Source organism: Heteronotia binoei, chromosome 7 (genome assembly GCF_032191835.1).
Source record: "Heteronotia binoei isolate CCM8104 ecotype False Entrance Well chromosome 7, APGP_CSIRO_Hbin_v1, whole genome shotgun sequence".
NCBI classification, from domain to species: Eukaryota; Metazoa; Chordata; class Lepidosauria; order Squamata; family Gekkonidae; genus Heteronotia; species Heteronotia binoei.
The window spans coordinates 58,434,511-58,506,599 of record NC_083229.1 but is presented as its reverse complement, the minus strand read 5'-3'; the positions used below and the strand labels follow the sequence as shown (position 1 = coordinate 58,506,599).

At 41.6% G+C, this 72,089-nt stretch overlaps 1 protein-coding gene across 3 annotated transcripts; it reads right to left on the bottom strand.

The window, feature by feature from the left end:
• Positions 1–39,760: 39,760 nt before the first annotated feature.
• ARMC1 (armadillo repeat containing 1) lies at positions 39,761–71,394 on the bottom strand. Of its 3 annotated transcripts, none has more exons than XM_060243687.1 (7): positions 70,833–71,394; positions 65,853–66,052; positions 64,607–64,698; positions 48,050–48,239; positions 44,507–44,623; positions 44,347–44,421; positions 39,761–42,014 (listed from the first exon to the last, which is right to left on the bottom strand). In XM_060243687.1, exons 2-7 carry the CDS (start codon positions 66,024–66,026, stop codon positions 41,823–41,825), a joined length of 840 nt encoding a protein of 279 aa, XP_060099670.1. In that variant the 5' UTR covers positions 66,027–66,052; positions 70,833–71,394; the 3' UTR covers positions 39,761–41,822. The 3 variants fall into 3 exon arrangements, with proteins under 3 accessions (XP_060099670.1, XP_060099671.1, XP_060099672.1); XM_060243688.1 differs by having other exon boundaries at positions 71,090–71,339; XM_060243689.1 differs by having other exon boundaries at positions 65,853–66,049; positions 71,090–71,323.
• Between the last annotated feature and the right edge of the window lie 695 nt (positions 71,395–72,089).

Sequence of the window (72,089 nt, the reverse complement as noted above, 5' to 3'; positions counted from 1 at the left end):
GAAATGTTTCAGACATTTCATGGCAATTTTATTACTGATCATTATTTCTTAAACATCTCCCCTCTCCAATCTAGTCTTTGTTAATTATAGACATGAAAACTGGTATTCCAGTGAACTCATCGTCTCTTTCCACTTGGGAAATTAATACTAATATATATAACTGAGATCAATTTAATCAAGAAAAAGGGAATATAGTCTGGGCTTTTCTGTTTTTTTTAAGGTGTTGATACTCATATAAGGTTGCACCAGGATCCACTAATTCCCACCTCAGAACTCAAGAGAGCCCCCCCCTCCAAAAAGTGTCAGCACTCAGTACCAGTGAATTTCATGACCATAAAAAGCTCTAAATATAGAGAACTGTCTGGGGAGAAAAAATATCCTGTCCCTTTAACAGAGGCTTAATAGAATGTTACTTATCAAGTGATGCTATCACCTGCATGACATTAAAAACTTTAGCTGTTTGAAGCATAACACAAATTTTCCTATATATGCCACTTTTAACTCTTTACGGCAATGGTGGGATATAAATGTGACAAAACATAAAATCACCCCCAAATGTTATTGGCTGACTGCCCCATAGCTGGGGGACCTGGGGGGAAGGGGCCACTGGGGAGAGGCCCATGGGGTGAGTGAAAAAAGCTGGAGAAGCTGGGGTCATCCCTCTCCCTCCTGCATGTTTTAAAGAGTCTGCTGATTGGCAGGCCCTTTAAATTGCATGGGTGGGGCAGTGGCACAATTTAAATCACATAGGAGGGGGTGGCCATGGGAAGGGGGTGAGGGGTCCCCAAAACCTGTCAGGGAGCCAGGCTGCACAATTCTAGGCGTGTCTATATTCAGTGGGACTGTCAGGTAAGTGTACCTCAGACTGCAGCCCAAGTAAGCTCAGTGCTCGATTGGCTCTCAATTACGAGAAGTACCCCCCTCAAGATTTCTAAATGACCATCAGAACACTTAGTTTAGATAATGGCTTAGTAGCAGAATGACAGTCTACAAGGACTACTTGGACCTCCCCATGCAACTGTTAGATGTATTGGTGACAAGTCCTGCAGGGAGGAAAGAGTGCAGCCAATTCAGGCTGAGATCATCAGCAAGTCATCATCCCTCTTCTCCCAACTCAAAAAAAATATTTTTTCTCTCCAGACAGTTAACAAGTTGAACATATGAACATATGAAGCTGCCTTATACTGAATCAGACCTTTGATCCATCAAAGTCAGTATTGTCTTCTCAGACTGGCAGCGGCTCTCCAGGGTCTCATGCTGAGGTTTTTCACACCTATTTGCCTGGACCTTTTTTTGGAGATGCCAGGGATTGAACCTGGGACTTTCTGCTTCCCAAGCAGATGCTCTACCACTGAGCCACCATCCCTCTGTTCTCTATATTTAGAGCTTTTTATGGTCATGAAATTCACTGGTACTGAGTGCTGACACTTTTTGGAGGGGGGGGGGCTCTCCTGAGTTCTGAGGTGGGAATTAGTGGATCCTGGTGCAACCTTATATGAGTATCAACACTTTTAAAAAAACAGAAAAGCCCAGAGTATATTGGTCCTAGAACATTTCTCAGCAATGACCATTCCATTCTTTGAAATCTGCCACATTTAAAACTAGTCTGAAAGTGTATGAAAACGGTGAGAGGAAAATTGATACAGCTTTGTCCAGATCATTTTTAAACACTTTTTTTTTCTTCAGGTTAAAAATTGTGGGTTGGATCCTGACCAAATTGGAAATTTCTGATGATTTCACCTTCCTTCTGCAGATCCCCTTCTGGGTTGCCTATCCCTCACGAGCAGCATATGTGAAGATCAGTGGGCTGCAATGGGAGGAGGTCAGGGGATGAACTGTTGTTCTGGATTCAGGCCTATGTTAATGAGCTCCAGCAGCTCTTACTAAGCAAGTACTGATGATCTGAGCATGTTCATATAGCCGTCATGGATATACAATCTGGTTTTATTCCAATCTGCAGCTTTTACTTCTTATCATACCACATTGCCTCCTTCATAATTTCTGGTGATCTTTTCTGAACACATCTTATTTATTTATTTATTTTATGATTTATATCCCGCCCTTCCCAGTGAGTGGCTCAGGGCGGCTTTGACATAACCTAGTATCTCCCCTAATTCTTGAAGAAATCAATTGTCTTGCCCTATAACCCATAAAAGAAGTGGAACTTCTTTTCAGAAACCATCTTTAACTTGTAATTTATAAAGCAGTAGAAAATTAATAAAACAAGTATCAATGTCATGTTGTGCTTTGTAGAGATTTAATAAGCAAGGAAAAAATATTGAGATCACATCTTGTCACTTGTAGGAAACAAGAAGATGAATGAGAACAATTTTTTTCTAAGTCAAAATTTTTATGGCAGGGAATTACTTTGCTAGCCAACTATGACTTATTATATTAGCATCATTTACTTCCAAGTAGACTGAGAAATAGAAAAAAGAATGATTTTTCAGCTTTAACATTTCTTTCCTCTGTTAGTATCCATCATGAATTGGAAAGATCAGTCACACAACAACACCCTTTCTTTATTTCAAGAGCCAAGGTAAGTTTTTGACATATATGTCTGTCTCTCTCTAGTGAAGGTTTATGCTCTAAGCATTCTTGGTATTGTTTCTTAATATAAAACATTGGCATATGGAAGTTATATGCATAGTTTTATCATTGTGTTTGCTTGTTTTCCTTGCTTATCCTCAGACTTTTTCTGCAGGCAATTACTGTCAAACGCATTTAATTTCTTCTATATTATTTGCCTTTACATTATACTGAGCCTTTGTTCTGAAAATGCAAAAGTATTATTACATTGTGTATAGTACACATATACATCCTCTATATCACAGATTTAAAACTCTAATATTAACATTATGGTGGAATACACAAACAGATATTGACAACCCTCTTTTTTTCTATTCAGCCACAAAAATTAGTTGTTGATTTTCTCCAACATTCAGAATGTTGTCCTGTAATTCAATATGTCCCACTGGAGCTGGTGAATAAAACCATGAAGATTTTTGCTTAATTTGTTAATTCTCATCCCAACTGTACGTGTGCCTAAATACATAGAAATACCTTTGTGGCATGCATACAAAGCCATGGAAGCTCACTGGGTTGATCACTTTCCCTCATCCTAACCTACCTCACAGGGCTGTTGTAGTAAAGATAAAATGAAGAAGGGTCATAAACCAGTTTTGGACCTTACTGGAGGGAAAAGCAGGGTATAAGAGAGCTAAATAAAAGAATATCAATCAAGAGATCTTCAGTCAAGATATACTGTGCACTGTTCTGTGTGCTCCTCCCTTCAGAAGTAGGCAGGACCTTTTCTGTGGTGGTGCCTTGACTGCAATTCGCTCCCCTCAGCAGTTTGGTGGGGACCAAGGTTACAATATTTTAGGCACCCATTTTTTAAAAAACCCTTCAGTTGTTGTCCCAGATATGTTGATATACTTACTGTAGTTTTCTTATCTTTTTATTATTTGATATTTATTTATTTATTTGAGATTTATATCCCGCCCTTCCCACGAATGGCTCAGGGCGGATATGTTTATTTGCTGCTGCTTTTAAGAGGAAAAAATAAGAATCTGCTACTTTCACTGATTTTTTTCCTCTTCCTCTTCCTCTTCTTCTCCTTCTCTTACCGGAAGGGCTTGTGTTTTAGTAGGAAATGCAGATTACAAAAAAAAACCAACGTATGTCCACAATAGCTTGCATAAGTTTCTCAACATGATCATAATGCTTCACTGCTTTGTGTTTTTCCTCTTGTAATTTCTGGATGAACTGAGCCACTTGGCATATGCCAAAAGTCAGATTATTGACTGGTGAAATGGAATCTGACTTTCTTGGTGACCTCCATCCATAGAGCATCAGTACTTTTGTAATGAAGGTATCTTCATGTCTTGATGAACAGCCCTCTTGAACAGGCTGAGGAGAGAGAAAGAGAGAAGCCAGGGCCTGAACTCACTCCAAGGGCCCATTTATGGCACTGCAGGGAGGAGGAAGGCAACAGGGGCCATGGCAATCCTTTGTTGGGTGGAGGGGGCAGGCCAGCAATGAGTGCAGGAAGCTGCCGCCCACCCCATCCAATGCCAGGCCTATCACTGAGGTAGGGGATGGCTTGTGGTGTGGGGATGCTCTGGCCAATACTTAGGGCACTGTGCCCCCCTGCCCACCATATTTCCAACATCAGAAGAACTGTCTCACATACCCACCCTTTAATGAGATGTGCATGCAGGTGTTTTTTTCATTTAACCTTTTCCTTGTCTCAACTTGATGGTATCAGCATGGGACTGAATCCTTTCTCAGAAAAGCCAGCCTGTGTGCCCATTTTTCTGAATGTGGGGATCCCCCTTAAGGGATCTTGATGTGAGGTTCTGAGTGGTTCAAGGCACAGCTGGGGATTACTCTCATGCTCAGGAAGCAGGTGACGACCTCAGGGTGACAGCCCTTGTAGGATCCAGAGACCTGTCATCCCAAGGTTTACAGCAGATCATTGACTGGTAGGTAGGCCACTCAATTAGCAGGATCTGGTACCTCATGCTTGCCAAGGCATACTACAGCTGTAACCAATAAAGTTGTGGCCAATTTTCTTCCACCATTCCAAAGAAACTTTGTGGGGGGGGGGGGTAAGGAAGCCAGGGTCAGCAGGCAAAGGGGACTACTTTGAATCCTGTCACACCTTTACCCAGTACCTCAAAAGAACCAAAATTAGCCTTGTCAGAAATAAATGATGGCACAGGTAGCCGTTTTAGATAAAAACAAGAATAAGTTTTATTTTGTACAGATAGGTTGGGAAGGGAGGAAATAATATCAGATTATTAAAATTGTTGGCTGGCAGAAAATCAAACTTGTAACACACAAGAAGACTCCTTAGATTGGCAGGCTGTTATTAATATATAAAAACAAACTGTGTTTCCCTCAACTGGATAACACTCTAAACTATAGAGATTTTTGAGATGGATTTGGCTTTTTAAAATATCTCCACACACTATCTCACCCCCTGAGAGGACTGACTTCCCACCACAGACCCTTTTCTCCTAGCATGCTAGGTATCCTCTTGTCTGAAGAGCTATACCCCGGACTCAGACACCCTTGAGGGCACTTCACACTGACACCTCATACACTTGTCAAGTCCCCTTTCACAGCTAGGATCTCTGACTGACTTCTGGGATTTCACACAATCACAAGAACCTTTTGTCCGTCTCACAATGTGTGTGTTATAATCTTTCTTATAACCAGCAGTCTGCCCTTTGGCTCTGACAGAAATCCTCAGCAGAGTCTTTTAGACTCAGTCTGCTTTGTGATACTCTACACCACAGCCTTGAGAGTTTTCCCAGAAAGAGCCACTGTTAGGCCCTTCTCACACAAACAGAAACTTTCAAAGACCAGAGCTCTATTCATTCACCAGCTCTGTTTCAGACTGCCTAGACTGCAGTCTCCCTCAGATTGTTCTGAGTCTGATCTCCACTGAAACTCAACTGGGAAATTTCCCTCTCCCTGCCTCCTTTAACTTGTTACATTGGTTACCATGGAGGTGGTTAGCCAATCACAGTGAGCCTCTCAACCATCACTCACACAGACTGCTTTCCAGTCCATCACAGGGGGTTATTTCAATTAGAGCTGAAAATGGGTAATAGCAATTGGGCATGGGGAGAACCCCTTGCCTTTGGCTCTTGCTTCTTTCCGCCCCTTGCACTGGGGCTGCAAGGAGAGATTTTTATCCTGCTGCTTTTGCCACCAAAACCACCTTCCCTCTTGGGGACCTAGGAAAGGGGAAATGAGCCAGATTATAATTTTTTAGTTCAACAAAATTTGCTCATAGCCATTTGCTACCAAAATCTGTTCCTGCTCTATTTCCTGTTACAAAATTCTTAGTCTTGTCTGCTTTTCTTCTGAAGGTCTGTTAAAACATTATGTATAATAATGAGAGCTGGTGTAGGATAGCACCAATGAGCTGTGATTCAAGAGGTTTCTGATTCTACTACTGCCTCAGCCTGAGATCACTAGTTGGCCTGAGGCAAGCCACTCAAACTCTTTTTTTAAAAAGGGAGTGCCACTCAAATTCAGCTGCACATCTGCAAAAGAGATCAATAATGCTGGCCTACCATGCAGTCCAATTGTAAGGATTACAGTGATTTCGAACTGTGGAAGAGCACTGTGAATGCCAAGTAATAATAGTACTTCATACATCAGGTACAGCAATTCAGCATCAGGGAAAGAAAATGCAAATATACCTACATCTTCAGTGTTTGCACCACAGACTGTTAGAACAACATTTAGGTTTATGGCCCTGTACTACTCATTGAGTCCCAAACTATTCATTTGGTGAATCACAATAAACCTGGGAAAATCTTCACTTACCCTTTTTCACAAGCAATCCATCTTAGAGCATTTTATGGAAATCTGCTGTAGAAACAAGTCTATTGCAAGATTAAAAGAACACACAGGTTAGCTCAAAAAGTCAATTACAGGTGGCCCTTCATCAAGGGAAAGCTACAACAATGGATAAGGTTTGAAACATATAAAAGGAATATTTTATTATGGTTCTAATAAAATGTCAATGACAGAATGAATAAAAATTAGCCTTAAATGTTAACAAAATGTATATTGAAATACTGTCAGTGCTCTTAGGTTCTCATTAGAACATACAAAGTATGTTGGTGGAAACTGTATATATTAAATATGCTTTGAAAACATATGAGGTGTGCTTCACATTAAGATCCACATTAAGACATGGCGAGGCTCTAAACTATGTCAAGAGACCCGAAAGTATTATCAAACAGATAGCAATTTAATAATGTTGAGTAATTTTTTTTAATTTAGTGGATCCTCATGTTCTGAGCCCATGCACTAGAATTTACCTTTGTAAAAAGTACATGCATAAATCTGCTTTGACTTCTGTCTAAATCTTAAGGCTGAAAACAAACAGAGCTCCATCCTAAGCACCAGTTTGCTGTAACAGCTCTACTTACTTCAGGAATAAAGTTTGCCCACCCTTTTCAGAAAGAGAAAATTTGCAATGTGATTCTTTACAGATAATCATTCCAGGCAGATCCTTTGCAAAGAAATCAGACTACTGTGTACGGAACATAGAGAAGATTGCTGAAATAATGACTTTTTTTTTAATCGTACAATTAAGTAAAATAGGCAATGATAATTTCTCAAAGGTCACACTTCTCCAGGACTGATCAGAGTTTAACCAGTAGGTAAAATTGCCACTGACTCTTGAAAGAATCATTTAGCCCATCTCTTAAGGAGTAAAAATGACCAAGTTGCTCCTGCAGGACTGCAAGGGATGTTTCAGATAAGAGTTGAAATTTCACTTTAACCTAAAGTGATGCCTGCTGCAGGGGCTAGGCTTTATCAAGTAATTATAACAAAGTTGTTGATCCAGTTTGAAACAATCATTCATTTTAAAAATAATATTGGTCATGGTTTCTATAGGATACCAATCCTCTGAAGTTGAATTCACATCATCCATTTTGTACCAATGATTGTACCAATGAGGCATCAGATGGATTTCCTATTATATATCCAAAGAGTAAACATCTGTCTTACCAGAAAGCTTGTTCAGCTTCAGCCAAAAGCTCTCATGGGCAGGGACACATGTCATAATTTGAGGCTACTGAACTGAAACTACATGGGAAAAGAGACATGTCACTAGGGAATATTTTAACACAGCCGAGATTTGTTTTACATACAGCAGACACCAAAGGGAAAAGCCCCTTTATAGATCCATTTCGGCCTTCCCATTCAGGATATTCCTCTGCTTGAGGTTGTATTCCATTCCAAGAACATTACTGGGCATGAGACCCTGGCCTAATGTGTAAAGCAGAATGTTTCAGTCTGTCAGCTCTGTGGAAAGTAGCAGCAAATCTGGATAGATTTCACCAGTGGCTGGTCACAGATGAACATTCATCTTGCACAGAGGTTCATTTCCTAGTTTGATCAGATAGTTTCTTACAAGACATCCAAAACAACATGCCACATAAGAAGCTTTGGCCCACAGTGGTCTCCTGCACCTCCATATTAGTGGGTGGGACCAGAGCTTTTTTGTAGAAATAGCCTAGCAGGAACTCATTTGCATATTAGGCCACACACCCCTGAAGTGACATCACCCATTCAGTAGGTTACTTTCCACATATTGACACTGAACAGTACAGTGCCATCACCTGCACTGTGGATGGATGTGTGTTCTCACACGGCCCAATGACAGACCTTGTTCTGCCCCCCCAAACACAGCTGAGGAGAGAGAGATCCACATACAGCAGAGCAGGCAGCAGCAGGCTCAGCTTCTCCCGGGAGGGGGCACTTGTGGGTAGCTCCACATCTCTTTGCAAGCCCATTGGAGACTGGAGGTGGCAGAAGTGATGGAGCATGCAGCCTGGTAGTATGTGGCTGCCTAGTGCCTTCCCTCTGCTGGAGACCTTTTTTTGAGCTGGAGCCCTGGCCAAGCCAGCCAGAACTGCATTCCTGTGCATTCCTGCTCAAAAGAAGCTCTGAGTGGAGCAACTGTAGCATCAACATGAGCTGTGCTGTCTATGTTGCTAACTTTCCACTTTCTACATAGATATATCCTCAGTAAAAACAGACCAACTTTTTATAATAAACTTGACTTCCATTCCAGATGTCTGGCACAGCAGAACATTCCCAGAGCAAGGACACTTGTATGGGCATGACCTTCGCCAGAGTTTTCTTCCACATTCAGAGTCAGCAGAATAATAAACATTAGGGTTAGGGAAAGTATCAGGGGAAAGCCTTGGCCTCTACATCCTGTCTGCTGGACCTCCATGGCAAATGGTTGGCCATTGTGTGAAACAAGACCAGGCCTCATTTTGGGAGGAGCTCACAGGAGCAGAGCTCCAGAACCTACCTTTGGAACCACCTTTCCCTATACGTACCCCATAGAGCACTACGTTCAGGGTCTCAAAATCTCCTTAAGATCCCTGGACCAAAAGAAGCTCAATTGACCAGCACTAGAGCCAGAGCATTTTTGGTAATAGCTCCCACTTAGTGGAATAACCTCCCCGAAAACATCAGGGCCCTGCCACAGTTCCGCAGGGTCTGTACGACCAAACTATTCAAACTCACCTTTAATGGTTAGGGAGAGATGGCTATTACCTTCAGCACCGACAATCTCACTGAATTAATATAATGGAAATCAGAAGCTTGCCATCTTGGATTTTTAATATGTATGGAAATGTTTCTATATATTTAATTTTAATATGTTTGTAAATTGCTAATGTTTTTAAACTGTTGTTAGCTGCCCTGAGCCTGTCCAGGGAGGGTGGGATATAAAGCTGATAAATAAATAAATAAACCTCTAAATTTTATTGTGCTCTTTCTTTCTTAACCCACCCACCCCCCCAAAAAAAATACTTGCTTCTGGGCTCCATTGTTCAAACCCCCTGTGAGAATTTTGCTGAACTCTAAGTTTTGACAAACCTAATATTTTCCCCCACAAAAAATGAGAAAATAACCAAAACATATAAAGCAGATAGATGGAAAACTTCATCATGCCACTGTGGCCACATAGGTGAAAGTCACTGGAAAAGTATGATGGGAGTAAGGTTTTATTATGGCAATTCTAATTCAAGAATCATTTTAAGGTAGATGCTGAGCTGATATAATTTAGTACACCTTCCAGTGACATCAGGGGTGTGTGGCATATGCACATGGAGTAACGCAAATGAATTGTGCTAATGAGCTCTGGCACCTCTTTTTTTTACAAAATGTCCCCTGAACAAGACACTGGACCAGATGTACCTCTGCTCTGATCCAGCAAGGCTCTTCATATGTATGCATTCCACAATACTGCAGCCACATTACACAACTCTGGAACTTGGTAACAGCTGTAGAATTATGACTCCTGAGAAGTTAGCTTTCATGTATTAAAATATTACTCAAATTTCTAGTGCTTATGTGATGAACAGAGGCTTCAAAGGCCTTTGTTCAAAGCCATGCTTAGTGAACTTTCAGATGTATGGGGAAGGCTAGAGGGACATTCTGACTAAAGCTGTTTATATTTACATTGTGCATAATTTCTCCACACTGACAAATTCTAGTTTGCTTGGCACATAATTTTGATTTTTTTAAAAAACAGTGTATAGATAGTCCTGTACACAGTCTACTTTTCAGTGATTTTCTGACATTACCTTTGTGTTCCAAATATGCCCACACCAAACACTTTTGTGTACTTCACCTCTTCATTAATTGAACAATCAGATACATATATCATCACTGATAAATTGACAGAGACTATTAATGTTGGACCTGCTGAGGTCATTGTGTTCATAAGATATGAACAGAAGAATGGTTTGCATGCCTAATGTACTGTATTCAGAGGAAAAATAATTGCTACATTGTTCTGGCATTTGCACAAGAACTTGAACAAACACTTCGAGCACTGTTATAATTGGTAGGTTCTGTGGACTATCACTCATGCTTGTGCAAGAGGTTGCTCAAATTCTTACTCAAGCTCAAGAACTTGAACTTTGGGTTCACTTTTCTTGTACAATTCTTTAGTGCAGATTTGGTGTAAAGCCTTGAGCTTTTAGGTGCAGATAGCTTTTGAAGGCAACCCACAAAAAGTATCCAGCCATAAAAAATATATCTATGTGAAAAGAGCTTGCATTTGCAAATTGATACAACTGCTGAGAAGCTGTTCAAGTACATTAAATCACATGGAAATTCTCTTACAAGTTAAGCCACTGATGCTTGATCATCAGATGACAAAAGGGTTAACAACATGCCCATGTAAGTTGTGTGCTGGAGTTCAACATTACTGAATAGATTTATCAATAGAGTTAGCACTCTAAATTATATAATGTGTTTTGCCTAATAAGGTTACTCTTGTTGTAATTGCTGTTCTAGGATGAAGTGGTTAATCTTTTAAGTGAAGGCACTGAACTCACCTTCTGAGAGATGATCTAGAGCATTCCAATAAATCATTCATGGTTTCATGCCTCCCATCTTGTACTTTAATCTATGTCAACTGTTTCCAGAAGCAAAGGATTCAGCCCCATGTTCCGCTGTGATCAATTAGACCTCCTAGTTAGAGATCAGAGACTTTTACTCAGTAGGAGAAATGTACTGTCTTTTTGAGAGGTAGTGGGAAGTAAAATGGCAGATGGAATCTACCCTAATAAATAAAATACATTGTTTTCAAGGCATAAGGATCATTTCCCTGGGAATTATTTTTTTCTGCAAGGGAAGAAGGCACCACAATTGCATTGCTTTTCAGTAGCCAATGCTGCATGACCAAAAAACACACACCCCTCTTTTAACGTTTCTGTCCTTAAAATTTCACAGCAGAGTTGTTCTTGTCAGATTCTAAAAATAATAAAGAGGCTGGTAGAAGTAATGTGGACCTGACCTGCATAGCCCAGGCTAGTCTGATCTCATCAGATCTCAGAAGCTAAGCAGGGTCATCCTTGGATGGGAGCCCTCCAAGGAATACCAGGGTCATGACGCAGAAGCAGGCAATGGCAAACCACTTCTGAATGTCTCTTGCCTTGAAAACCCCACACCATCAACAAAGTAGTAATATGACTATGCTGGGGGGTCACAACTACAGTACAGTAACAAAAACTGGCGGACAAGACTCTACCGCCTTACTAGTAGGCTGGCTGTTTTGACAATTTTTTGCCTCACAGAGCATTGGCCAAAAAGGAATACTGATGAAGAATGTAAGCATGGAAATCCCAGAGGTAGGTTAGATATAATCATGTGGTAAGAGTAGGGGAGGAGCTCGGAAACATATTAGGGTCACACTGAGGAAAGATATTCATCCACATTTATGAGAATTCGAGCTTCTTATCTGTTTTTGAAATAAGTTTGTATATTTTATCCTCTGATTAAGTATCTTAAAAATGATTTCTATTAAGACTTGATGGTTGTGAATAGGGGTATGCATTCGGCAGAAGCGAAGCTGAATATATACCCAAACAAGGCCTTATTGGCATTATTTGGACATATAGTCAGCTGAATGTGATTCTCCAATGTGTATTCCACAACCACAGAGAAAATCCTGCATATACTTGGGATTCCCAATCTATTAGGCTCCATTATACCTTATGGGGCCATTGTAGTCAATGGCAAATCTCTCCTAGGGTATCTTCAGGGGTCTGGCGGGGAAGGGGTTTGAGGTAGAGACACCAAATTTGCAGTGTAGCTGATGGAGATTCTCCCCAAAAGAACGTCCAAGTCTCAAAAAGATTGACAAGGGGATCCAGTTGTTTCTTATGGTGGGGAAAATAGCACAACAAGCTAAGCAGAGAAGAGATTCTCCCAGAGAATCTCAGCAGCAGAAAGTTTTTTGGGGAGGGTGGTATTGTTTGCTAGGCCAGCAGCAGAACCAGTGCAATATGCCCAGCAGAACCAGTGCCACTTTCAAGAAACCAAGTGGACTAAGGTCAAATGTGAGAATATCTGAAGTAGAAACTGAGGGGTGGCATTTCTGCAAGGACAGCTGAAACAGTACACTGCACTAGTGGCCAACAGCAGAACCCAACCAGTGCCAACCTACTAGTGCCCAGCAGTAGCAAAGGCCATCCCCACAGGTCTGATGTCAAGCACAGTCAGTGCCAATGTGGCAGTGCCTAAAAGAGCCAAAAAGGGTCCCCCCCCCATTCCATCATTGTTTCCAATGGTGAGGAAAATAGCACAAACCCAGAAGTTTCTCCCAGAGAATCTCTGCAGTAAAACTGTGTTTATGAGGTTTAAAGTTAAAGAGACAGACGTACCTTCTCTTTGTTGCTGTTTCCCAACATTTATGCCTCTTTCCCACTGTTTGCCCTAATTTCCAGGGCAATAGGGAGAGAGGGAACTCTGCAGCCAATCATTGTAGAGAGTCAGATGGTATAGTAGTTAGGTGCACAGACTTTAATCTGGGAGAACCAGGTTTGATTCTCCACTCCTTCACATGCTCCTGCTGAGTGACCTGGATCAGTCACCATTCTTGAAAGAGCTGCTCTCTCAAAAGTAGTTCTCAAAAGAGCTCTCTCAGCTCCCCCTACCTCACAGGTGTCTGTTTTGGGGAGAGGATGGGAAAGGAGACTTGGGGTGCGGACACACTCACCATTAAATCCATCTGCAACGTGCCTCTATTATAATTCGCGCAACCAATTTTCCGATCAGACAACAGCCAGGCTCCCGTTCTATCCCATGTGGGTCTCGTCGCTGGTCGATCAGAGTGCTCTATGGGACCTCGTTTCATGAGACGTCAATCTGCATTAGTGCAGGCGCAGTGATGCCCACTATCTGCAGCGCGTCGCTTTTAAATGGGTTGGGTAACTAACAATTTTGCTAGTCCGTTGGCACTACTTTTCCAGCACAAGCACTACGCGTGCAGAAGAAAACCCAGGAATTCAAATCACATCTAGTTCACATCTAGTTTCAAAAGTGAGTTTTGTTTCTGGACATAGGGGCAGGTAAATGATTTATCGAGCCAACATTCGCTCACTCATTCACTGGCGCAGTGATATCACTTGCAGGGGGCTTTGGGAGGGAAGCGGTGATGCGCTTCTGACGAGTCGCCAGCGACAGAGCATTCAAACAGAGAAATTCCGCTCAAGAACCGTCAGAAGAATTTTGTTCCGGATTTAAAGCAGTATCAAATTAGTCCGCGCCCCAGTCGTCTCAATGCAGGACTCAAATGAGCTAACCACCATTCGCAGATGCTGATGTTTGGACAACCGCTTAAAATCCGACATGCTTCCGGACTCCACTCATGCCCGTAGTGGGATTTTCTGAACGTCTGACCTCACCCTTGTAATCTGCTTGAGATTCTGAGTGAAGGGCGGGGTATAAATCCAATCTCCTCCGCATCCTCTTCTTCTTTGATGCATTTGCAAATGGCTTTGTACTGCAGGCTTGCAACTTATCAAGGTTGTTGCTGAAATCCAGCAACTGCCTTGCTTGTCCCTCCCCTTCCCCTCTTTCAGATTGTGTGGTTCTGCTTGATATCACAGCAGACCTGTGGGGTTGGGCTTTTGCCATAATGGCACAGGTTGCTGCTTCTGGGCACTAGTATGATGGGTTCTGCTGCTGCTGCTGCTAGGCACTAGTAGGTTAACACTGATTGGGTTCTGTTGTTGGGCAGTAGTACATGGCACTGGGTCTGCTGTACTTGCAGAAAACACACCCCCTCCTCAGTTTCTACTTTAGAGATTCTTGGATTTGACCTTAGTCCTGTCAGGTTTTGCAATGCCAAAGTAGCACTGGTTCTGTTGCTGGCCTTGCAAACATGCTCCCTCCCCACACTTCGCTTTCTACTGCAGAGATTCTCTGGGAGAATCTGCCGAGTTCGTTGAATGCCTGCCTTACTTTTTTCCCCCACCATTGGAAACAATGGAGGATGGGACACCCTCTTTGGGTGCCCATAGAATTGGACCCCCTGGTCCAATCTTTTTGAAACTTTTGGATTCTTTTGGGGAGAGGTTCCAGCAGCTACAATGCAAATTTGGTACATCTGCCTCAAACCCTTTCCCCTTCAGCCACAGAATATACCCTAGGAGATTTGCCATTGACTATACTGGCCTCAATAAGGTATAATGGAGGGGGGGGGTGGAAATCAGGAATCCTGAATTTTACCCAAATACCAATACAAAACCAGATATTGGAATTTGGGGTTTCATGGCAGTATGGAATTTTTAGGGATCCCAAAACCTAGAATCCAAAAAAATCCATTTATTTTTCTTGCACATCTCTAGTTGCAAATCTATCAACAGAACACTGACAGGGAAAGGTCAGCATTTTGGCATATTTATAGAGTTTCACAGGAGTGCAGAAAAAATAGGAATTGATTTTTGTTTTTTACAAAAGAACACACCCAAATCACAATAAACCCTAAAAGAAAAGGACCATCTGTTCATTCACAACTGACCTGATGAACTCTAAGCATCATCATTTTCTTATAGGAAACACAAATAGCTGAGGGCTGTTCTACAGTTAAAGAAAAAAACAGAAGGCAGGAAACTTGGCCTGCTCAGCTCCCTTACACTTTATAGTACTTTGGAAAGAGGAAATTGGACTGCAGGAGATTGGGCACTCTGTTCTTTATATGCATATGTGTTGTTCTCATGGGAGCCCTAACTGTTCTCTTGAATATCAAATATCAAGGTCAGGTGCTGGTTAATGGGGACAGTGAAACAGGGCCACCTACAAGCAATGTAGCAGTTTCTGTATACTTGGAGAACTCCCTCAGTAGTATGCAGGAAAAATATATATTTTGCTTGTAAATCATAAAGCATGAAAACCACCACCAAAACTGGCAACACAAATCTGAGTGTGCTAATTGTTCTTTAGAAAGCACAGAGAGGAAAGAAAAAGAGGGACAGAGAAATAAACCTGCTCAAGGCCCCAAACTAGGATTGCCAGGTCCCCCCTAGGCACCAGCAGGGTACTGGGAGGGAAGGGAATGGTTGCCAGATCCAGGATGGTAAACTCATGGAAATTTGAGGATGGAGCCTGGAGCGGACAGGGACCTCAGAAGGTACAGTGCCCTGAAGTCCACACTCCAAAGTATCCCTTTTCTCCAAGGGCACTGATCTCTATAATCTGGAGATGAGCTGTAACTCCAGGGTATCCCCAGGTCCCACCTGGAGGATGACACCCTTACCCTAAGAACTCATATTACCCCAGCAGCAGGGAAGTCAATACTAAATTGGTGGGCAGATAGCTACTCAGAAATGCTGCATGGAGAGGGTGCTGTCCTAATATGATTGTTATTAATTCACTGTTGCTCTTCTTACTGGAACTTCTGCTATGTTGCTTTTATAGTGTGTTGGTACACTGGAGTGTCACATGAAGAGCCCCTGACTAGACACTGTGTCTCTTTGATAACATCAAAACATTTTTTAAAAGAAACCTGTGCTTTATATCACTGAGGAATCTACCTACATCTGAGTCTTGGTTATTTGCAGGCATGCGAGCTCCAATAATGGAGACAAAGTTTATGCAGCTGTTTCAGCTTTCTAGTTTTTACAGTGCCAAAAAAGATCAGTGTTTGTCTTTTTGCATGTTCATCCCCCTGATTTGGAGTGAATGGGAACTCCTAGATTAGGGATGACTTGCTTTTAAGATAGAGAACTAAAGATGTATACATAATTTTTTCATGTTGAATTGGATTGCATAAACCATAAAAGTGAAACATTCATAAAAAGCAGATTCTTCCCAATTTTTCTTTCCCCTCGTAGCTTCCTGGGACCCATTAAAAGTTGACATGACCCTCATGGACAAAGAGTCATCTGGCATGAGGAGAGGCAATCAGGTAAGGTCCTCCTTTCTCTTGAGCTCACGGAAAGCTTGATTGGCCAAGCTTCTCCCACTAGAAGAAGGCAGAAAAGGAATTTCATCTGATTCCGCCCTCACTCCAGGAAATTGGTATCTCATGACATTTGTCTACAATGGTTCCTCAGCCTTCAGCATCTGTTTTTTGGGCTTTCCAGAGAACTGTTGGAGGAAGAGAAGTTGTTGCTTCAAAGGGAGGGGAAAACAATATTGGATCCAGCTAGCTTTTTCACTGAGTCTAATCTCTCTCTTTACTAAAGCCATGTGGCTTTTGTTCATGGACATCCAAGAAAACTTTTAGGAGAGAGGTGGCCAAACTTGCTTAATGGGAGAGCCACAAAGAATAAATGTCAGATGTTTGAGAGCCACAAGACATGAACATCAGATGTTTCAGAGCTGCCAGGAAGGTGCATTCTCCGTGGCCATCTGGCTTGGCTTGGAGAAGTGATTTAAAGAGAGAAAAATGCCTTCTCCAAGTTGGCCAATGGGGTGGTGGGGGCTTCAAGAGCCACACAATATGTGTGAAAGAGCCATATGTGGTTCCTGAGCCGTATGTTTTAGGTAGTCAAAGGGGATCCCCTCCACCCATTTTCACTGGAAGGAAAGCTGGTTGGATCCAAGCCATAGTCTAACACCTTCTATAAAGCCATTCAAAAGGCATATTCCAAAACCTCCATTCCATATTATTATTTACATATATGCAAATAAGTCTCTGGTGTATGCTATGTACACAAGTAAATGCAGATGTATTGCATCTGACATGAGAAAAAGACAAAACAAAGAGTAACAACAAACACCAAACTGACTTTACAATGCCTTTTAGCTTGCTGGTTATCATGAAATGAAAACATAATTACATTTTTTGCAAGTAAGACCTCATGAAAGTCTACAGTGTCAGTAATTCTCTATTCAAGGTCTGACATATCACATCAAATTCCTCCCTTTGCAGTGATAAAAAAATAAATAAATCTTGCGTTAAATTGTTAAAGACCACTTGGCTCTCATTACAATGACTTAGTCTGTAGCAATGTCATTGTAATAGCCTGCCTATGTAAATTTCTGCTTTACAGTAAACAGAGAAATGTCCAATTCTCAACAGTTTGCATGATCAAACGATTCCATTTAGGGTTACAGTGTCTTAAGGTTTTATTCATGCTTTTATTAAAATATTATCATTTTTTTCAAGTCATGATCAGGGCATCTTGTCAATCGATGAATCAAACCAATTAATCAGATTGGAGAGGTGGCCCTGGGCTTTTCAAACCTGTTGCAAATTCAGCCCTTATCAAACTCTGCTTCTAATGTGCATGTGCATGCCATGTTTTCTGAACTGAGGCACTACATATATTTTCCAGAATTCTGGTTCATGGGTACCAAAGTTGTAAGCACATGCAAAATACATGTCATGCTTCTGTTCAAACAACATGGCAACTGCATATATCAGTGGATTCACAATACATGCAGTTGTTAGCCTCCTGGTGTGGATGGACAAAGCACTGTGGCACAGAGTGGTAAAGCTGCAGTACTGCTGTCCGAAGCTCTGCTCACGACCTGAGTTCAACCCCAGCGGAAGCTGGGTTTTCAGGTAGCCGGGTCAAGGTTGACTCAGCCTTCTCTCCTTCCAAGGTCAGTAAAATGAGTACCCAGCTTGCTGGGGGAAAAGTGTAGATGACTGGGGAAGGCAATGGCAAACCACCCCTTTAAAAAGTCTGCCGTGAAAACGTTGCGATGCGACGTCACCCCAGAGTTGAAAATGACTGGTGCTTGCACAGGGGACCTTTCCTTTCCTAAGTGTAGCTGTGACATCTGAAAAATACTTTTGCTTGATTTTCTTTTTCTATTTTAAGCTGACTTGAACTATATGACAATGTAGGAGACAGAGTGCTTAGTAACTTGAACAGACCTCTTTTTGTTTTTGTTTTGCCCTCAAAATTCCATGCTTCCTCTGTCCTTATCAGCTGGGGGAGCTTTTTTTTAAGCTGACAAATTAATATTTGTCTGCTTTCCTGGGGAGTTACCTTTTTTAAAAAAAAACAAACTACCTTGTCTATTATCACAGATGTCATTTCATTGTCTTACTGATAATTACTTGACTATCAACTATTAGACAGAACAAACTAGCAGCCCACAAGAAACTGTGAGAGAAAAAGGAACAATCTGGATATCCACTCCCAACCTTCTGCCAGAATCTTCTAGGATCTCAGAGACCTGAGAAGTCTGCCTTCTCCACCACCACACCTTTAAATGTTCTCAAGTTTCCATCCTCCTGGAACACATTCTCATCACACATTTTTTCCTTTTTTTCATAAATTCATATTTTCCATATACTTGGAAAGTCCCTGAGTACATAGATACTACTAACTTGTAAGCAGCAGCACTGGGCTGCTTTAATGACTGGCAATTAACCAACAAGTTTGCTGTAAGATATAGTTAGAGACTAGTAGCCCATGAGGAATCACATGAATGGAGGAAAATCCCTTTCTCACAATACAAGAACTCATAGGAACTCAATGAAATTGCTGAGCAGTCGGGTTAGAACGGATAAAAGGAAATACTTCTTCACCCACAGGGTGATTAATACATGGAATTCACTGCCACAGGAGGTGGTGGTGGCTGCAATCATAGACAGCTTCAAGAGGGGATTGGATAAACATATGGAGCAGAGGTCCATCAGTGGCTATTTGCCACAAGGTATATGGAGCTCTCTGTCTGGGACAAGTGATGATCTGTATTCTTGGTGCTTGGGGTGGGCAACAGTGGGAGAGCTTCTAGTGTCCTGGCCTAATGATGGACCTCCTGATGGCACCTGGGGTTTTTGGCCACTGTGTGACACAGAGTGTTGGACTAGATGGGCCATTGGCCTGATCCAGCATGGCTTCTCTTATGTTCAGACCATTTGAAAATCCCACACACCTCCGAAATTTTTCTCCCCTTCCATGGGTAATCTATGCTCCTTGGGGCTTGTGCAGGGTTGCCCACTTAACTGCTTTCCACATCCCATCCATTTGTGGCCCCATGTTTAATCCCCATCAGACTGTTTTTTGAGGATCCCACCCCCCCCCCCACCCCATTTTGGTTAATTTACAAAGTTATATATTTCTGCATACCTGGAGACTACTACTTTGTGGATGGCCTGTTTTTCCTGCTTTCATTGCCCACAAGGGGGCCAGTCAATTTACCATTAGATGTTGTGCTGGTGGTGATGGGGATGGGAACAATATAAAACAATATATCTATCCAGTAGGGGTTTTTAACATTTTCTTCGAACAGTAATTCCCATGTGCTATTATCACAAACAACTTTGGGAAGCCCCTTAGTTTCAGAAGTGGTTTTCCAGAGGTATGAAGAGCTGCCGTAATCCTGCCATAGAGAAAACCAGTGTTGAAAATGTCCTTACAAAAGTTCATCTGTTGAGAACTGTAAAGCGGGGTTGGGGGGTGGGGGGGAATTTGGAAGTATCACACAACCACCTTAAAATTTCTCCCTCTGGGATCTGTTATGCTTTCAGGGCTCAAGCATGCTAAATTTTCCTCTGTCACATCCCCCTCCCCCCCTTTAACCAACTCTCATCTTTTCTCAATATTCAGTCCGTTCAAGAGCAATTTTTAATCCCCTTCCTTCTCTTTGTTAAAGAACCATGTTTTTTGCACACCAAGGAAGTTCCCTGAGCTCACAGAAACCTGCACTTTCTCTGGGAGAGGCCTTTCATTGGGCACACTGGGTACGTGATAGTTTATTATTAGATATGGTGATATACATACTGAAAAACATAAGTGAAGCTATGAATCAAAAAGCTTCATATTCTGCACATATATTTCTTTTTTCATGCAAGAAAAATCAAGGCAAATATTTTTAAATATTTACTCATCGCCCACTAGCATATTAAAATTCTTGTCACCCAATATACAACTCATAATATAGAGTGTAGGAAGGGATTATTTGGGCTATATTTTACTAGCAACATTCCATGAGTAAAGCTCATGTGTGAACAAAAATGTTGTTACTCATCTTTATTATGAGCAGCTGAATATCTTCAAATCAGCAGGCTTCCTGTAAGTACGGATATTCTGTTGCTTTTTTATAGTCATCTAATCAAAACTGCAATGCAGTAGGACTGAGAAGTTCTTGGATTAATTTTTTATAACATCATTTATAACATGATCTGATGCAGTAACAGTTGTGAATCAGAATCAGGACATGTGGTACCTAATGGAAGAAGCCATCTACTAATGATCTGTGAGGATGACTATAGATTTCCTAAGACATAGGCTACCATTTGGAGAATTTGTCCTCTGTACAATATATATACTGAAATAAAAATTCCAGTAGTTTTATTTACAGTTAACTAATTATGATGGTTAATTTTTTCTGGACTATAGGATATACAGAATAGGAATCTTGCCTTATTTCAGAGAGTATACTGTCCCTGAGGAACTCTTTACACATTAAGGAGTACATAGATTGGGTCTGCCCCCACCACCACACCCTATGTAGTGGTTCTTCTCCATTCCCACACTTGTGGTGTAGGATTCGGAGCCCAACAGTAGCAGCCTAGGTCCCCTGTAATGTGTATCCCCTGGCAGTGCCAGTATTGCAAATCAACAACTGTTGATTGAGTTGGATTATGCCAGTCCTCTGGAGGCTGCTCCACCAGACAAGCACTTCACACCATGTGATTTGATCAAATTTGGGGATCCACATCATAGGAATGAACAAGAATACCTCATGGCTCTTTATGAGAAGTTTTCTTGAGGTCTAACCTTTGAGGAGCCCTTTGTCCTTGAGAACTGGTCCCAACAGTGGTCCTATCCAGATTCCAAGGAACTTTAACAACATAGGCATCCCAGCTTAAGTCATTTCAGATTTAAGGGCAGCTACCCAAAGAATAAAAGTGGACACCTGAGTTTCCTGCATGATTGCTGCTGATGGGTATAACTACTGTGATTTTTTTAAACTGGCTTATACTGTTGCTGCAGTTTTCCAAACATGGACCAGTATTTTGTGATCAGACATAGAGATGCTTAGCTATGTTGTCTCAGACAGCAGTATTCTTGATTAGAATTTTTAAGTCCCCACAAAATCTGGTAATCAGATCAAAGAGTACCTGACAAGGAAACTGGTGATCTGCTCCTAAGGATCTTATGTAAAATTGCTACCCTAGGGATAATCACCATGTAGGAAACATGCAAACAGCATACTGTGTGACAAACATGGGTTTGAATTCAAATAGCTTTTCCGTTGGTGCAAGAAAGACAGGAGACCTAATTATGAGCCCAGTTAGGGGACCCACATGAACAGACAGCTACATGAGATGGGGGGCTACAACAAAGAGAAGGGAGGTCCCAGTCATCCTTCTTGTCAACCAAAAAAGCAGGTAGGATTCAACCCATGGTGCACAGTTTGGTCCATTATAGCTTCCAATGAATGCCCACCCAAATTCCTCTTCACAAATGTGTGCAGTGTACAAAATATATGGAAGGGAAACCACAATGTGTGATAGTATTGTGGGTTAGATAGCAAACATGAGAATGAATATTTAACTATCAGTACAGAAAACCCTTTTTCCCTTTCCTGGAAATGGTTGTAACTCAAGCTAGCCAAGGAGAGCAAATCTGCTAGTGAGTTATGTCTGTTCATCCCAAAGGAATGAAAATAAGTTTATTACATTGCCTGCTATTACACATTATATTTAATGATACCATGGTCCCAGGGAGAATTGCTGTATTGCAAATGTAGACCTAATACTTTTACTGATTCTGATGAAGAAACAATATAATCTATCATTTTAAAAAAGAAATGCCCATTGGCAAATTATGTATATAAGCAAGAAATTAATGTATGTGCCTTTGGAGAACAGACACCACACAAAAAAAAAGCCTAGAAGTAATTTCAAATGGAGCTGCTGCCAGTTTATTTTGTATCTAAGGCATCTTCCTAGTCAATGAACCTCTGTGAAAGATTAATGTAGTTTGAACTTTTATTGAGGAATATCATTTGTGCACTGTCACATTTAGCACAAATGGTGCTTCAGTCACAGTTCAGTAATATTCCAGCATATTATTTCCAAGGCATTTGAGGGTTTAGAGAATTATTGAAGGGCATGCTGTACTCATTTGGTAATAAGGCAGAGTGCGGTTGCGGTCTACATATGATTTCCACAAATGGAATCTCTCTTAATTCTGTTGCACGCAGAGAATAGTTCCAATAATCACTCAGGTGAAATAAACCCTGTTGGGGAATATAGATGGACTATCGCATTCTACAAGGACTTTGCAAAGGCTTTTAAAAAGGAAAGATACATAAGTAGCAGTGGAAACTGGGCCCACAGAAAACAGGCTAAGAAACATGGAGGTTTCCTCTCTAGAGCCAAAAGCAGCTCAAGGTGAATAAAAGACTAGATAGTGTTAACTACCCACCTTTCCCTGAGCATTTTCATAAGCTTGAGTGGTGTCTGCTTACACCTGAGGCTGAGAGTAAGTAATGAAGAAGTGTTACATGGCAAAGGCCTGGACTTGGATGGCCCAGGCCAGTTTGATGCAGATCTCTAAAACTAAGGATGGTTGGCCCTGGTTAGGACTGGGATAGGAGACTACCAAGGAAGTCTAGGATCACTATGCAGAGGAAAGCAATGCCAGTCACCTCTGAATGTTGCTTGCCTTGAAAACCATGGAAGAAGGGTGTCACCAAAAGTCAATTAGAGCTTTCTGGTAGTATTATCTGCCACCTAAACAGTCAAGTCACAGACAGGGCAGCCAAACTAAGCTGCCACATGATGCAAGGGGAATCAATGGCTGGCCATTAATACATCCTCTCTCCAGTGTCATGGCAACAGAACAGGTGGACATGCAGTGGATGCTGGCAGATAGCAATAACAGAAACTGGAAAAGCACCAGAAGAGAAAAGTTAGCCATTGGGTTCCAGTGACTATTCAAACTGTGCAAAATGTCAAGAACATTTCTATTTTCTCCTAAACAAATAAACAGTATGGTAAAGATATTCCAACATTATTTGTAAGAAGGAGAGTTGAAGGCTTATATTTTGCTATCTGCAAAGACTAACCATGTATCATTTTAGCAGGCGTGATATGACTTTAATTTCCTCTCTGTGCAAGAAAGTAGTGCAAGGAATCTGAAACAGATTTTCCCCCCTGCTTCATGCAAGACCCAGATGGAAAACTGTGAAAGCTTAATTTTGAGGCCATTCAGGCTGACAGCTCCTCAAGTAGGAGGATTAATCCAACTTGTGAAGATAGTATTTGTGCAGGGCCCTTGCCGAAGAATCCAAAACGGCTTACATCCATCTAGGAAGCTCATTTTGGCCTCTAAAAATAAAGAATGTGACAGCCATTTAACAAGACATAGGACAGGCTGCTGTTGTCTCTTTGGAACTACAGTGGAAGCTTGAAGACATACTGGAAGCAGTTACCCAAGCAAGAATGTTAAACCAGGGCAGAAGCTCAAGTTGCAGCATCTTCTCTTTCAAACAAAGTCTAATTCACACTTCAATGACAATGTGAATTATCAAGTGCTTTTGCATAGTGCTTCACAGATAGGCTTGATTCAGAGCTACAGAGCAGGATACTGATCCTCTATTCACTGAAAGCAAAATGAGGAGGGTCACTCTAGAGCCTCCTGTGGGCCAATTGACTGAGGTGTACAAATATTTATTAGAATTTCCATTGTAGGCAATATAGCCTTAGAATTGTTAGTTGGATCTAAAAAAAAAAAAAAGTTATAATTTGTAGAATGACAGAACAGTCAGGGTGTGGGGGTGGCTTTGAGGTAAAAAGAGGATACTTACTCAAAATAAAACAGTTGTTTTTATCTTAAAAATAGAGTTTATTTAGAAGTATAACAGGATAATTATTGCAGTATAGTGTCATAAGTGTAATGGTTTCAGATAGGTTCTCCAAAGTTCCTTAAAACAAACATAGCCACAACGGCTTTTTTCCCCACTTGCCACTTGAGCCCATAATTTCCATACAGAACAAGATTTCCCTCACAGCAGCTCACTCAATCTCTTCACATGCTTCAAACAAAACCTCTACTGACTGTTTCTTCCATACAAAGCCTCTCTCAACCAACCAACCACCACTGACTCCTATGGTACAGCTACTACTCAGTCATTAAGAGCATACAAGCTTACATTCTGAATAAAACTTAGTTGGTCTTAAAGATGCACTTGTCTACTGCTTTGTTCTATTGCTTCAGACCAACACGGCTGCCTACCGGGATCTACCCTTTAAACCTGCATTTTAAATCACAGCAATGTACATATAAAACTCCACACTAAAACACAGAAATAAAACAAAAAGAATTACAAAGTGAAAATATCACAAGGGTTTTCCATTATGTTTTTATGGCAGGATCCCATTGTGAGCCACACCCCCTGGGTTGTAGTTCTCAGGATGGGCCATGGAATCCCACCTGCTGCATTTTGGAAGGGTCTAATACAAATGCACACTTCTGAGAAGATATGATGCAGTTCAAAGGTTAACCATTCATGGGTTAGAAGAAAGTGTGGACACAATGCCTCTTGCCTCTGACTGCATGGATACTGAGGGTAGTTGGACAGTAAGACTGTAAGACATGGAAAGCACAGACAGGTTCAGAAAGTTCCCTTCCCATAACAGCTCTCCCTTGCTTCCTTGCACTCCACATAGGCTGCCCCACTATCTATAATTTGTTCCTTTAATGCTTTACCTGTACATGAGACAAGCATTGAGGTCATTGCTTATGCTCCTTTTACCTGTCAGGCAACTGATGCCACATGACTTTGCTGCTTACATACACATCAGTGTGTCCTAATGCTGCCACCTGAGTGTCAAAGGAGGGTCTCATGTCTGGAAAGGTTGAAGACCGCTGCTATACACACCTATGAAAGTAACAGGGTACTCATACAAGAACAGCAATGGATGGAGTTCATAAAAGGGCATATCAAAGCACCATCTTCTGCAATCAAACTACTGAATCAGAGCCAGTTTACAGAAATCTGCTCCATTAAATAAATGTGTTTCAGGGTCAGAGTGCAAATGCATTCACTTGTATATATGCAATGATAATCAACTATGCTACAGTTTACCTTGCAAGATCTGAACAAATCGCTTCTAGGGGTATATGACTGACTGGTGCTGTTTTTCAGGCTTACAGGGGAGAAAGTAATTGAAAGAAAGTCACCTTAGGCACAGGACTTCAAGAAATCATGATAAATTGGCAAAATGACCAAGAGAGAGTAAACAATATAAAAGACAAACAGGCAACAGGGAGTTGGCAGTGTTGTTAAAAGACTGATGGTTGATCTAGCTCTAACACTGGGCATACTGGTCGCTGAACTTTCCTTTTGGAATGAACTGACACTAACATTTCACTTGTTTGAGTAACCTGAAGTCACTAAACAACTATTTTAGTGAAAGAGAACTGAAGATGCAAAGATTACAAACTGAATAATCAGCTGGTGACACCGCCAACTTTTGAAAAGATGCAATTCAGTCCAAAAGTTAAGCATCACAGGATAAAGAGATCTCAGATTTGGAGCTGTTCAAATGACCAAATTTGTATTATAACAAGGAACATGCAAGACATTGCACTGGGGAGAGATGACAGAATAAAAGAAAGAGACTCTTCTTTTCCTCCACCATGCTGTCTACAGAAAACCTAGTCTTGTTCGTTTCTTCTACTCTATATCTCTTGTCCTCTCCAGATCTTTTAACAGATGAGAGGGTAGAAAGGGAAGCTCTTCTTCTGGATATAAGTGTAGTAAGGGGGTGGGGAGGGAAGCCTCCACCCTTGGCTCACTCAAAAGAGCTTGGTCTGAACTCAGTAGAAGAGCATGGCCTATTGCATTTTTACCATGATAGTACCAACACTCCACTTCAAAACAAGTAAATGGATGGTGTTGACCAGACACAGTACATAGCAGGGGCCACCTCCTCGTAAGAACTACCCTGCCCCCCACCCACCCCAAAGTCACAAGCATCAATAACCAACTCAGGGCAATATATAACTGTATTATTTTGGAATGCAATCACAATCATGTAATTATGAACACTGAAAAGTCTTCTTTATATGATATCATGTACATAACCCCTATAAGAAATGCTTGTTGCTTAACAGAAATATGCTTGGAAGTTTTCCAGGTTTAATGGCATGATGTATGTTCTTTTTTGTTCCAAATCTTTATCATCACACTGATCAGACAGCTGCTTTTAACAAAATCATAGAACCCTCCCACTACCACCCGCACCCCCAAAATCACTTGTCAACAATGTATCAGATTTCCCCAGTCTATGTGTACTAAGGACTGCCAATTTTGGCAAGGTTGGGAAGAGTGGGGTGGTGGTTTCCCTACATAAAAGCAACTTTCTGCAAGAACAGGAGCTCTCTTCCATTGCCCTGGTCCAACTTCTGACCCCCTTTTCCCCCTTGATCTTTTGCCCATTAAATGTCTGATGTCAGAAACAGGACAGAGAGCCTGTATATCTGTATACATAAGGTCTGGATCAAATCAGCTATGGACATGGAGTTGGAGTGCTTTTAGACCTTGATTCAGGCTTAAGAAAGACCAAATTCAAAACTCAGATTAAGTAAGAAAGCAACCATATTAGCAGCAGTGGCCATCATACAGTAAAAAAGTTCCAGAAAAATCTACTGCTCAAAGTAACCATTTCTGAAATGGAGCCAGAAGCTTTTTCACATCAGTAAAGAAAGGATACATGAAACAGAAAGATGTAAGCTTTTGCATTAAGATTTGCCAGGTTTAGTTTAGTCACTGCTAGTTGAGAGGCTTGAGGATCAGGCAAAGATCTCAGCCTCGGTTCCCAGAGAGCCATGGCCTGTAGACAACACTAAGAGAGACGGCCCAGTGATCTGAAGGCTCTATATATTCTGACATCAATTCAAACTGTCAAAGGCAACAGGAGCTCTTCAGAAGATAGTTGTTTTTTAATCACTCCCTGCCATCTTTACACCTCCAAATGCCAGACATGAGCCATCACCATCTGCATAGAATGCAATGTTGTGCCTGGCCTCTCTGATTCATATTGTGCTATACATGAACCTCTTCTGTTATACATCTGTTATGGTACAAGAGCTTTTCCCCGTTTCTTTGATCTGACTCAGTATTTGTACTTATGTCTCGGAACTGTGCTGAAAACATCCCTAGCTGTTCCACTCTGTAATTGGTATCAAAATATTTGGTAGCACAGTCAGTAACACCCACAATTTTTCTCTGTGCCTTCTGCTAGTATAAAACATCAGTGTCTTGTTGCACTTTTTTTTGTATCACTGAATTTCTTTACATTTCTGCATTTTATGGCCTCACTGCTGTTCAGTGAAGATGGCACAAGAAAGCTGCTTTCATAAACACCTTTTCCAAAGGATCGGGGTTCAGGCGTGGCATCAAGGGCCATGGATCCCAGTCAGAGATAGTATTAAGTACCTATCCAGGAGCCCAGCGTGGAATACGTCAGAGAAAAACAGAAAGAATAATTATAATTATCATATGACAATGTGTGTAGTGTTAGCAGGAGACCCTAAGATTGTCTGGCAACCAGAAGTTCTAGCTCTTTCAGCATTATGTACCACTAGGTGGCAAGCTAGACTGTTTAAAGACAAGAGATGTTTCAGAGGTGGTTTGGTATTGCCTGCCTCTGAATCATGACCCTGGTATTCACTGGAGGTCATCCATCTAAATACTAGCCAAGGCTGACCCTGCTTAGCTTCTGAGATTTGACAAGATCAGGCTACCTTGGACTATCTAAGTCCAAGCTAAACAGAAAGATAAATTAAGAGAATGCAGAATACTGGGGGGGGGGGGGGTGAAGCTCTTGTGTTTGCATCCCATTTGACAGAACAAATGGATGTAAAACCATTTGGTGCTAGGTGACATAATGAACAGACATAGCTAGTAGGTCAATCACTCACTAGCCTCGCTCCACACATCACTACTGATGTAGATTCTTTTTAGCTCTTTCTATACCTATTAATCTCTGATTAATTTATATTGAAAATTTTACACACAACTTCCTTGCTTTTTTGAAGCAGCTTCCAAGAAAGAAAAATTCACACACTATTCAAAGACCAACAATCTGTAATCCAGAGATCAGAAAGTAGCCATACAATTTGAATTCAATAGCTTGATCAGCCATGAAACACAGCAGCTCAAGATTTAAGCAAGGCCCAAACTTTAGGGGAAAAGACTGCCTTACAGTTAATGAAATACTAGCAAGGAGACTACCCTACAGACCTCTCCCAAAAGGTTGGTTTGCAGTGAAGGGGCCATCATTGAGAATGTTCAAGATCTAGCCATCGAGGGCCAAAGTAAATGGAGGAGACAGTAAGTAACAAGTGATGGGAGGATTTTAACCACTGCTTTGTGGTCCTCATACTGTCTACAGACTAGCAGCTCCTCAGCCGCTCATACAAAGTGAAGAAGCTGCTCATATGAAGAAACCTACCATCTGTAAAATTATATTATTTAATCATGAGACTCTGATACCACCCATTTTCTTTTAAGAGCTCCAGAAGGCATTTATTGTCCCATTCCTTCCTACCCAAATTTATCTTTATGGTTATGTGTTAAATAGGTTGGATTAAAAGACAGTAATCTAACAAGCTTCTGGTTATCATGAAGAATTCTGCAGTCCTACTATAACACTCAAAGCCCATGCATTCTAGGGGGCAATCAGCATGCTCAGTCCTCTTCACGCCATCTTGGAGAAAGTTCTCGTTTCAAGTTCAGAAATTATTGGGGGTTTTCCCCCTGCATACTTGGGGTAACCAGCAGCCCCAAACCACTTCTAGTCATCTCTTGCCCGGAACGGCCTGTGGACAGTTGCCACTTGACAGCACTTTGCTCTGCTTCTTGGGGAAAGCTCCCACTGCCCTACTGGTACGCACTCAGTCACGAATATCAGTATTAGAGGGGATGATTATAATTCAGAAGTTATGAACCAAATCACACTCCACCCTCCCCCTTTAACAAAAGGAGGGGGGATTTGTACTTTGGGCTGCATTCATCACACAGGCATTCAATTTATTTTTAACAATATCTCACTGTATAGAAGCAATAAGTAGAGCAGTAATATAAGAGTTCTCTGAAATAGGAAAGGGACTATCACGTTTCTACTTCCTCAAAGCGTATTTACACACACACACTTTATTCTCACAAGGATTCTGAAATGTTGGTTAAGTCAGGAGAGAGGAATCAGAACATCGTGACTTTCACAGTTCAACAAAAACTTGGACAACACTTTTCATAACTGTATATAAACATCTGAAAATACCTTCTATCCCATCAGCCTATAACTTCCTTAATGTATGTGCTGCCTAGCAAGAGCTCTCCAGGGTCTCAAGTTGAACTGTCTATCCACTACTCCACAGGGGCTCTTTAATGTTTAACACTGGCACTCAATGAAGCTGGAGAACCCAGTACCCAAATCTCAGCTCACAAACCCTCTCAAGCAAATTGTGTTAATACTTTTCCTGTGGCTGGCCTCAATTAAGGAGTCAAAGATAAGCAAAGGGCCACAGCGGTTAGCCTTCACCTATCTGCATTCATTCAAATGGAAACAGATGCAGGAAAACATCCCAGAAGATAATGCTCTTGCTCTTCCCTACCAGCCTTTGTCACCCAGGTAATCTCAGTGTAATGGAACAAAGTTTGAATCTATCTTCACTCTAATGGATTCGGCATGCCAACAGCACCTTTGTATAATCAAAATTATGTTGACTGGCTTCCCAACTCAACTGGCTAGACAAATGTCTTATTTAATTACAGAAGTAATTATTTTTAAATAACTGACTTTAAAGGAATGAGTTGGAAGAACTTCATTGCCCTAACCATGCTTTTTATTCATGTAAAAACTAAAGATCAGTACCAGTGTGTTTATGTAAGCCTGATTTGCCTCCACAGATGACCAATCCAGTGCTTAAAAGACCACTAAAGAATAGAATTGAATGCCACATTTTAAAAAAAAAAACTTTTAAAATGGCCTAGCCACTGAAAGACTCATCTACTTTTTGTGAGATGTCAGGGAACACTAACTCTTCCACAATCAAAAGCTTGTAATCTACAGTTGACTGAAGAGTTCCTACAATAATATTTCTATGCTGCCATCTAGTGTAAAGTTGGGAGAACAGCAGGCATGAGGTTTCAAGACTGTTTTTTTTAAAGTTGTTAAAACCAAGAGTAATGTCTTCTTTTAGCAGTGCTTTACATGTTAGCTTCTACTTGTAGAGGCACTTCTGGGTAGAAAATATTCTAAACCTCATATTTAGATTATAGCATATGATGATCTAAATCCAAAAAGGTTTCACTACACACTAGCTGAAATATCCAACTGAAAGATAAACCACACATTAAGCTCAACAGCTGAGGGTCAAGATCATAACTACACTGAAATGTCAGGATGCACATGAATCAAGCAGCATGCAAAGTAGTTTTTAGCAAAGATTCTGACAAGCACTGCATTGTCTGGGCAAGTGTACACATGCTACTATTTGGGGATTCACATTGTTCAGCATGTGGCTGGCTTATGGAGACCATATTCAAAAGTGCAATTCAGATACAATAAGAGAAATGGGTTTCAGGGATCCATTAAAAAGGTACATGAAGCAGCCATATTTCTGAATCATTGCATGACCACTGCGAAGAACCACAGGATGTGAAAGGAGGAGTGTCTGGAAAATGCAGCACTCCATTCTCATTGACAGGAATTGACAACAGCAGAATATGTTGCTTCAACCCTGGACTGTTGCATGTAACAAACTATGTTGTGTTTTGGACAACTCAACAGCAGAGGCTCACATTTGAGAGCAACACACTGTACACTTCTCTTGATAACGTCTGTACATGCTACTGTACCCTAATGGTTCACTTTTAAAAACACTCTTCAGCACATGGATATGGATTTGGTGTGCATGTCCTACCATTTCAAGTGACAAGTTTATAAGGACTTTTATTTACATTATTTATAGTCTGTCTTTCTCACTGGCTCTCGAGGTGGATTAAACAATGTAAATCAACAGGGTGATACATCTAATAATCAATTTAAGAGGACTCGGTATTGCAGAAATTTGAAATGGAGCTGTTGGAACAAAGCATGTTAAACCATGCAGAACATGGTATTTACATTGGTAGAAGTCCAGTGCATTTTCTTGGGTCACTCTGTTATGATGCAACCCTATGCCCTTTATAGAAAGGCCCTCCTAAACAATTCTGTGTTTTTCATAGTTTGTGAAATGCCAGAAGTGTGGGAGCCTTCCTGATCTCAGTGAGCATCGTTCAAACACAGCAAGGAAGCTAATAGCTCTAATGCAAGGCCTTTCTGCCAAGGGCCATAAGGATATTTATAACATCATTTGCGGGCCATAAAAAATTATCAACTTAAAAAACAGTGCTCCACCAAGGAAGAATGATTCAGGCCAGCAAAATTAATGCCGCAGCCCTAGGCAATGCATATGAAAAAGCCCAGCAGGAACTTAGTAGCATATTAAACCACATCCCCTAATATTAGCATATTAGGTCACACACTCATTAGAATATTAGGCCACACCATCTGGGATAATCAAGGGCAAACTGAACTGTGACAGTAACTTTTCCAGGCCCTGCAGCAATTCTGGTCGGCCAGCCAGGCCCCAGGGAGGCTGCCACACAGTACATCTGGGTCCTGAGATCCCTGCCTGGCCCTGGGGAGGCTGCTGCACAGCACAGATGGCCCCACGATCCTTGCTGGCCAGTCAGGCCCCAGGGAGGCTGCCACATGGCTCGGTTCAGTCCAGCAATCCCCGAGGGCCACACCAAGTGACCTCAAGGGCCATATACAGCCCTTGGGATGGAGGTTCCCCACCCCTGGCAACACTGCAATGAAACAAATAGCTGCACAAAATTGCAGAATGTGCACAAGCTCCAGAAGAAAGGCTAACTGGAGACCAGGTTCAGTATGGAAATGCGTTTTCATTGCTAGGCGGTTTCTGCTCCAATACATTTCATGACAGTATTAGGTTGTCTCCTGCCAGAGAAAGGCACTCTCAGCCTTTTGGCCCCAGTCCCAGAAATTGGTATTCCATGACCACAGACTTACACTAGAATACAGCATGCATATACCTTATAGATTTGCCCAAGTCAGAGGAATGTATTATATCCTCAAGCTACATTGCTCTTGGCAGCATACTTCCATAAGTCCATTTCATCGCTATAATTGAGGTGCACAGATGTTAGGCTCCAAAATCTGTTACAGGAGTCATTTGGGGGGCCAGAACCAGGTCTCCCAAAGTATGCATTAACTAGGGCCTATTTTCAAATTCATCTTCAGGCTCGCTGGCAGTGAACACAGACCTTACCCAGTACCTATAATCAGACTCCACACAAGTGAGTAATATTAGGGTGGGATTATGAAATCTCATACCAAGTGGCGGCCTGTAGGCAGCTGAGCTAAAAGGGGGACGTGATCCACTGATCTGAAGATGTGAGTTATAAAACCTGTCAACTTTAACCACTTTCTTTGTTAGGGACTTCGATGAGGTGTTTCTATATGATCACCGGCAGAGATTAAACTTTAAAACTATCAGCAACATTTTGCAGATGAAAATTGCATTTGTTAGAAACAAGAATATAAGAAACAAATCCAAAACTCAGCCTTATGTTGGCTAAAGAGACAATGCAACTACTTAAGACAACAGCAATACACTATATAAAGTTACAGAAGTATAAAGTTAAAAAGAAATTTCTCAGTGGCATTTTTCTCCACCTTTGATAACACATTTGAACTACAAGCTGGCTTCTTTGACAGTAACAAAAGTCCTCTGGAGTTAAAATGAGAGATTAACATACAATGCAGAATGTTATTCCAGAAGATACATATAGTGTTAATATACCTTGGATTATGCATAAGAGTGAACTACCATAAAGACATATCAGCCAGAGAGTGGGCATCATTTGGAACCTGCTTCATGAATTAGCATGCTGGGCTAAAAGCCTTAGAGCAGCGTAACAACAAAATGCATGCATCATTTTTACTAGTGCACATCATTGGCTTTCAAAGCAGTCAGTGTTTCATTAGCAGCAACGTTTATATCGGAAAGGAGGCTATTGACAAACCGGCATAACTCCTATTCAGGCAGCTCCGGGGTGTTAGAAGGCATGTTAAAGCAAAACATTTTTAATGCCACTGGCAATTCTTATATTGCGCATGTATAAGCGCTTAAGGAACTGCATCAGCAGGTGGGGACTTGAAGCCCATCCTTGCCAACGAAAGCACAACAGAACTCCAAAGAGGAGCAGAGTATGACGGTTTTGCCCTGTTAGCTACACTGAAATAGACACATTTCTTCGAGGCCACTGAGGGGTTGATTCACCCAACTCCTTTGGGTGCTTTTCTCTCACTCTACACACAGCTACTGTTTTTGTCCGCTACAGATGAAGAACGGAAGATTCTATTCCCTTACCGTGAAGCCTTCCTTCTCTGTGGTCCCAGAGTGGTCCAGTCCTCACTCTTGGGATCATAGCTCCTCCTCTTCAATTGCAGGGCTTAACAAACTTTGACCCGAAGGGGAGGTGCTTGATCCTCAGAAGTCAGTTCTTCCGCCAGCTATCACACCTCCCTAAGCATAACTCCAAACAAAACAGGAGAAAAAAACCCTCTAGGGAAATTTAAACACGGTACCCTCCCTCCAGAGCTTATCATGGGCCCTTTCCTAAGGGGCTCCACAGAGGGACCAATTAACCAACTTGGTAACATCCCTAACACATTAACAACCTCCAACTCCGAAGTTCCGGCGCAAAGCTAATACCCCCCAACACAACTGGGTGGGTAGGACTGGATCACTCCGGGCAGAGAAGCAAGATTTCACGGTAAGTGAATAGAATCTTCCGTTCTCCAGTGGTCCCAGGAGTGGGCCAGTCCTCACTCTTGGGATGTAAAAAAGCCTTGTCCCAGGGTGGGCATTTCAGCTTTGTCCCGAAACCACGTATTGAAGTACCTTTCTCCCAAACACAGCCTCAGCCGAGGCTGCCTTATCAATCCTGTAGTGTTTAGTGAAGGAGTGCACCGACTTCCATGTCGCCGCCTTACACACTACCTCCAGAGAAGGAAAAGCCCTATAGGCCACTGAAGTGGCGGTCCCTCTAAGGGAATGGGCTGTCACCCCTCTTGGGGGCTCCAACCCTTTCACCTTGTAAGCCTCGTAAATGCATCCCCTAATCCATCTACTAATGGTAGACGCTGATACTTTTCTTCCGTTATTGGAAACCCTGAAGGACAAACAAAGAGTCCGAGTGACGAAACCCCTTGGTTCTGTCCAAGTAGAAACTAAGGGCTCTACAGACATCCAAACAGTGCCACAGCTTTTCTTTCCCATGAGCTGGATTAGGACAGAAGGAAGGAAGCACAATGTCCTCCGTTCTATGGAAGCGCGAGTTTACCTTTGGAATGAAGGCTGGATCAGTGCATAGCACAACCTTGTCCTGATGAAAAATGCAGAGATCCCTATGTATGGAAAGAGCCTGAAGCTCCGACACCCTACGCGCCGAGGTGATGCCCACTAAGAACGCCACCTTGAATGTCAGCAACTTAAGGCTACATGATGCCATGGGCTCAAAGGGCTTGCCACAGTGTCCTTCAGCACCATGTTCAGATTCCAAGAGGGGAACCTATGAACCTGCGGTGGATTAACCAAAGCAACCCCTTTTAGGAACCTTCTGATATGTGGGTGTGTAGAGATAGACTTGCCCTTCCTTGACCCTCTAACTGCTGCTATAGCTGCTACCTGTCTGCGCAGGGTACTGGTGCTGAGACCTTTTTCAAGCCCTTCTTGTAGAAAGGATAAGATAAAGGGGACCGAAACCCGTAAAGGGTCTTCCCCCCTCTTCTCACACCAAGCATGAAAAACCTGCCAAGTGATATTATAGCTTCTATTGGTGGAAGTCTTTCTGGAAGACAACATTGTGTCTATTACAGGAGTAGAATAACCCAGATGGGTCAACTGCTGCCGCTCAATCTCCAAGCAGTGAGCTGCAGCATTTCTGGTCGCGGATGATGCAGCATGCCCTGAGACAGAAGATGTGGTGGCCAACACCTTCAAAGAATTAGACGAGGCTTCAAAATCCCGATGTAAAGCTTGCTCTATACGCTTGTCCGTCGGATCCCTTGGCATCCCATCCACATCCATTGGGAGCATGGAATTGGAGGCCAGACTATTGACCAGGTCATCTACCACTGGTAACTTCAGCCTCTTGGTCACCTCTGGGATGAATGAAAAGAACTTAGAGAAATTTGACGAAACTGTCTTTGGCTTGGCTAGATGTTCCCACTCCGACCTGATTATGGAGAAAAAACCAGAGGGCAATGGGACCTGCAAGGGTTTGGAACCCGATTTAGGGATGATATCTTCCATTGGCAAAGGAAACTCTGCATCTTCCTCCTCCTTGTTTTTGGGAGTGTACTGGATCTGAAGTGTCCTAATCACCTTTGGAAGAAGGCATGAATACACGCTGGAAAAAGTTTGGAATGAGTAGAGGATGCCCCCTCCTCTTCCTCAGACAGTTCTCCGGTGTCTGGGGATGAAGAGCCTTCAGACAAATCAGAGTCCTCTTCCTCCTGATCAGATGGAAAGGAATGTAACTCTGACCTGCTACGCTTTAGAGGTCAGGGAGAGAAATTTTCCTCTTCCTTATCTGCTTCTCTGTGTTTGAGTTTGCGTGCTCTCTTGAGGGGGGGGGGGTCGCAGAAGCTGCCTGAACCTCTTTTCTGACCAGTTCTTGAATCCAAGAAAAAAGATTAGATTTAGCCTCATCTACTGAGACATCAGCCTGGTGATCTTCTGCCCCCTCTTCCTGTGCTGGTGAGTCAGCCAACTCCAAGTCACAAGTGCCCTCCTCCATTATGGCTCCCTTGGGGAATCTCTGGGGAATCCCTTGGGCGGCCATCTTAGAGTGAATGGCCCTGTAAACACAAGAAGCACAGAGAAAATGGCTTCCATTCCCACCAAAAGAAAACAGCCCCTCCAAACAGAGGATGTCCCCTCCCCCCCCCACTAGCATAGCACTAGTCTTAATTCCTTTCCCTTTTCCAAAAATTAACCAATGCCATACCAAAAAAGGGCCATTCTCCTGAGCCCAGGTATACAAGGGGAAAAGGAGAGGGGGGGATGCTGGGCATGCAGCTGAATCCTGAAAGGCTCTCAGCATCCTGCCTGCTTATATTTTATTTTAGATTGATTTTAGACTTGTATATTATGTAAATTTAATGGTAAATTTTAAATGGTATAGAAATGTATAATTGTTTTATTGTTTAACATGGCTTTTGCCACACTCTGTAAGCCGCCCTGAGCCTGCCTCGGCGGGGAGGGCAGGGTATAAATAAAATATTATTATTATTATTATTATTATTATTATTATTATTATTATAATATCTGGAAAAAGGGGCTTCAGGGCTAGGTCTGTAGACCCCCTCTGGTCCCTGCAGTCCCCCAGACAAATCCTTCCTCTTAGGATTCCCTCCCTCTTAGGATGCAGGGCTCACCGCCGCCAGGAAGACAATCGCGCCGAAGGCTCTGTCGTCGGCGCTCTGGGAGGGCTGCGTGTCAAGCACGGGTCCTCTCCCTGTTAATTTGTCCCTCTCTCTCTCTCCTTGTTTTTCTTAGCTGCCGTTCCCTAGACCCCCGGGGTTGCTGGAGTGCCTTTGCTGGGAGCAAGAGAAGAAGAGCGATCGCCTGCCTTCAGAACGTCCGTCGGGCGGGAATCAGAGGAGGGAAGAACAGCACGTGCATGTGCCTCTGCCTGAGGCTACTGAAGCACTCTGCCAGAACGCGGGAGGGAAAAAATCCTCCCTCGAAAAAACACAGCGGCACTGTTTTCCTCCCGTGCTGGGAGCTTCCAGGCCATTGAACCCAGGTAACCTGATCCTTCTTGCTGTGTGTTGATTTTCTTCTTTTTTTTTTTTTTTTACGGGTCAAGAGCCACAAGGGGGTTCTAGAAGCACGTCCTGCTTCGATTGCAGGGCTAAACAAAACTGACTTCTGAGGATCAAGCACCTCCCCTTCGGATCAAAGTTTGTTAAGAGGAGGCGCTATGATCCCAAGAGTGAGGACTGGCCCACTCCTGGGACCACTGGAGAACATACAAAGTCCCAAATCTGTCAACCTATTATACCTATATTTTGAAGAATTTGCAGTTGTATTCGAACATCAAAAGTTTATCTGGAGCACTCAAGTGATAACTTTGCCCCGATCAGTTTATTTGTGACTCCTACTATGAAATCATTTTCATATGATCAAACACATACAAAGAGAAAATAAGATCCAGGGGGTTTTTTTTTGGGGGGGGGGGGGGGGTTGGGGGGGAGAGATATAGAAAAGAAGACCCAGAAGTGGCTAGGTGAAATTGCTCTATGATTGTTTGGGTGCCTTCCATGCTTTTGCTATTTTTTTCCCAAAACCATGCTGATCTTGGGGGTTCTCACTACCTCTGATGATCTTGAGAGGAAGCAAAGTGAAAAAGCAAGGGAACACTTCCAAAACGGCAGCACATGTGCTTCTTAGAGTGCCTCCTGTTGGGCAAATCCTGTCCAAAGCTATGGGCATCTCCAACACTATTCACAGAATTATGTTGACTGGTCTCCTCCCTCCCCTGAAAAACTGCATGACTATGACAGCCTATTACTTCTTTCTGCCAAGCAACGAGTCTCCTCCAGCAAAAGGAACTTTGCTAAGAGAAAGCAGCAGCTTTGCTCTAGAAGAGATGGGTTTGGGAAGCTCCTCAGTTAGCTAGTCAGATTGAGCCCACAATAGCATGATGCATGATGCATTAATAGCCACATACAAGCAAGTCACTAAAAACATTGTATTATGTCAAGATAACGTGCATTAGCATTACTCTACAGCGTGGGGGACAGAATGGCCAGAAGGTACAGATTTATTCACAGTTAAACAGAGGCTTCCCCTCCAAATTAAGGAAGAAAATAACTCATTTCTTTCAAAAGGCTGGGACACAAGCCTTCCCGGAAGTCACAGCTTTGATCCAAAGGTGTCACACCACTAGCAGAGATCCAGCTCCTCTGACGTTCAGCATGTTTGTTTGCAGAGAGGAGATTCTTGCCAGTTCCTGCTATAACCTCCCAAATTTGTATCACATGCTGTTCCTTCAGGACCCACAGGGGCACTAATCTGAAGAGCAAAGGAGGTTGCCAAGAGAAGAGGGAAAACAGCTTTCCTCTACCTTGATCCTGCTGGCACAGCTTAGAATCCAGACCCACCACTCAACTGAGGAGGACTGGCTGCTGGTGGCTACTAAATCACAATTCACAGGCTCCATTACTACTCCTTTTATGAGGGTCCACCATCTTGTTGAAAATAAACCCTAAGGCAAAGCCCTCTCAAAATTAAGGGTTTAATTTGAACAAGTCTTCATCACAGCTTCACAAAACAAGAGACATCTCTTTCCTCTTCCACTCCTTTTAAAATGATAAACAATTCTGGAAATAGAGTTAGTAAAAGCTGTTTTAGCTTCTGTGCGGATAGCTATTGATCCATATTGTTTGCTTCTGTAACTCAACAACGATGCAACTATTGTGCAATATTAAATAACAGCTCCACAATTCAGATAACAATCTACACTGCAGTAGGAGATACAAGGAGAATCATAAGAATACTGACCCCCAGAAAAATGGAGTATCATTAAAGCTCTTTTTCTACCTCATTGGATTACTGTAGAAATACATGGTTTTGCCAATATTCATGTTCATGTTATAGTTCTGTCACTATAAACATAACATTTGTTATGTAATACAAGATATTGTATTAGGCTAATAATCTTATTGGCTATTTTGATGTTTTCATTCTATATTTGAAACTGAGCTTTTGTGGGAGTCCTCCTGGCAATAGACTTCCACACAAGGGACTTCTAGTGTCAAAGAATGGTGCAGAGAATTATTTGATCATGAAATCACTCTCCTTTCTGCCAAAAAGGCTGACAGAGATACAAAGCATGCTAATGCTGCTGCTCATGCTAGTATAAGCACATTTAAGTCATTTATAAGTCACAACATTGATAAGAGGGAGCAATACCCAACTCCCTAGCCACTAGCTCAGAACAGCTTTTGGGAAAAGACAGCAGCAAATGCCATATTACTTCATTAGAAAAAAGTGTGCAAGGAGCCCAAAACTAGGACTGCAGAGTTATGGAAGCTTTCTCACCATAAGCTACAACTCACAGATTCCCTTCCTGCTAACAAAGTTCCAAGTTTTGAGGTTTGCCTGCATGGCCATGAGAACTTCCATAAAAAAAATTGGAGGAAAAAGAGGAAGAGGAGGAGTTGTCGTCTACACAAATGACCAAATTTTAAAAAGCAGGCTGTGACTTAGACTCTTCATGCTGCTACAGCCAGAAAATGTCTCGTTTGGCTTATTATGAGCAGACACCAAAATGAACCATATAAACTTAAAACAGCAAACAGCACATGCTTTAAAGAAAAAATCCCTGCAAAGGATTAGTTATATTACACTTTTATTTTACAGTATTCAAAAGCTCTTACAGATACTGTAACTAGAAGAGCTATAATACCAACCAAAAACAAAACCAAAAGCATACCTACAAATTCAAAGCACAAATTTTAATTCCTACTCGTACTGAACCATTAATATCCAAAGGGGTGTATTGTTTAATATGTGGATATGCGGCACTGCAAAACGCAAAGACAGATGTTAAAACAAAAAAGTAAACATTGTACCCATGGCAATACAATGGAGGGTCTTGCAAACACGTTTGGTACTGTAACATTCTAGACAGCAATATGCTTAGTAATACATGTTTAATGCAATACATGCCTTCGGAAGCCTGTATTCTGTGCGTGTAAACGTCAAACTAGACTAGTTACATTAAAAAAATAGAAACAAAATAATCTAATCTGAAAGTAAGCTCTTTATCTCAAAAGGACACCAAATTTTGAGTGAAATTCTATTGTTGGTTGCGGTTGTTTTTCTTGCACGCTTGTTAAAAATAACATAACAGTTTCTACAGACTAATCTCTGCTGATGTGCAAGGCTTAGACCTTCAGGAGCCAATCTTTGTCTCAATATAGTCAAATTACTGACATAGCCAATATTGTAGATTGTACCACAAAAAGAAGCATGATAAGGTCAGCAGCTAGGGGTTTTCTAGAACACATGAAATCTCAGTAAAACCTACTTGTATGTTTGTCTAGCGGAACTTTACCTGTAGTATCCTTTAGGGAAGCTTTGTAGAGACAAAATGTGAAGATCCAGGTGACTTTGAACTTTTATATTATCCACAGCACAAGAAGGTGGAAAGCTTCCTGTTCAGGCATTGGTTTGGTTTCATCTGTCTAGACTAGGTTAGTGCATTTTTATAAAAAGTTTCATCTTTGACAAGATGTTCATCCTTCCTTGGACATCTTGCATTGGCTGGGTTTTAGTTCCACCACCAGCATTCCCATTGCCCCATAGATCATGCCTGTGATCACGAGACCATTACCCACCATGGTGCATTATAAAAAGCACCCTTCAAAGGCAACAGGAAAAATATAGGATTTCCAGCAAACAGCAAAATTTTATGGTGGTAAAAGTGTATCAACAGTGGCACTGAGGCATGTTAGGCATGCCATCTCCCCCCCACACACACACACACACCATTTTATCAGTCATCAGATTACCTAATTGAAAATGGGTTTTTGATCAGTGAGTAAGGCCAACATCACACTTTCTGCCACAGACAAAAATCGGTAACAAGGCACCGCCTGAATAGAATTACAACTTTTGAAAACAGAGCTTGTTAACCAACTTAAACTACAATCCATGGTATCCAGTCATATTTACAAAGTCACAATCATCATTCCAAGCATTTTCTTACAGCATATTTACTGTATAGAGATACACATAGAGATTTCCATCTGAATTCCTTTTTACTGAGTTCAGATTACTTGAGTGGTTACAGGCTGATTTTTTTTTCTGAAATACATTTACGGGCTATCAAGTTCAAGTCTGAAGCATTTCCATCGCAACGCAATAAGCAGAATATAAAAACAGTGGCTTTGAAAAAGCTGAAGGAAAAGATAAATGGCAAACAGAGGGTTTTCTCTAGAATGGTTTTCCAGAGGAAATACATAATCAGAAATAAGGCAAAAAAAAAAAGGCATTTCAAACCATGCAGACTTAGAAGTAATAATTTCCTTGCAGAGCTGTCCTGAGATTTGTGCTGAGTGGGCTCTCTGTGTGGCTTAGCAACAATTTTTAACTTAAAGCTTTTTACACTCAAAATGTTTGGTTAATAATGGACCCATATTAAAATGTGAGGCAATAAAACATGTATGACAACAGTGACAGGGTAGGAAAAATGAACAAGCCATCACCTGAAGCCTCCATTCTTCTGACTGGCCTGTAAGGCCCACCGTCCAATAAAATGTCAAACAGCATGTTTGTGTAGTCTAAAATCTTTTTGTGGTAACTTATTGCAAATTGCACTTGGCAGTTCACCAGACCAAATGAAAACTGGCCCTGTGTTGGTTTGTGCAGTCCTTCCGCTTCAGTTCCAAGTCACCAGTAAAAGGACCTGGAGAGAAAGTTTGCTGCTGTGCTCAACCAGTTGGCGGCACCTTCCGGGTGTGATCCGACACGGGACACAGCTTTGTCCTGCTCTTTTGAAGGGCTTTCATCTTCTGGCAAATATTCTGGGAGGTCTGTATTCTGCTCCACTTCTACAGGAGTATCTTGGAATGGAATCAGCAACTGTTTAATGGGAATAGGAAGCAACAATGTATTTATTGCCTGGTTTGTAAAGTCATGATTTTGGCCTTGCGGCCAAAGCATGCCACTGAGTATGCCACTAACACAAGGCCAATTTAAAGGATATTTAAGCATGTTTTAGAGTTCAATAGTAATGTAGAAATCCTATCCATATAGCCTTTGCAGACTGCCCATCTATTCCAGATGTTATTAGTTATGGACCCATGATCAAGTAAAGTGATACAGGGATGGGGGTTTCCTACAGCGTAAATCTCTGATTTCCAACAATGCCACTCCCCCATTGCCCTTTTTCTCCTGGTGCAACCTTCTGCAGTTGTGTTATTTTAAAAATGTTCTAAGTTGAATGATATAGTGCTCAACTAAGATCTCACTTCAGTGCAACAGCAGCACCATTGAAATGCCTTGACTCCACAGAGATGCTCAGAACTGATTAACAGCCCCCTATTTGAAGCAAGTATTCAATACACAAACATCCATCCTTCCACTCCCCCATGCCTTTTGAATATAATTTTAGATTTAGAGTGAAATCAAGAGAAAAGCTCTTTTTGGACCAAGGTCTAATTAGAAGCTTGGACAGCAATGCAGTAGGAACAGCAAAAGAGGTTTTTATGAAGTATCTCACACGCTTGCAATAAGGGTATTTTCCTCCTCCAGTTGCGTGTAGGTTAGGGGAAAGGAAACAGCAGGTGAAACAGAGTCCTTGATTCATCTCTTACACTCTTGTCTTTTTTTGGTGTGCACCATTTCCAGACAGGTATTTGAGTTGGTGTCTGAGCTTGCTGCTCCTGCCACTGCCTTAGCAAAAAAAAATGGAAGGGAATGCTGTTCGCAGCCTGCAATTCTGAGTGCAATCTAGTGTTAAAAGTTGTGCAATGGTTAGCTGGTTTGGCCAGGCTGTGCATGCACTGAGGGGAGGCAAGGGGGTCTCAAGGATCAGAAAGAAGCAAAAAAAGGGAGGACGAGTCAGGTGCATTTTCCATGCAGCGACCTGCTCTGCAAACACTCTCCCCCATATTCTCTTTGCCTAATTTTCCAACCATGTGAAGAAACTGTAACTGGCAGTTTGGAGGGCAAGTCAGCCATGGAGACAGAGCAGCAGAGACAGCCAATCCCCACCACAATTGTGCTGGACAAGAAGGATGGTAGATGTGGGGGAGTGCTGAGTGGAGGGTAGACAGGCTCCCAAGAAAGGTCTCTTCAAATGCCTTATCCAAGTCCCAGAAAGTGGGTGGACTCCTGCTGCTTCGAGCTGCCTTTACAAATCCAAGCCATGAGCACAACAAGGAAACTTGGAAGCAGTGCAAGTTTACCCATCTCCTTTGTGGAGGGGTGGGGGGGGGGAGTTGCATTGCAGGAAGAGCTATGGGCATTTTACACAGCACACTACAGTGATTCAGAAGCACAACAAAAGATCTGAAAACAGAAGAAAGCAGTTTATGTCAACAACAGCTCAGCCACGCTTTGCCAATGGGAGGCGAGTGGGTTTGTGTGAACAGGTGAACTTCCGCTAGCAGCCAGTTACTAAAACATATCTGTCAGAGATGACAGAAAAAATTCATTAGTAACCAGTTTCTAAAATGGACTACATAGGCAGTCTGAGAAGGACCTTATTTAGGTGGTAGGCACATTTAACACACAGGACTTCTGAGCAAACAGACATTTAATCTCATATGTTCAGGCTATCATATGAAAGGAAGCAAATGTATAATGTTTTAAATTAACTTATCAATTTTAACTTTTCAGTTCATGTTCCCAACATTTGAAGTAAGATAATGCGTATGCTGTAGGGCTTTTTGGACCAAGGTCTAATTACCTGTGTAATTAAAGACACTGTCCCAGTAGTTACTAGATAATATAACTAACTAACTCAGAAGACTACATGCAGAAGTAGTATGTAGAAGTATGTATAACAGCAGATGCTTAGCACAGAGCAATTAAGGCACAATATATTTTGTATCTGGGTTCCCTGAAACCCACAGCACAGTTTTCCTACCTTTTATTCTGGAATACCCAGTTCTAAAATGCTAAACCTATGCTGAGCATAGTTTTGAAGCCTTTAGGCTTGCCACCCAACTGGCATAGAAACACAAGTGCAAAGGCTTCCTAGGAGATTACTTGTGTGTGCAAGCTCACATCACTACTTATTACATAATGGCATTGCATTTCCAGGGTTCACAGAAGAGATGGGTAAAGCCCCTGTCTGCATGGAGTATCTTGCATGCAGCCACTGAATTTCTACATTCCTTGATGACTGTTTTTACTTTATTCTCAATTCTACCAAAAGCATGCTCTTAACCTCCAATGGGTCTCTCACCTCTTCTCCACTTTCATCTTTCACAACTTGCTGGGCTTTCATAACTTTGGTTGATGCTATTGCTGTTGCCAATGCCTGCATAGAAAGAGAGAGAAGCAGAAAGTAAAAGCAAGGTCCCAACACCCAAGAAAGTGAAAGCCGACCACTAGTACCCACTCACCTCTGCTTTTAAGTCTGATCTGATTCGAACTACGCATCTTTGAACTGCCATTTGAAAAGTAAAGCTAATAACCCCTTTAATTTTCAACAAGGCCTCTTCACACAGGTTTCGCCGAGACTAAAAATAAGGATACACAAATAACTGGGGAGATTGCTTTATATGCAAGACAACATATTCAAGGAAGAAAGTACCACAACACACAAGCAGAATGGCATATTTTAAAAAGTAAACAAAATAGCTGGGTTTTTTTAAAAGACATCATTTCTACTTACATTCTGAAGATAAACCAGGAAGGAATCAACTGTGAATAATGAGAGGAAAGTGCTGAAAAGCAAAGACTGCCTTTCTCCGTATGATCAGCTAAACAGTCCCCTGTGGTTAAGTTCTGACTGACTCAAATGCTCATTGATGAGCAGTTAGTGTTTAAGTTGCTATTTATCAGACACCTTGCATCCATACTGACTGAATGCATCAAAGCAGCTGTTGTATCCTTTAGCTACCTCATCTGTGGCAGCTCACGGACATCACCACACTGCACAAACTGAACTCTGATTTCAAAGGAAATGTCTGCTCACAAAAACACCCACCAATATTATGCTTAAAGCAAGCGACAGTGCCTACTGTGCAACAATGCCGCATTGACCCATACTAGCTTGTACCTGCTCAGCATTACCCCAGCATGACTTTAATGTGTTTACAGTGTTTAAAAGGCAGCAACATAGCAATAAGCTGCCTCTAAGAGCTGGCACAATGATGGCATGGCATTAGCCAGGGCTTCTGTGTTATGCAGCATCAGCATGTCAAGGCAAATCTGAAACATACTACACTAGAGTTCAGGAGCAGCAAATCATATTGTATTTTGAGATGTAGTTGGTCTCTGAGGTCATCCACTGGTTGGTTTCGCCTGCATTTTGAATCCTACACACATCTCCATACTCAGGTTAGTGACCAAACCTGAAATTTATCGTGAGAAGAGGCAGAAGTAACCAACCCAAGACCTCTCTCACAGTCACCCTCAAAGTGAGCATGTTTTTATGTCAAACTATAGGATAGAGTCAAGACTAAGCTGCCAAATGACAACAATCCCCCATGCTTCTGGAACTCCTCTCATGTCATTCTTCAAATGGGACTTCCTAAATGTTCAGAAAATGAAAGCAGCAGATTCTAACATGTTTGCCTATGAGTAAGGGGCATATGTGAATATGAAGTGGAAGTTGGCATATGTGATAGTGTCTGATCCTTGCCATGATAAGCAAATGAAAGTGTTTTACAGGTAACAGCAAAAAGCAGCTGTCCATTGAACTACATTGCCAAGTATACAGAAAGCTTTCAAAAGGAGTTAATTCAAAGGAAAAACTTCCACTATTATTACTGTGAAACACAAAATAAGACATTCTGTTTCAGTATTCCACTTTCTTTTGTCTGTATTTGCTTATAGCAGAATTCCTTCAAGTGCTGACTGCTAACACAGTGCTTATAGTTGAAAGTCAAAGTGATTAATGAACATTTTCAGCTTGTGCTCAAGCTCTTGTACTGCCAGAAATAAAAGAAAGACTCCTGTAGCCACTTGCATTAAATCAGACTTGTTATATCCCTACTTGCATTTCCACTCATGCAAGACCTCACACAAACAATTTTGGAACACTATAATATATACAGTGGAGAACATTAAGTGTTGCACAAGAAGAATTCATGACAGCCCTCATACAACCAATTCTGGGGCACTATAATATATATGGAGAACCTTAGGTGTTGCACAAGTGGAACTGCACTAAGTCCATCTAAGTCCAGTGCTTGTGTATAACTGGATCCAAGCCATTGTATTTTGTTCAACTTAGCAGTTTAAAGAAATGCAACGCTAGCATGAATCATTCTTCAGCACTAGGAAAAGAAATGTTATTAAGCCCTTTAATGGGTTGGATTCAATCAGACTGCCTACTGGTGAAAAGGGAAGGAGAAATTCCCTTCTGACCATCAAAAAGGCTATGGCAGGAATCATGGGACCAGCATGAACAAGAGGAGATGTACAGCAGAGGCCTGAATAAGGAGTAGGAATGAGGGGAAACTGAGTGAAGCCTGGCTGCATCCAAGCCAATGTGTTTGCCCTCCACATTCTTGCACAAGTTTATTAGTATGCTTGCTCTCACTCTCTGAATTAAATAAGGGTTTTCACATCTTCCTTTACATTAGCAACTAGAAACAAACATCTTTACCATGACACATGAAGGAATGAAATTGAAAGGCTCTGCATTAGCTCTGTTCAGGAAAGTATACAGACTGCGTTGAGATGTGCTGACCGCAGACCATTCACAGTGTAATGAGTACTTAAACTGGCAGGCAAAAAAGAAATAGGCAGCATTTTTCTGGCTTTTAGAAAAGCTTTAGAGACAGTGATGGGCAAACAAATGAGCTACCAGGTCAGGAAACAATCAGTTCCAATAGCTTTTCCCTGTTAAAACTAGGTTAAGAAAAAGGGGTAAAGCGGGGGGGGGGGGGGGTAGAGATAATTGAAGAGTGGTGCACATTATGCATCCAATTAACAACAGCCAACTTCACTGGAGAAGATTAGATCTATACAGACTGGACTCTAACTGGCTAACTTAGCAAAAATGTAAGCCACAGCAGATCAAGTTGGATCATTTAAAATGGCTACAAAACAGAAAATGCAGAGACCTCCAGGCATGTGTGGAGAGCATGCTCCAACGGCCTTACATGCTGCTTGGCAGCCATAAAAAGGCAAACATGGCCCTGGGGTGTCATCTACAGGGGAATAGAGAATACATTTTAGAAGTTATTCTGACATTGCATAAAGACTCCACTGAGACCTCATTATCACAATGGTTAGCCAATAGCAAAAGAAATCTCAAACAATGACACAAGATGTCCGGGGAAGGAGGTGTGGAGAGAGTCTAAGAAACACAGCATTTCCTTAGGACTGAACTGCAAAGAGAGTTATTCTGAACACCTTTTATCTGTAAAAGGAAAGGAATAATTTTTGGTCTGATCACTTGGCTAAAGCTAAATAACTATTTCAGCTGCAATATGAAATACACTAAGTAGAGATGGGCACAAACTGGTTCACGATCCAAAATCTGCCACAAACTTGGTCCAGTCCAAAGCCCTCAAACCAATACTCAGGGAAGACACCTTCTCTGAACTTGTAACACAATTTATATTTTAATCATATTCACTGGCTTGGATTTCACCTAGATTTTAATGGATGCGGGGGGGGGACAATTTTTACCAATTCTTCCTTCCCACGCATCCCAAAACAAATCCCAAAATAATGCTCTTGGAGGATACGGCACAGCTTAAGTGGAAAACTGGAAGTCTCATGTGGTGAGGATTGGCAAAAATCACCTCCTGTGTCCATGGAAATCTAGTAGGGATCACAGCCAATATTTTAGTATTTAATACACAGCATCACTATTACACAGTCTTCTCAGTAATCTTCTTGAGACATGCAAATTGAAAACATGCAAAATAAAGAGCCATTCCTCTCCAGTGCAAGTAGCAGGTCAAAAATACCAGAGAATTCCTTACCGAATCATCAAGGCCATCTATGTGCAAAACAACGGTTTTAGCGCGTTTATTTGTACTTCCCAGGAAAAACTGAGCTTTCCGGCGGCGAGAATTCATCTCATTGACATTGTCCACATCTGACACACTGGAAGATTGAAGAATGTCATAGATTTCTGAAGCTAACAGTTTAGTCTCCCCTGGTGTCGTAGTCCTAAGCAAAGCAGATTGAAAATTGTATGGGTTTACCTTTGCAGTTTTCTCCGCAAAGACAGATGAAAATGCATGAAACCAACAAAACAAGATATTCAGAAGTTTCTAACAGAAGTGCTGCTTTTTAGATGAAATTGGGAATGAAAGCTAGAACTAAAGTAATTCGATAAATTTATCCAATATTTGCTTAATAGAAAAGTGATAGCATATTCCATTTTATGCAGAGATTGCACACATCCCACTCTCAAACACACCAAATTTGATTTTGTAATTGAGAACAGCTAAATGCCAGAAGAAAACCAGGTAAAGTAGTTTATATATTAACAAGCAGGGAACCCACAGGGACTTGCAGGAGACATCTCATTTTCCTCTCCCTCACTATAACTTCATTCCCTTTCCTGAAAGTCACCCCAGTCTCTCCCCTTTTCCTGCTTCCTTTTCTCCTCCTCATCCACCAGCCAACCTAGCCTTATCTACCTCTACCACCCTGTCCTAAACCTTCTCTTCTCCAACAGCCTATCCCTAGGAAAATTCCACAGGGGTCCAGCTGCTAGACTCAGCTGCATGGTGGGGAACCTGCAAATACTTGTGGGAGGGCACCTTACTTTCCCCTGTATCTTCCCTCCACATTACTACTTTGCCTCCTGCTGACAATCCCTCTTCCCATACTTCCCTTTTTTCTTCCTACCGATGCACCTTTACTAGCTCCCCATTTTCAGCTACGTATATTTCATTTATACCCATCTTTCTCCACAGTAAGGACCCCAAAACATTCTCCTTTCCTCCAATTTATCCTCAAAACGAACTCTGTGAGGTATGTTTAGGCTGAGAATGTACGACTGCCCAAGGTCACTCAGTGAGCTTCAATGACAGTATGGGCATTCAAACCTGTGTCTCCCAGATCCTAGCCTGAAACTCTAACCACTACATCACACTAGCTTCCATGAAGTGGCTTGCTATTGAACATAAGCAAGCAATCAGGCCTGGATCAATAATGCAATCTGCATGGAAGTAAATTGTCCAGCTAGTGCTGCTGAGCCTAGTACCAATGGCCACCTCCAAAGCCCAAAACAGCTCTGAAAGGGGCCCTCCTCCATCCTCCTGCCTTTTACTGACAAAAAGCAGGGCTGAGAGGCTGGCAATACTGGCCACTGATGGCATTCATTTCTTAAAGCTACAGACACTGCTTCCATCATATTGTTTTTTTTAATCCTCACCCATGTTGTTTAAAATTTATATTTTTCTGCACACCCAGGGCTTTTCTCAGGTCTGTGGAAAGACCTGCCTCATCTATCCATGGCTTCACTCTCCATCCATACATAGGAGCACTTAGATACATAGATATTAGACACCTCTGAGTCAAGATGGCAGAGTTGGAGGGCATGGTACTAGACAAAAAACATGTGGCCATTTCAGAAGCTGGTGGAATGGAACTCAGAGAAATCAACAGGGTACAGTTGCCCCTGGATATCAACTCTAAGAAAGGGTTATAAGGAATGTATGTCAAAAGCAGCAGTGAGTTAAAGAAGGTCCAAATGTAAGAGGAATATTCCCCTCAAGTAATCACTAAAAAGGTAAAGGTAGTGCCCTGTGCAAGCACCAGTTGTTTCCAACTCTGGGTTGACATCGCATCACCGTTTTCACAGCAGACTGTGAAAACGGTGGTTTGCCATTGCCTTTCCCAGTCATCTACACATTATCCCCAGCAAGCTGGGTACTCATTTTACTGACCTCAGAAGGATGGAAGGCTGAGTAAACCTTGAGCCGGCTAACTGAACCCAGGTAGAGATATCAAGCCCAAAAGTTAGCTGTGGTTGTACTCTGATGATAATCTTGAGTGAAAAAGGAATTAATGAGGTGACCAAGATAAATATATCTGACTAATGGGCAACTTCAAGTACCCTTATACTGACTGTGTAAAATCTGGTTTTGACAAAAGACTAAATTTCTAGATCTCATAACTAATTGTGCTTTGCACAACTATGAACAAAGTCTAGTTATGGACAAACTCTAGGCTGGATGCTGACTGCTGACCTGAACCTGGTGGGAAACTTATATGATTGTGCATGTCTGGAGTAATGCACAAGACATACAGTACCTCATGTGCCTCTTCAGGATTTGCGAATGTGGCTTTTCATGATCCATAGGGTCAGTACTAGGGGTGTGCATTCGATTCGGCCAAACACTGATTCGGCTGTATACGGAATTGGCCGTAGCCGATTCCCATTGCCGCCTATTATGCGGCAGCCGAATACAGCTCGCCATATACTGCCGAATAGCTATTCGGAAGTATACGGCTGTCAATGGAAAAGGCGGGAAAGTAGCTTCTGCAGCCTCAGTGGAGCTGCTTGCCTACTTTCCCGCCTTTAGTGGCCTCTTCCCGCCTCTCCCATAGCCTCCCTGGGATCAGGGAGGGGGGGAGGGGGAAGAGGAGCCCCAGCAGCCAATCCAAAGCATGCATTTGCAAAATGCATTGCAAATGCATGCTTTGCAGGGCTGTTGTGTAGCTGATGGCCCAGCCATCAGCTACATTGTTGTTATTTTGATCTTTTGCTTACTTGGTGGGTATCCAAGTAAGCACTGTTGTCTGGCCAATCAAAGAGCAGTGCTATTTTTTGAAATTGCTCTCTATAGGGCCAGAGAACCTTTTTAAGGAGTCTTCCTGGCTGGACTCCTCCATTGCTGTGTTGGTGTATGTGGGTTGGTAGTGTGAGAGAGATTGTGCTGCTGCTGGCTGGCCCTTGGCTTCAGCTGCTGCCTGCTGCTCTCTCACTCAGCCTTACCAGACTTCCCTGGAGTAGAGAAGACAAGGTAAGACAGTTTTGGGGTTCTTGTTTTAATTTTTGTTGGTAAAAGGACTAGAGTCCCTTTACTTGCCCAGATTTGGGTGGGTGAGTACTGGGTGGGTAGCCTATTTGGGGTTGGGGTTAGGTTCTGCTGGGGGTGGGGGCCTGGGGTGGGGGGGGGGGTTGCTAATTTGCCCATATCTTAATTTAGTGAGAGGACTTTTAAAAGTGCAGTGTCCTTTTACTTCTCCTGATTTGGGTGGCTTGGATTTCTTGGGGTTAGGGTGAAGGGGTTGGGTTTTGTTTTTGTTTTTTTTTTTTTGGGGGGGGGGTTGGCAAAGTTCCTGTATTGTTAAAAGGTTAGTTTTTTTACTGTTTTAAAAGTATTCAGTGTTTGATTTGTTGCTGCTGTGTTGTGCTGCTGCTGTTACTTTTATCTTCAGGTTATTGGGGGGGGTGCTGTTTGGCCTAATTTTCATTGTTTAAAAGGCCACTTTTGTCCCCCTTTTCCTGGTTCTGGTTTTAGGGGTGGGGGTGTTGTTGTTGACTGATTTGGCCTGAGTTTTCTTATTAGTGAAAGGCCACTTTTTAAACACTTGAGTTACTTGGCCTTTTTTCCTGTTGTCCCTTTTCCTGGTTTGGGGGTGGGGGACTGGGGGTGGGGGTGTTGTTGACTTATTTGGCCGGAGCTTTCTTGTTGGTGAAAAGGCCACTTTTTTAACACTTGGCCTTTTGTGATTCTGCTGGTTTTGTTTTGGTTTTTTTAAATTACCTCTGGTTGGTGTGGGGGTTGGCGAGGGTGAGTGTGGGCTGGGTCACTTTCTTGTTTTTATAGAGTAGATTGTGTGTTCTGTGGCAGGGAAGCTGGCACCTGGGTGAGAGACCCAGAACCAGCAGGCTTGTTGTGGTTGGCCAGCTCTCCCCGTGTTGTTTGGGGCAGGGCTGGAGAGCTGGCATCTGGGTTTGCTGCAGCCAGGTCTGCCTCAAACCCCCTGCCCCCCCCAGTAGCCTCTAATTATGCCCTATGTTGCCATTGATGTCAATGGCCCATAGGGTATAATGATGGAATAGGGGCACCCTCTTTGGGTACCCCTGGACTGGGATCCCCTGGCCCAATCTTTTTGGGACTTGGGGGGGTTGGAGGGGAGAGTCCCCTGCAAATTTGGGGGCTCTCCTTCAAACCCCCTCCCCTCCAGGCGGCTTCAAATATACCCTATTTGCCATTGATTTCAATGGCCCATAGGGTATAATAGGGCCATATATTCGGAAATAGCCGCGCATCTACCGTATATGCGGCTATTCCAAATGCGGTATTCAGCAGTATACGGGGATTCCGAATTTTTTTCCCCCGTATACTTCCGAATCCGTGTAATGCTGAATTTTTTTTTTTGCACATCCCTAGTCAGTACCACTGCTTTATGGTATCTTTCTTTAAACAAGTATTCCAAATACAGCTACACCTTAAGATCAAGACTACCCATTTTATTTCCAGTCTTGAGTATAGAATTTGCCTTTAATATCACTTTAATAACAAGCTACTACCACTTCAACCCCATCAATGTTTAAGTAATGTTAGGACTTCTTGCCCCCATATGCTTTTCTTCCCACTTACTCACATTGAACCTCATTTGCCACATAGTTGGCCATTTGTTCAATGTAGGGAGTTCCTCCTGGAGTTCATCACAACCTTTTCTGGCCCTCAGCATCCTGAACAGGAAAGCTGGGTCACTCAGCAGTTCCAGAGCATTTACAGACAAGGCAGATACAACCAGTTCCAATACAGATTGCTGTGAAATCCTGCTGCTTACTCCCCCACCCCAATGTGAAAATTGTCCATTTAAGCCTGCCTTTGGAGAACTTACGGTAACTTCTCAAGAACATAATTTCGCCTTATAATAAATGCATAGGACATCCTGTTCTAGGGGACTCAAGGCAAGCATTCTCATGATATAAGAGTTATCCTGAACATAAGAGCAACCTTTCAACACACAAAGATTTTGCTTTTGCTTTCTATACTTCCCTATCCACAACACAGCTTCCCTCATTTGAGGGACACATACTCAGAATATTTTAAATTAACCACAATTCTTGTACTTGGAGATGGGGGCAAAGGTCTTTGTTCCACTTCATGGTTTTCAAGCCTTCCTGATAATAGTCTCTTCTAGGACCACAGCCCAAACAGATTACTGCCACCAGACTAAACTCCTAGCAGCTGATTTGTTGTTTGCATCACACTGGCATAGTGATGTGTATATGCATGTGCACATCAAGAGTACAAAGGCACACCACCTGGGAACCCCAGAGACTGGACATGTGTTAGGGGTAAAACCATTTAGTTAACAAATGATATGGCACAATTAGAGTAGGGTCTAAACCTAATGACAACAACTCAGAACAAGCCTGATCTTACTGGCATTATTCCATCCTGGATTCTCTTTCTTGGCCACTCAGCGTGACAGAAGCAGAATGTAGGCAACTAGCTCTTTAGATGGCAAATAAGTAAATGAGTTTTCCCTTGTAACACACTGGAATTTACAATAATTGCTGGGAAGTTTATAGAAAACAACTTTCTAAGCAATAAAAGTGTGCATCAGTTGACAACAGAGGTTCCTAGAGACAAAAACATATTTTTCTCCTCAGGATAGCTGCCATCACACAAAGAATTTTGGCAAGGGGGCAGCGGACAACAAAAACCAATTGCTATTCCTGCTGTTTTTCCACAGGCCTGCAATACTACCAGTCTGGCCTCTTTCACATATACTAACATCACATTACAACCTGCTGCCCCCTTTAAAAAAAAAGCATCTTGAACAATCTATTGCTTCTAATTCCGGCAGGTTGTCAGGAAGGGACTGCATATCACACAAGAGCCTTCATAGCTTTGCAATTTGCATGAAAGATTGCTGCATTTCTAACATCATTTGGACAATGTCCAAGTGTCACATTTAATAGATGCCACAGTCACCATCTCTCTGCTGCCCCAATTCAGTCTTCTTGTCCTTTCCAAGTCCCACGGCACATCAGCGCCCATCATACCCAGAGATTGTTCTTTTAAACTACACAATTCTTTCCCCCACGAAAGACTCTTCAAAATAAAAATCAACAGATGAGAAAGACCTCTCCTTTTTTAAATTTTAGACAAATTTATTTAGTACATTCTATAGCAGCAAGACCTCTCCTGAAGAACAATCACTGATGTGGTTAGCTAGCAGACAATCTCAAATACAAGACAAAACTGAATTTTTCTGTCTCCTTGACTTTACTGCTTCTTTAGTCTTAAGTCCCGTCCATTTTAAGTCCCATCCCTCTTGAGCACAGGCTGTGTGATAGGATATTCCTCAGTCCTTCTTGCCATCTACTTTCCTCATTCTCATCTCCTTTATATTGTCTTCATATCTTGCTGCCAGGCGCAGCCAACCTGCATTCCCACCCTTTCATGCTAACATCACACTCACTACCCTCTCCCCAAGGTCTGGAATCAGTGCCTGAAATGAGAGCTCTAGTGCAACTTCAACCAGCCTAGGAGTCATATGGTCCAAGATGAAGCCCTTCACTGTAATGAATGTACAGCCCTTAATTTGATCCGAGCCCCTCGGAGCTATTTTCACTTGACCACATCAGTCTTTGGCTATCATCCAAGTCCTTGTACCAGCACAAAAATTTTTGTGTGAGTTTGTTCCAAGATGAGGACAGCACCTCAGCCAGTGGTTGGAAGTTGGGATGTACCTATAACCAGCTGATGCAGATTATATCATTTTGAAAACTTGTTTATAAATTAAGACTGATTAGAATAGTTCCATGAATTGTTGCATGTCCATACACAATCCAAAAGTGGCCTGCCATCTTTGCAAATATAGCTCCATAATATTATTGGTAAACACTGGAACCAGTGCGAAAACACCTGGCACCTTCACCATTCAGGTCAAAGCTCCACAGTCAAAACATGATATTTAATTTGTACTAATCCAACTGCTCTGAAATTTTGGAGCACCAGAGTCCCTTCCTTCTTGGCTCCTGGAAGAACAAAATACTCTAGTTGGTGGAAGAAAGGTGCATGCATCAGGAGATGGAATCCAAGAGTGAATGCTCTGAATATTTTAATGTATTTGTCCTCAGTTAAGACAAATCTATTATCCAAAGAACCAGATAATCTATTAGTAAAATGGATGTTAAAATGTTTGCACCCCAATTTAGAACCAGGATTAGGAATAGAATTCCCAGTTGATTAGAAAACCCTAATTAGCAATGGTACTGTTAGAATCTTAAACAGCTTTCCACAATTCTGGAATGACACCATGCTATCAAATAACATTAAACATATCTAATGTTGACTGTCTAAACTTCTTTCCAAAAAGATTATATCATTGTTTCTGCCAGGGAAACCTGTCAATTCCTTTCTTTTTTCATTTTTTCCCAGATTTTTAACATTTTCTTCCATAGTAATATTTTTTCTATATCTTCTGATAATTGTAGGAAGCAAGGTAATAATTGTTATCAATTTTGGTGTCACCCCACCCCCGACAAATCTTAAACTGCAAAAATTTGAGGTATATTCTCAGATTACGTTGGTGGACACGTCACACTATGGTCACTAGATGGCAATGTTGCCTTTTCAGAGACATCTTCTCCATAGTAGCAAGACATCAGGATTACATTTGATTTAGTAATCCATAAGTTTCTCTATGTGATGTTTCTAATTCTTCCTAAAGTTGTTTCTTCTTGAAGAAATCAGAATGTTGCCAACCTAGACTTTTGTTTGAATTCTTTGATAAATCGTTTGTCTTCTTGCTCTTCTCTCAATTCTCTTGTATGAAACCTCTACAAATAACTTATTTGAAAGCATTCCATATGACATGTTTGCTCATTCTATAAGGGCATATTTCTTTAAGGGAAAACATATTTCCTAGGAGAATTCACTTTCTTAGAATCACTGATCAACCAAAGTGGCCAATGCAGTCCAGAAATAAAACGTCAAATCATGCTGAGTCGCATAGAAATGATGAGCGTGAATCGAATATAGAAGCACAAGGACATCAGTCTAGTGGTCAAATGCAGATTAGTCTATACTATTGTGTCCCCACAGCAACGTATGGCTGTGAAAGCTGGAGCATGAAGAAGCAAGAGGAGGAAAATCAATTCATTTGAGCTGCAGTGCTGGAGAAGGCTCCTACGCATTCCTTGGACAGCAAAGGAAATAAACAAGCAAGTACTGGAGCACATAAAACCAGACATGCCATAGGAAGGAAGGATCACAAAACTGCAACTGACTTATTTTGGCCATGTCATGTGGAAGAACTCACTAGAAAAGCAATTACACTTGACTTGGTTAATAACTAAAGGAAACCAGGCCACTAAAGAACATGGTGGTTAGACACCATAAAAGTCGACACCATAAAAGCCTGAGCATGGAACAACTCAAAGAAACAGTACAATATTGGAGAATATGGAGAGAGCTAGCCCATAGAATTGCCAAAAGTTGAACACAACTGAATGAGCAAAAGTAAGTAATATTTCCTAGGATATCCTCTCTTTGGGGGTAGTGTGAAAAGGACTAATATAAAAGCAAACATTAAGCTTCCGTTTTAGGAGCAAAGTTTGATAAAGTTAATTACCACCTTTGCAATCACACTGTTGAGTCACAACTTGGGTTACCAACTCTGGATTGGGAAGTTCCTGGAAATTTAGAGGTGAAGTCTTGAAGGGAAGGGACCTCAGCAGGAATGTAATGTCACAGAGTTCAGGCTCCAAAGCATCCATTTTCTCCAGGGGAGCTGATCTCTGTAGTCTGGAAAGCAGTTGTAATTCCAGATCTCCAGATCCTCCCAGAGACTGGCAACTCTAGTCAGAATTAATGACCCCCTCTCCTCAAAAATGGTTTTTATCATTAACAGCCTTGCTCAGGTCTTGTAAACTGTAGGCCATGATTTCTTTTATTGAGTCAATCCATCTCTCTCTTCCAACTGCCTTCAACTTTTCCTAGCATTGTTGTCTTTTCTAGTGATTAGGTAGCAGAGATATAAACTTTATAAAGGACACAAACACCTGGGCAAAGGAAGCTCTGGCTCTTTCCTTCCTTCCCCAGGGGACCAGGAGGGGGAGGAACCTCAGCCAATAAAAAGAAGATAGGCTTGGATTCAGTAGCTCTGCTGTGCAAATTGAGAGAGCCTAGCAAAGCAAGCTATCCCTTCCTCCCCTTCCTTCCCAAGGGAGCAGCCTCAGCCAATGGAGAAAATAGAGGTTTTGTTCTGTAGCTCCTGTGTGATTGTGCAAGCCTGGCAAAGCAAGCTGTTATACAGAAGGAAGCAAGAGACAGGGAGACAGAAGGCAGATGACAGTCAGTTGCTCAGCGGCTGCATGTTCAACACCCCTGGCTTAGAAGATGAGCAATGAGAAACCAAAGCTGAGGCAAAGACACTTAGCCATCACTGGAACACAACGGTACTTTACTAATTCTACAGTGGAGTTCAGACAGACCCCCAAAGCAGTTATATTTGAGGGCTGCATTAAGCACACCACCAGCAGTCAAGACTTTGACCTAGATGGCCCAGGCTAGCCCAATCTTGTCAGATCTTGGAAGCTAAACTGAGTCAGCTCTGGTTACTACTTGGATGCTACACAAAGGCAAGCAATGGCAAACCACTCTATTGGTTTCTTGCCCTGTAAACCCTACAGAGTGGTCATAGGTCAGCTACAACTTCGCAGCATTTTCTACCGCCACCACCACCAGCAGTTGGGGGTAAAATAGTTCTCTTTGACAGTGCAGGAAGAGAACAGCAGCAACAATAAGCTTCATTAGTTCCATTAAAAATAAGATAAGCTTCCATTGGTACGAGTACTTCATTCCATTCCTTAAGCTCAGACTTCATCAGTAGCCCTTCCCAGTGCTCACACTGCATATGTGACTCTCTCACAAGAACAACAAGAATCTTACCAAATGTCTCGTTAAGCATTTCTGTTTCTCATATTTCTCCTCCTATGTAGAGTCCCAGCAAATAACTCCGAGAAATCAGGACAGTTTGCCGATCAACTTTAAAAATATTTAACAATGCTATTTATTTTGTTAAATAAACTCTTGGGGTTGGAATTCAAACTAAACTGACAATTTCTACCTACACCTTCCCCCTCATGTCACTCCTCAGGAGCAGCATTCCATGGAGATCAGTAGGCTCCAGTGGAAGGGAAAAAGCAGGAAAGTTCCATTTTGCCACTGGAAAAATTAGGCTGGATCCAACCCCCAATGTGGAAGATGCAAAAATATCTCCAGGCTTTCTATTAAAGATTCCTTGAGGAGCAAATTCTCTGGAAGTTCCAGATTCAGCCTCATCTTCCAGGAAGTCACCACATTCTACCCTCACAGCAACTTTTTAAAGAACAGACACAATCCATCCTAACTTTTCTAGTTAGAGTAAATAATTAAATTTCCAAAATTGCAAACAATTAAAAATCACTCAAAATTAAAACAGGAGGGTAACAAGACACAGAAGGGCATGTATAGGGAGATGCAATTAAATACATATTAATAAGAACATAAGAAGAACATAAGAGAAGCCATGTTGGATCAGGCCAACGGCCCATCAAGTCCAACAGTCTGTGTCACACAGTGGCAAAAAATTTTATATACACACATACACTGTGGCTAATAGCCACTGATGGACCTGTGCTCCATATTTTTATCTAAACCCCTCTTGAAGGTGGCTATACTTGTGGCCGCCACCACACACATACACTGTGGCTAATAGCCACTGATGGACCTGTGCTCCATATTTTTATCTAAACCCCTCTTGAAGGTGGCTATACTTGTGGCCGCCGCCACCTCCTGTGGCAGTGAATTCCACATGTTAATCACCCTTTGGGTGAAGAAGTACTTCCTTTTATCCGTTTTAACCTTTTAATAGTTTTAATAGTACTGATCGTTTTAGGCAAGTAATAAATTGAAATGCAGCGTTGGATGCCGTTCAGCTAGTTGACCCTCTGGTCAAAGTAGACCAGCTTGGAAAAAATGTGCTTCCAGCTAAGTAATTGAATATCATGCTTTCATTAATTTCTTACTTAATATCTTAAAGTACTAGGTAACACAAATCCCCAGCAGTATTTTAAATTATTCTGAAAGAGAGACATCATAGACTACTAAGTATTAAAAGAAAAGCTTTAAACATTGACCTTTACAACCCATAAATTACTTCCTAACGAAACTAAATAAAACAATTAAAGAACCCAGATGCATTCACTTAGTGCTTTGCAATATTAAGAAAGACAATAACTAAAGTACTTGCTTAAAAACAGTAACGATCTTCATGGTCCCTCTGAAATGTTACACTGCTACCAGTACATCTATGCAACATTATAATATAATGGAGCCACCACTGTATCCAGGGCCACAAGCCACCAAAACAGAGGCATGAAGACAGACTGGTATTAAAGGTTTAAGGATTGCAATTAGCAACTTGTTAGTTATCAGGTGGCAGCAAATATCACCTTCAGGCAATTCTACCCTAATTTTAGGGATGTTATTCACAGCACTGTAATTTAATCTATAACCAGCCCTTTATTCCTGGATCCGAATAAGACTCGAGATCAGGGGTGTCAAACATGCAGTTCGGGGGCCAAATCAGGCCCCCGAGCAACTGGTTGTCATCTGCTTCCTTCTCCCTCTCTCTTGCTTCCTTCTGCATCACAGGTATGGAATGAAGCTTGCTCAACTGCACAGGAGCTACAGAGCAAAACCTCTATTTTCTCCATTGGCTGAGGTTCCTCCCTTGGGGAGGGGAAAGGGAAGGAATAGCTTGTTTTGCCAGGTTCTCTCAATTGCACAGCAGAGCTACTGAGCCAAGCCTCTTTCGTCTATTGACTGAGGCTCCTCCTCCTCGTGTCCCCTGGGGAGGGTGGGAAAGAGCCAGAGCTTTCTTTGCCCAGTTCCCTGGATCCCACAGGAGAAATACAAAGAAAGAATCTTTAAGACCAATGAGTGCTAATGTTTTAGGCATGTTTTAAGTTTTTTTATCTCTGCTACCTAATCTTAAATAGGTACACACATGGCCCGGCCCGACATGCCTTGGCCCAACAAGGTCTCACTTATGTCAGATCCAGTCCTCATAACAAATGAGTTGGACACTCCTGCTCTAGATAGATAAAAACCACATGTCATGAGGAGGGGAACTGGGCAACATGGAGTTGGAAAAGCTGTTTGGATCAGCCCCAGTCCTAGATAAATTTTCTAGCTTACTTCCTTGAATAATAAAATTAATTATTATTTTATTTCATTTATACCCCACCCTTCTCCCCAGTAGGGACCCAAAGCAGTTCACATTTTATTCTCAAAACAACCCTGTGAGATAAGTTAGACTGGGGGCGAGTGGCCAACATCACCCAGCAAGTTTACATGGCAAAGCAGGGAATCAAATCTTGGTGTCCCAGATCACAGTTCAACACTCTAACCACTATGCTAAATGAGTTCTAAGAATCCCATATAAAAGGCCCAATATTCTGCACAGGTGGCTTTTTATTTACATATCAAAACTTTCCCATTCTCAGGTCAACCATGGCTATAGATTTAGCAAGCTTAAATTAGAACTACCCAATGACACCAGTATGATCCTGTTTGCTTTTATGAACGACAGCCAAAGATCCACTGGGGTGGAGCTGACAGGTTTTGTGGGAGGGGGTATCTTTATGATTTTGGATTTGAAATGAGGCTAATTATAACTCTAAATAAACTTCTTACACACAACTTATATTTTATTAAATCACTAGTTAAAAACAGGAAAGGGAATGATAGGAAACTAGAACAGAAATTTGGGAGAAACGTTCATTTTTGTCATAGCAGTTCTGCCTACCCATGAAAGTTTAAGCTGGATCTTTTTTTTCCCAGATTCATGTGTCATTTTTATAAGGGGTTTCAAATTACGGAGCACCATATTTTGAACAGAACACTCAAGTAAGTGATTTAATACTGTTCTACTGCCACCAAGATATAAACTCTTTTTAAAAATCTCTTTCCCTCCACTTCAATAGAAGCTGATTTGGATATGTTACTTTTATACATTAATTCTATCTCAAGATAAATTACTAAATAGCTTTAATTTTATTTACATATTTGTACACCCTGCCTTTCTTCCCAGCAGAGATCCAAAGTAGTTTACATTATTCTCCTCTCCTCTATTTTATACTCACAGCAACCCTGTAAGGTAGGTTAGGGGTCTGGCTGGCCAATGGCTACCCAGCAACCTTCCACAGCAGAGTGGGGCATCTTCATTACTCTTACATGACAAGATTAGGTTTTAGCCCTGACCTGGATAGCCCAGGCAAGCCCAATTTTGTCAGATCTAGGAAGCTAAGCAGGGTCAACCCTGGCAAGTATTTGGATGGGAGACCCTCCAAGGAATATCAAGGCCAGGAGGCAGAGGCAGGTGATACAAGCCACCTCTCTAAAAAATGTACTAGCCCCCCCCCCACACACAAACAAAAACACACAAAAATGCTTTAAAAATAAAGACAAAATTAGGTTTTCATATTGAGATGATCGTCACCTGCATGGATTACCTTTACTATCAGTGTTGAGGTTCATAAAGTCCTTCGTCTTTCAATCAAGTCTAAGTATTTCAATGCATAGATTTTAACAGAAGAATGTTTAAGGGTCATTTGTGATCACTTACTAAAGGTAAAGGTAGTCCACTGGGCAAGCACCAGTCATTTCCGACTCTGGGGTGATGTCAAATCATTATGTTTTCACAGCAGACTTTTTACGGGGTGGTTTGCCATTGCCTTCTCCAGTCATCTACAAGCTGGGTACTCATTTTATTGACGTTGGAAAGATGGAAGGCTGAGTCAACCTTGAGAGGCTACCTGAACCCAGTTTCCACCGGGATCAAACTCAGGTCATGAGCAGAGAGCTTGGACAGCAGTACTGCAGCTTCACCACTCTGCGCCACAGGGCTCCTTATGATCATTTACTAATAGTGACAATTTACCAATAGGCATGCTAAAATGCATTTACAGATCCAAATTTTTAATAAAATGGCATAATCTCCTACCCAACTCAAATTGTTAGTCACAAAACCATATTCAATTCTCTCAAATACTTTGTGTTTAGAAAATGGAATGCAGCTGTGTGTTAAATGCCATCAAGTTGCTTACAACTTATGGTGACCCTGTGAATTAATATCCTCCAAAACTATAGCTAGATAATTTTTCTTATGTTTCATACTAACTGATAACCTTTAAGGGACTCCAGTTTGATATATAACATGCAAAAATACCATTCAACCTGTTTGTCATTATTGAATAAAATCTTGGGTTCAACAATTAAAAAGTTAATATGAATGTAGCTTCTCAGAATCTCTCCTCACTTTATAGATCAAAACAGCATTTGCCTTTACCAGCATCTCCCACAGTAATGATAGGCAAGTTTCTCAAACAATTATAATAATTCACTTCTTATATGTTAAAATAATCTAAGAGACCATTTGATACAGATGATTTATGCAACAAATTAATAGCCACCTCACTGCCTGAGCAGATACAGAGTGGTCTGTAAACTCCCTATTTATCTGAAAGCTACAGAGCACAACTTATCCACAAAACTTCTTTCTAGTACAGTTTTATCCTACCCTTTCTCCAAGAAGCTCAGGGCAGCACACATAGTTTTCCCTTCCCCTTGTAAGGTATGTTACAGAGGCTGCTTCATGGCAAAGCAGGGTTTGAACCTGAAATTCTAGTCCAACAGTCTAACCACTGCGCCACAGTGGGACTATCAAATTTTTATAATCCATTCGAGCATCTTGAAAATTTCTCTGCAATGCCAGAAGAATGTGCATGGCTGAAAGCTGCTATTAATACAAGGTATTATTTCTCACCCCTATATGCCAAAAGAATTGCAACCATTTTTCATACTTTATTAGTGTGCTCAAACATTATCTATCTAGATAGGCAGTGTCAAGTAACTGCCAGGTATGCATCTACAACAGGGGTCCCTAACTTTTTTTGAGCCTGTGGGCACATTTTCCACTCATTTCATTTCTTTTTCATTCAAAAAGCTTCAACTTGTGAAGTTCAGCCAAAAATGACCAATTTGTAAAGTGTACTACCACAACCAGGATCGTGAAATGCAGTAACCTAAAAAATAGGAGTAATGTTCATTTTAAAAAGTTACCTCCTCAAACATAACAGCACAATTACAAATGCGTGGAACACAACAGCATACAAAGTTGCAGCACATTTCAGGCAAATGGTCAACTCCTTAGGGTAGCACACAGTTCATTCAGAAATGAGCAATTTATGAAACCAAGCAGCACTAAAGGAAACATTTCAAAAAATGATACAGCAATGATTCATGAAATACAATATCCAATTCATTCATTAGCTAAAAGACAACTTAAGTGTAGGTGCCTTGTTCAATTAGGAACAGCCAATTCATGAAATGCAACAGCAAAATAAACAAACAGGTTGATTTTTTTCAAAAGCAACCTTCAGCCAAATAAAGCTTCACAGCAAACTTAAAGTTTAGGCCCTCTCTATTGGTCCCTACCAAAGGGTCCTTCTGCCCTTTACATGAGGTCTTTCATACCCTTCTATATGTGGCTCTTATATAGCCCCATATTCACTAATGGAAATTAAAATCATCATATCTCATAAATGAGAATTACTGGATTAAAAAAAGATAATTCTGTTTATGTGAACAAAATGAAAGTGTATAGCATAACAATTATTTCTTAGTATTGAAGAGAATGAGTAGACGCACTCAGACAGAATTCTGTATGCTTTTTGGTTTCTGCAAGTACATCACAGCCACAAGGTAAAAATACACATGTGTTTCCATTCAGTTCCTACCTTTTACAGTAATCTGCATATAACTACATACTTTGTTCTCATCTTTAAAGTTCTTGATTCTGACAGTTATAGCAGATCTCAGATGCACATATTAAAAAGCTTTTATAAGTAGCGTGATAAATGCAGTAATATTAGAATCAATCATTGGGAGTCATACAGAACAGGCATATCTTATTGCTTCTAGGACAGATTAATGAATTGGAGGGTATTGCCCTGAGAAAAACTGAAACTGGTAATGAACAGAAAATCTGTCAGTGCAATCCTGGGTAAATCTGGCGATAGCTCTGCATAGGGCCGCACTGTTATGAATCATCAGCTACTTGACAACACTGGAGACAATGAAGAGACAGGGAAACTAGGTAAAGGTCTTGAGAGCTGGAGAAATGGGTCCTATTATGTAAGATTAAATGTCTGAGGTGGGAGTTGATGCTGTCTAAGGACTTTTGCAAGAAATTGAAGAAAGCTGACATTCCCACTTTCAAAATATTGCTCAGACTGCAATATACATATCTGAGTTCAAGCCTGCACTAGGAAGCAAGCTTTGTGACCTAACTGATTCTCAATCTTCTTTAATCAACTTTAGTACAAAAACATTTGGTTACATCTGAGTAATCCATTTTCCTAGTGAAGATGCCTTTCTCTGAGAATCAGGGAAAGATTCTTTTTGATAGAGACCAGCACTTCAGCTACTGGAAGAAGTATGACCCAACTGAGTAGGAGTAACATATAATAACCATAAATGGCATAATATACTTACTTTTGTATTACAGTTTGTAAACTCAGCATCATACCCAGTTCACTCTTCATTTTCTCTCTATTTGCACGACATTCAGCCAAATAGCGGAGAGCCTGTAACAAAGAGTGTACCATATTATATTATAGTCATTTTCATTACCCTATGATTTTTTTAAAAATCGAAATGCATCACAATTTTTGATAAATCTGCAAAAATAATGGCTTGAAAGTATGGTGTTTTAGCCTGTTAAGCTGTATCCAAGAGCCATTTGATGCACACTGCCAGAAAAGTCACAGTTGCACCAAGATAGTGCTAGAATTATGTCTGGAAGATTGCCCTATCCATTAGCCTGTCAGAAAATATTTTATACTAGCACATGTACAATAGTAAATGGACACACACCTCTAGTCAGTTTCCAAGTATCCAAATGTAAGCCAGGAAACTTCCAGTTCAAATCCTGGTGCAGCTGTGAACTCACTAAGTAACCTTAGGAAAATTACCATCATGCAGTGGTACCTCCCCACACACACACACCCCTAACTTGCAATGTGACTGTAAGAATTACTGAGATAATGAAATGCAAAAATCTAACTATTAGGCTAGTAATAACAAATACAATTACTTATGTATCCCAGAACATAAGCACACTGGCAAACAAGAGCTGGAGTGGTATAGTGGTTATTGTATCAGACTAGGATCTGGGAGGCCCAGGCTGAATTTGCACTCTGCAATGGAAGCTCACTGGAGGAGCTGGGGCCAGTAATTCAGTTCAGCCTACCTCAGAGGCTTGTTATTATGGAGAGAAAATAGAGAAGGAAAGAATGATGTTATAAGGCAATTAGCAGCCCTGAGCCCGCTTGCAGGGAGGGCAGGATATAGATTGAATAAATAAATATCACCTAGTGAGCTTCCTGCCAGAGTGGGATCTTATACCAGGTCCCCCTGAGTCTAGTCCAAAACACTGTCTATAGATTTGTGTGTCTGAATAAGCATTTCTATGAGTTTATATATTTTTGTACTAATCAAAGTGGGCATTTTTGCACCATAAAAACTATTCCTTAGGGAACAAGCTTAATTTTTTTAGTAAATTGTTGCAATGTAGCATTTGTAAGATACTTTACAGAGATGCATTTAAATTAATATACCAATGCACATTTCAACAGCTTGTGAATGATCACTTAATATTTCAAATATTTCAGATTTCAATAGCTGAGATAAAGAAATCATACCCAAACAACTGCAAGCTGTGGAAACAGATTATACTTACAAGCAAGGCTGAATGGACAACTGGAGGATTGGGGTGGTCCAAAAACAAAATAAGTCCTGGTAGACATCCCTGATCCTGGACAATTGCTCTTCTGTTTAAGGGGTCAGCAGCTAGATCCCTCAGCTGATTAACTACAGTCAGTGCATCAGGCTCCTCACTCATGCTGGGGTTCATTTTCCTTTGTCATGCATAAAATCCTGCTATAAAAGAAACTGCATTAACACCATCAAACTATGAAAGAAGCTACATAAATGAAACAGAGTGATTTGCTTTGAATTGCTCATATCAGCTTTCAAGGCATAGTTTGTAGAGATATCTTTTTAAAACTACTGGAGGGGGGCGGCAATTAGAACATTCTGCTCATATCAGCCTGAAAAGCAAGTTTCTGAAAACACTCAAAAGCTAACTCACTCTGTTCAAAAACCCAACCAAAGCCTACCAGCACATTCATTTATGTACTTTTTAAAAAGCTGTAACTATTTTTAAAAGAATACTAGCATAGCCATTTTAATATATTAAAATTAGACACAACAACTATTCAATGTCACTAGAAATGAAGAAAGCAAGTTAAGAAAATGCACTGTTCTGCTATCAGCAACCAAAACTCTGCAGCCACGTGCTCATTCCTGCTGAATCTGTCTACCAGATGCACAATTACAGCTACCCAGCAGCACAGAGATGCATATAGGCAGATGGGGCCCTCCACAAGGACTCCTTTCAGTTCTACCCGGCAGGAAAGGTAAGTAAGTAAAATGGCCACTGGAGTATGAGACATCACTTGTACATAAAGTTTCAGAGCTCCAGAACTGTTACAGCAACAGTAGGTCAGCAATTTTACCAGACTTTAGCTTTTCTAGCATTTAAAGAGTGTAATGATATTACTCTCTTAATGTCATACATCTTCAGTAGATACTTTTTTAATTTTTCTGTTTTAACCAGGTTTTTCCAAGTCTAACCACATTCTTAACTCCAGGACTGGAACTCAGCCCAGGATTCAATGAGCACAGCAGCACCGGATATTAAAGGTATTTGCACAGGGAATAAAGGTACTCAGAAGAAATACACCACAAACTACCTGCAATTCACTCTGAACAAAAATAATCTAAGAGGGATTTCTGATTTAACAGAATTGGGTCTAATTACTGCCAATTTAGACCCTTACCATCTGAGGTGCAGATTAACAAGTACCAAAAGACAAATGAAACCCCCTAAATATGAAATATGTAGAACTGGACTACATTTATTTTTTAAAAGAAGCAGTGCCTGGCACCCAGATCTTCACTCTTGATGGAGAGCACACAGATTATGGATAGAAATATACAGAAACAGTGAGAGCCTTTAAATCAGGGATGTCAAACATGCGGCCCAGGGGCCAAATCAGGCCCCCAAGCAACTGGCCATTGTCTGCTTCTGTCTCCCTGTCTCTTGCTTCCTTCTGCATTTCAGCTTGCTTTGCAAGGCTTGTTCAATCCCACAGGAGCTACAGAGCAAAACTCTGATTTTCTCCATTGGTTGAGGCTCCTCCCCCTCCTGGTCCCCTGGAGAGGGAGGGAAAGAGCCAGAGCTTCCTTTGCCCAGTTCCCTGGAGAAATACAAAGAAAGCATCTTTAAGACAAACAAGTGCTAATGTTTTAAGCATGTTTTAAGTATTTTTTTAAAAAAAAATCTTTAGCTGTGTTTGTCTGTGTCCTTTAAAAAGTTTATATCTCTGCTACCTAATCATAAATAGGTACAGACATGGCCCGGCCCAACAAGGCCCGGCCCAGCCCAACAAGGTCTCATTTACATCTGATCTAGTCCTCATAACAAATGAGTTCGACATTCCTGCTTTAAATCTTATGATACAAAAAGAATCCAAAAAGCCCTTTCAGGGAACCTAAAGGACTGTGCCTGCCAGTTTGGTGTAGTGGTTAAGTGTGCGGACTCTTATCTGGGAGAACCGGGTTTGATTCCCCAGTCCTCCACTTGCATGCTGGAATGGACTTGGGTTAGTCATAGCTCTCCCAAGAGTTGCCCTTGAAAGGGCAGCTTCTGTGAGAGCTCTCTCAGCCCCACCTACCTCAGAGAGTGTCTGTTGTGGGGGAATAAGATAAAGGAGATTGTAAACTGCTCTAAAACTCTTATTCAAAGAGAAGAGTGGGGTATAAATCTGCGGTCTTCTTTTTCTGCACTGGTCAGAATTTTTGGTTTTCTCCCCTTTTGAACAACACACTACTGAAGGGTCCCCAATGTGGTGCCCACCAAAACACCTTTGCTAGTGCCCACCAAGTGTTTTTAGAAAGTGGGTAAGGCCAAGTAGGTCTTTTGCCCAGCAAGGCTTTTGACTGGCCATCGGAGACTTTATTGGCTGTGCAATTTTTTTTAAAACATTGCTTTGGCACTTGCTGCCACCACAGAACGAGTATCTTCACTGTGTGACTGAAGGCAAGCTGCAGTCATCATCTTCTGTGGCAGTCATTTTGTGGCTGAGTCCATCATGCAGTATCAGAACTCCAAAGATGCCCATATGCTCAAAAAGGTTGGGGATCCATTCATTACTTTGTCATATATCACATACTTGTTTTCACTTTCCATAGCCCCTTTCATTACTGGCTTGCAAGCAGTTCAATAAATGGATCTAAAGTTCCCTTGGGAGAGCTGATATAGGTTCCTGATCCACTCAAAAGAACTTCAAGCAACTTCTGTTTTTGGCAGATGGAACATTAAGATTAAAGAATTTGTAATGACTCTACATGGGCTGGAAAAGCAGAATTCTTGGACTGCTGCATGCTGGCATACACATAAAAGTTAAAAATAAAAACCATCACAGGCATTTACTGAAATACCAGGAATAGTAGACTAACATATTTCAAGACTCTAGTGCATACACAAAACATGCACTTTAAAAATATGAATTTACAATAATACATAGAACTTGCTTTCCAACCCAATATCTACAAAAAAGAATGTGGGATCTTTAAAATTTTAACCTATTCACAATTCCAAGGCCCTGATTAAAATGGCTGTCTATTAAACTGTTTCTTACAAAATCTGGAGTTCCATGGAAACTTACCAGGGGTTCCTAACTAACCCATTCAGCAGTGGCAGTCAGGAAGTCCTAGCCAGACAGCTTGCCTACCAGTAATAAATTGTCCTTGCGTAGCCTCATGGATATTACTGGCTGTTGCAGAGTGCTTTCTCAAGCCATGTAGGACAACAAGACCCAAGACACCCATAATCTGATTCTGTAATAATCAACAGGGCATACTAGGAACACATTAACAATTTCAGGATTCTGAAAAATAGTACTGGATACTGGAAAACAGTATTAATCAACAAGTTATATCCTATTTACTAACATTCCAAAAGTCTTCACTTCTGGAATTCTATCTCTCTTTGAAAAAGTGTGAATAAGTGAAAATTGCTTTATCTGTAAATTCTGGTCACCTGCTCCCATGAAACTAATTTCAAAGGAGGAAGTCTAGGATCAAGCCTAAAATACAGTTAGGCATTTCTCTTGAAGCCAATACTTCTTACATTGCAATCCTATGCAGAATTATGCCCTTCTATTTTAGCCTATAATCTTTGCTAGATGTAACTCTTCTTGGGATTGCACAAATGCCAATAAAAACACTTAGCATGTAATAAAAACACTTAACAGTACACATTTAGAACTACAAAGCTATACCCTTTTGTCCTGCATAAATCAAGCAAAGGACAATATGTTCATTATTATATCCATATACTTTTTTTGAGAAGGAACACACAGGAACACAGTACCAGCTGGCTTTGTGTCAGGGGGTGTGGCCTACTATGCAAATTAGTTCCTGATGGGCTTTTCCTATTAAAAAACCCTGTGTGACGCAATGGTAATGTCAGAGGGTGCAGCCTACTTTGCAAATGAGTGCCTGCTGGACTTTTTCTACCAAAAAAGCCCTGTCTGTACACATTTTACATAAACAAAATGCATTTTCAGTTCTGCAACACATTTCAGTGTTCAAAGGGCCTACATCTGACACTCCCGTGAATCTACTTGGAAACCCTACCAATTTAATACTGCGCAGAACTGCAGAGCTTCACACCAGGGGTCATTTCGTACAAAAAGAGGTGCCAGAGCTCATTAGCACAACTCATTTGCATATGCCACACACACCTGACATAACCAGAAGGTGTACTAAACTATATCAGCTCAGTATCTATCTTAAAATGCTTCTTGAATTACAATTGTCTTAATAAAACCTTATTCCCATCATACTTTTAAAATTACTTTTTCCTATGTGGCCACAGTGGCATGATGGCAATTTGTGGGGAGAAATATTAGAAAGCTTGTCAAATCTTAGAGTTCAGCAAAATTCTCTCAGGGGGTTTGAATAATGGAGCCCAGAAGCAAATACTTTGGGGGGGGGGGGAAGAAAGAGCACAATAAAATTTAGAGGTTCCGGAGCTCCTGCCCAAAATGAGGCCTCATCACAGCTGAATCACCTTTCCTTTGTCCTAAAACAAACAAAACCCTCTATCATGTTTTTGTGTGTGCAAATGATCACCAAATATTAGAAGCAGTGCCAACTATTCCATCTTAAAATGAAGAAATTATTACCCAGTCTTTCCTGTGCATTTTTATCTGATTGGAAAAGTGAACTGCATTGAGGTTATTCCCAAACAGTACAATCCTGGACAGAGTTAATCCCGACTAAAACAACCAAAGCCATTGGGCTTTGACTGGAGTAACTCCACATACAGCTATATTCTAAGTCTACATGAGACAACAGCAGCTTTAAAAAAAACATTAAACCCAATTTACCATCCTCCATTAAGGCAATACAACCAAAACCCACTAAGGTGTCAACACAAGTACTCTTGCTTGAGAGTTGATCACCTGAATACAGCGGGACATACTACTCAGTATACACAGGATTAGACTGTACGGTCCCACTGGACTCCCTGAGCTTTGTTTCCAAATAAACATGCATAAAACTGGCCTGAACGCTTCGGGACCCTTACCTGGGAGTAAGTTCCAATGAACACCGTAGGGCTTAGTAGTCACAGAGTACCAGGCTATAACTTTCAGGAAAATATCATCCCTTAAAAGGACATACTAAGAGAAGAGAGCGACGGCGATTTAAACTCAGGGGTTGGGACGGAGACTGCTCAGCCTGCTTATCAGCTTCTCTCACCCCACAGCCTGACCTCAATCACCTTAGCTGCTTTCTTTACTGCACCTTCCCATCCCCAGAGATATCCCCGTTACCCGCCCTCACTTTCATAGGAAAGCGCAGAAGGGGAGGCGCTTTGCTGCTTATGCCCCGGCAGAGAAAGAACCCGTCGAAGTCACGTATTCGCTTCCTTCACGCAAAAAGAGCCACTTCAGGAAATCCGCCGCTTTGCAAACAGGTCGTACGAATCAGAACCTTTCCCCACAGAAGGCTACAGTCACTCAGCAAAGTAGACGCTCACTGATCCTTGGCCCCTCCGTATTCCCCGGTACTCCGATTGGTTGCAACGAAGAGTGCTTCTTTCCATTCACGGCTCACCTTGTTACACTACCCCCTGATTGGCCGAGCCCTGTGACCTGACGAACAGAAGCATTGTGGGTCACAGGCTACTAGTGCCTCATGAACTACAAATCCCAGGAATATCCAGCAGGTTTCGGTATTACGATATGGAATATTGCTTCATGGAACTTGTAGTCATCGTCCGCATACAAGACAGACATAAGAAAGCATAGATTTAGGTAGGTAGGCGTGTTGGTCTGAAGGAGCGGAAAGTTCGAGTCCAGGAGCACTTTTAAGACCAACAATGGTTAATTCAAGGTATAAGATTTTGTGTGCATGCACCAATCTGCTATTCTGGCGTTTATTATTGTTGGTTTTTTTAGCCCAGTGGACACAGGCTGGCAGTCGCTAGGCCCTGGCTTGTGATTCTTTTAATCTGCTAAGGGACATTTCCATGATTTTGCACACTGATTCACTGCGCACTTGCTCTATATTTAGGACTGCTTGCCATTCCATCCTACTGTCTGATGAAGTGTGCTTAGAGCACACGAAAGCTTACATTCTGAATAAAACTTTGTTGGTCTTAAAGGTGCTACTTGACTCGGCTTTGTTCTACTGCTTCAGACCAACACCTGGATCTAACTTCTTCAAGTGGGTAGCCGTGTTGGTCTGAAGCAACAGAACAAAGCTTATATCTGAAGAAGTGTGCTTACACACGAAAGCTTATACCCAGAAGAATTAAACTTAGTTGGTTTTAAAGGTGCCA

What these genes read in the sequence shown, in the direction of transcription:
- ARMC1 (XM_060243687.1), bottom strand. Translation starts at nt 66,026, where the DNA reads ATGAACCCCAGCATGAGTGAGGAGCCTGATGCACTGACTGTAGTTAAT. An exon ending in TAGATGGCCTTGATGATTCG is followed by an intron (nt 44,624 to 48,049) that starts GTAAGGAATTCT and finishes CCTTATTTTTAG; the next exon opens with TCTCGGCGAAACCTGTGTGA. An exon ending in GATCAGACTTAAAAGCAGAG is followed by an intron (nt 44,422 to 44,506) that starts GTGAGTGGGTAC and finishes CTTTCTATGCAG; the next exon opens with GCATTGGCAACAGCAATAGC.